The sequence below is a fragment of the Cervus elaphus genome, chromosome 22 (assembly GCF_910594005.1).
Source record: "Cervus elaphus chromosome 22, mCerEla1.1, whole genome shotgun sequence".
NCBI classification, from domain to species: domain Eukaryota; kingdom Metazoa; phylum Chordata; class Mammalia; order Artiodactyla; family Cervidae; genus Cervus; species Cervus elaphus.
The window spans coordinates 20,279,710-20,351,798 of NC_057836.1; the positions used below are offsets into that span (position 1 = coordinate 20,279,710).

Sequence of the window (72,089 nt, forward strand, 5' to 3'; positions counted from 1 at the left end):
TATATTTGTTATTTTACTTTTTTAAAATTAATTTTATTAGAGTATGGTTACTTTACAATGTGGTGTTAGTTCCTACTGGGCAGCAAAATGAATCAGCCACACATGTACCTAAATCCGCTTCCTTTTAGACTTCCTTCCCATCAGGTCACCTCAGTGTACTAAGTTCCCTGTGCTACACAGTATGTTCTCATTAGTTACCCGTTTATACATATTCATCTTATAATTGGAAATTTGTACATGTGACCAACATCTTCCCATTTTCCATCCCCCTAGGCCTTGGCAACCATGATTCAATAATAGCAACCATGATTGCTAAAAAACTTAGTCAATATACAAGGTTCTTTCCTGGCCCAGTGAATGTGAAAATGCTATTAATAAGTTATTGGTAATATTAATTATAATATTATAATTAATAAGAATAACTTATTGAGCAACTTTTAATTAATACTTGGTAATTAATTGTAATTAATAAATTACCCTTTATAATATGGTGTAAAGGATTATTTCTGAGTTATTTAATCATATCCCTGAGCACTTCACACTTCAGTGAATATAGTAGTTTCTTAATTAATTTTGCTCATCAGTGCAGTTCAGTTCAGTCACTCAGTCATGTCCGACTCTTTGCAAGCCCGTGAATCGCAGCACTCCAGGCCTCCCTGTCCAGCTCCAACTCCCAGAGTCCACCCAAACTCATGTCCATAGAGTCGGTGATGCCATCCAACCATCTCATCCTCTGTCGTCCCCTTTATCTCCTGCCCCCAATCCTTCCCAGCATCAGGGTCTTTTCCAATGAGTCAACTCTTTGCATGAGGTGGCCAAAGTATTGGAGTTTCAGCTTCAACATCAGTCCCTCCAATGAACACCTAAAGGACTGATCTCCTTTGGGATGGACTGGTTGGATCTTCTTGTAGTCCTAGGGACTCTCAAGAGTCTCCAACACCACAGTTCAAAAGCATCAATTCTTCGGCGTTCAGCTTTCTTCACCGTCCAACTCTCACATCCATACGTGACTACTGGAAAACCATATCCTTGACTAGACGGATCTTTGTTGGCAAAGTAATGCCTCTGCTTTTAAATATGCTATCCAGGTTGGTCATAACTTTCCTTCCAAGGAGTAAGTTCATGTAAGTAATTTCATGGCTGCAGTCACCATCTGACGTGATTTTGGAGCCCCCCAAAATGAAGTCTGATACTGTTTCCACTGTTTCCCCATCTATTTGCCAAAAAATTATGGACCAGATGCCATGATCTTAGTTTTCTGAATGTTGAGCTTTAAGCCAACTTTTTCACTCTCCTCTTTCACTTTCTTCAAGAGGCTCTTTAGTTCACCTTCACTTTCTGCCATAAGGGTGGTGTCATCTGCATATCAGAGGTTATTGATATTTCTCTTGGCAATCTTGAGTCCAGCTTGTTTGCTCACAGAAATGAACAAATAATAGATGCTTTTTGATTGAATAAATACCAGTAAAAAATGTTGGAAATTCCAACCTTAGACTCTGGCTTCAGTGCTTGTAGAAAATAGATTGAATACAGATGTAACTGTTAGTTCTTTACTAATGAAGAATAAAGTTTAACAGAAAGCTGCATTCTCTGTGCTACTCAGAATTTCATTAGACTTAAACTGGAAAGCAAAGATGATTTAGGTGTACTTAATTCTGATTTTACACATTTTCTTTTGGCAGGTTTATCTAGGGAAGGAAACTAACCAAGTAAGTTGAATGCTTTGACATGGCTTCCCATTCAAATACTAAATGAACAATTCTTTAGAAAAGAATTGTTGGTTAACTCCCTGTACCTTGAAATACTCATTATAAAATTGGTACAAAGCACCTCAAAGATTTATATAATAAGGATAAAATCAAAGATATCATATAGAGTGTATATAGCATTTTGGGAACAATTTATTAAGGGATGATAAATCAATACTTGTATATGTGTCTAAAAATATAGAATACTATGATGCTATGAAAGTAAAATAATCTTAGTGTCACTAACACATAAGTATTTTATATCTAAAGCATTTCATAATGTACATATCAAACACTATTTTTTCAGATAAAAATATGAAAACATGGGATCTTAGTTCCCTGACTGGTTTGATCAAAATCCCATGTGTCAAGTGTCATGGACAAAAAACATCAAAAAACAAAAAAAAAAACTGGCACTAAATTACACACATTGACTTTATTTCAGTGCTCCATGGGGCTTCTCAGGAGGCTCAGTGGGTAAGGAATTTGCCTGCCATGCAGGAGACTCAGGAGATGGGTTCAGTTCCTGGGTGGGGAAGATTCCCCTGAAGAAGGGAATGGCTACCCACTCCAGTATTCTTGCCTGGAGAATTCCATGGATGGAGGAGCCTGGGGGCAGTAGTCCATAGGGTCACAAAGAGTGGGATTCAATTGAAGAGACTGAGCATGCCCAGGCAAGAGTTAGAACTCACAGGTTCTGTTCAGTTCTAGCAGTTATGGGCTTCCCTAGTGACTCAGATGGTAAAGAATCCGCCTGCAATGCAGGAGACCTGGGTTCAGTCCCTGGGTTGGGAAGATCCCCTGGAGTAGGGCATGGCAATTCACTCCAGTGTTCTTGCCTGGAGAATCCCATGGACAGAGGAGCCAGGCGGGTTACAGTCCGTGGGGTTGCAAAGAGTCAGACACGACTGATCGACTAAGCACAGCACAACATGTGGTCTACTAACTTGGGAAGTTCCATCCTCATTTTTCTGAAAAGAATAATTTCATTGATTTTTTTGTATTACTCTTTTGGAATGAAGATAAGGACTTTTTAAGAAGTGTAGAGCTGAAAAATCATACAACAATTTGCTCATATATATTATTTGTAATATTGTGACATTATAGGAAATGCATGTTTGGTCTCACTCCCTGGTACCTGAGACTTTCTAAAACTCTCATAATTTCCTGTGTGAAGAGTGAAAGGAGCATCTTTTGTGCTTTGTAATAAGCCCCTTAGAACCATTTTTAAGTTTATACCCATGAGGTAACTCTTAAAGAACCAGGATTGGTTGCCCAAGGAGCCAACCATCGGATTAGAATGTTGGAAATTTCAATCCCAACTCAGAAGGACAGGGAGGGGAGAAGGGCTGATGATGAACTGAGTTGCCAATAGCCAATGATTTAATTAACCATGTATACATGATGATGCCTCCACAAAAAACCCTAAGCAAAAGGATTTAGAGAAGTTCTGGATTGGTAAACACATCCATGTGCTGGGAAGGTGGTGCACCTGCCCAGAGAGGGCGTAGAAAGTCTCTGGTCTTTACACATACCGTGTATTGTACATTTCCTCCACTTGGCTGTTACTGAGTGAAGCTGAGTCTGCTTAAAACCAACTTCCCTTACTGAATTAATGATTAATCTTTCTGTCCAAAATTTTCTTCTCTTTCTTGTCTTCCCTGACCTCAATTCTATGCTGCTGCTGATGCTGCTAAGTCGCTTCAGGAGTGTCCAACTCTGTGCGACCCCATGGACTGCAGCCTACCAGACTCCCCCGCCCCTGAGATTCTCCAGGCAAGAGCAATGGAGTGGGTCAATTCTATGTTAACTGAATGCTAATCAACCAAAGTCAGGTGATTAAAATTGCTGTTGTTGATAATATCATTCCTGTATTATAGTTGCTTCTTTTAAAATATTTATTTCTTCATTTTTGTCTGCACTGGATCTTTGCTGCTTTGCGTGGGCTTTCTCTAGTTGCTGCAAGCAGGGGCTACTGTTTGTTGCAATACATGGGCTTCTCATTGCATTGGCTTTCTTGTTGCAGAGCACAGGTTCTGGGGCACGCAGGCTTCAGTAGCTGCATCATGTGGGCTCAGAAATTGCAGCTTGCTGGCTCTAGCACATAGGCTCTGTAGTTGTGTTTCATGAGCTTAGTAACTCTGCAGCATGTGGAAGCTTCCTGGACCAGGGATTGAACATGTGTCCCCTATATTGACAGGTAGACTCTTATTATCAACATACGAACTTGATGCTTTCTAACTGTGGTGCTGGAGAAGACTCTTGAGAGAGTCCTTTGGACAGCAAGGAGATAAAAACAGTCAATCCTAATAGAAATCAACCCTGAATATTCATTGGAAGGACTGATGCTCAAGCTGAAGCTCCAATACTTTAGCCACCTGATGCGAACACCTGACTCACTGGAAAACACCCTGATGCTGGGAAAGATTTAGGCCAAGAGGAGAAGGGGACAATAGAGGATGAATTGGTTGGATGGCATCATCAACTCAATCAACATGCGTCTGAGCAAACTCAGGGAGATAGTGAAGGACAGGGAAGCCTGATGTGCTGCAGTTGATGGGGTCACAGAGTTGGACATGACTTAGCTACCTAACAACAACAATGTACAAGCTCTGGTTGTTTCTCCAGGTTAAGATGAGCTGACAGATTCCTAAGCCATGGACCACCTGGCCAGAGAATTATAAACCGGAGATATCCTGAATGCTGAAACTATGATTAAAAAATGTCACAGAAATGTTGGAAGATGATGATTAATTCCAGCTACTTTGTTCTTCCCCTTTAAAACACACCTCAGACTCAACTCAAAGACCACATTGGTGTGGATCTCAGATTTTTCTTTCATACTTTTCCTTGAAATTGAAAATGTTATTCTCTCAATCACGTCCAACTCTTTGCAACCTCATGTACTATATAGCCCTCCAGGCTTGTCTGTTCATGGAATTCTCCAGGCAAGGATACTGGAGTGGGTAGCCATTCCCTTCTCCAGGGGATCTTCCTGATCCAGGGATTGATCCTAGGTCTCTCACACTGGAAGCAGATTCTTTACTGTCTGAGTCACTAGGGAAGCACCTTTGCTTCATTTGCTGCAAACTTCTTCAGAATCTGGCTTTCTCTGTTGAAGGCATCAGTATAGTAGTCTCCCCTTATTCACAGGGGAAATGTTCTAAGACCCTCAGTGGATGCTTGAAATAGAAGATAATATCAAGTTTTATATAAACTACTTTCCTCTATACTAAAACAAAACAAAACAAAACAAAACAAAAACAATAGGTAGTATATATAGCATGGATAGTGTAAATGTTGGACAAATGAATGATCACATCAGAATGGCCAACATCGTCATCATCAAAAAGTCTACAAATAATAAGTGCTGGTGTGGAGCAAAGGGAACCCTCTGGCACTGTTAATGAGAATGTAAATTGGTCCAGCTACTATAGAAAGCAGTTTGGAGGTTTCTTAAAAACCTAAAGATAGAGCTACCATATAATCTAGTAAATCCACTACTGGGTATATATATGAGAAAAATGAAAAGTGTAACTTAAAATAATACATGCATCCCAATGTTCATAGCACCATTATTTATAGTCGCCAAGACAGAACCAACCTGAGTGTCTGTCAATAGACAACTGGATTAGGAAGATGTGGCAATATATGAATATACTCAGCCATTAAAAGAATAAATAATGCCATTTGTTTCAATGTGGATGGACCTAGAGAATAGTATGTTTAGTGAAATAAGTTAGACAGAGAAAGACAAATGCTGTATGATATCACTTATATGTGTATTATAAAAAATAATACAAATGAATCTATATACAAAACAGAAACAGATTTATAGATGTAGAAAACAAATTTTGGTTACCAAAGGGGAAAGGGAGGTGAGGAAGGACAATTTAGGAGTATGGAGTTAACAGATGCAAACTATATAAAATAGGTAAACAACAAGAATTCACTGTATAGCATAGGGAATTATATCCACTATCTTGTAATAACCTATACTGGAATAAACACTGCAAAAAAAATCCCCCAAACAAATCACTATGCTGTATGCCTGAAACTAACAAATTGTAAATCAACTATACTTCAATTAAAAAAAAATAGCATCCTGTTTCTATTCACTTTGAATGAAACAAATGCTTCTTACCAAATTTAGCAACTTATTTCTTCATGAAATGGTTCCCTACTTCTTGTATTTTATTAGATTCCAGAGTTCTGAAAGAAATTGAGTTGGAAGAATTTTGCCAGTCTTGTCATTGATTTAGTGAAACGTCAATGTTTTGAAGTTTCTCATCCTGCCATTTTCCTCTCTAAACACATGAATGGAACAAATATTATTTATTACCTATATACTAATAAATATGCCACAGAAATATGTTTTTGTACTCTTAATAAATGCACGGTAACTTTCTTATATTTTATCCCATTATACTATGTGTAGATATTTCAAATTTCCCCTTTGAATTATAAATTCCCATTCTCTGAGCGATAGAAAATGTTTCCCTTTTTTGGCTTATTTGCATTGAATTAATTTCCAATGGAGGAATTCTGACTAAGAGAGAGTAAATTTTAAATACAATTTTCAAATATTGGTCTGATAGCATTTAATACCTGAATAGCAGAAGTTATTTCTATTTAAACCATGTTTGCAAGTGAGATTAATTGAAGATTATTATTATATCTTATTATATTAGAGTTTTAGAGAGTATAGTATAGTATCTTATTATAGTAGAGTTTTCCTTCTTCCTTTTATCTTAATTGATTAGTAATTTTGATTAACACTAAAAGTCTGTGAATGTTCTATGTTCTCTGTCTTCCCATATATTACAGAATTGGATTCTCAAGACATGATTACTTATAGTTATTATTTGTAGGTTTTAGTATATGTATATATTTCACTCCCTGTTTACCTTCAACAATAAATTTAAAATTAAATAAAGATTTAAATAGTTGAGGGGGTCAAATACGCTTTTTCCTTTGAAATTTATTTTATCATTTTTTAGTGATAAAGTTGTCTTGCTTTCTTGGATTTATTTGATACTTTATTATATTTTCCTTTTTTTCTATATTATATCCAGTTATAAAGGGGTTATTACCCCTATTTCCACATATTATTTATTTATCCAAATATATGTATATATATATATATCTTTTCTTTTTACTTAGTGTCTTGAACTATGTTCATTTTTCTGAGGGTGATGAAGAATGACCCAAGATTAACTAAATAAAAATCTTTGAAAATGTTAACATTGCAAAATGAATATAAAATTTAAACTAACCTAAGCTAAAATAATGCTAGAATTGTCCAAATGTCTTAAGTGTTTTCTATCCCACAAAGAGTAAAATTATTTTGAGAAAATGAATTTTATATAAATGTGAATAATTCATTGATTAGTATTTGTAGTTTTGTTTTTTAGAGACTATAGCTGATTAAAATTATTTGGTAATTAATAACCCACTGATAATAAATGCTGAGAACTGTGAAAATTGTGCATGCACCATCTAGTGATGAAAAATAGTACTTACCCTACAATGGAAAGAGTTCACAAAGAGACATCACAAGTGTCTATAAATAATAGTTCCAAAATAGCATGTAAAATGTAAATATAAAATGAATGTGAAATGTAATCAAGTCCACTGGAAACAATTAAAAGCACTTGAAGCTACTTTTTAAAAAAAAACAATAAATGATGTATTCAAGTATGTCTGTGACAAAGCAAGGGTTGAGTAAAACTGGTCTTTAGTGAAAATATGTTAGGTATCTTGTGTAATTCAAGGTAAGATTGATGACATGCCCAATCTAGAGATGATACAGAGCTAAAGTGAGCAGCAGTAAAACAGTTTCCTGTGTGGCTACATCCAGAGCACTCTTACTCTTGAATTCTGCTCTCCCCTGACTCTGACAGAGTCTCTCATACAACAGGCAAAGGCATTATTAGCCTGTGTATTTCTTTTCTTGGCTTATTTTCTGGGCTCTTGATGATCAAAATTCTTAAGTTCAAACTGCTGTGATAAAAGATAAGATTGCTTCTTCCGAGGATATATACACATACTCTGCAAAAGTTCAGACGCTGTCTTCTAAAAATCAGGTATTTGCTAATTTCGCAGATTTCTATTGTTTCTCATGTATTTTTGGAATTTTGAGGGAATTTGGATCAAAGAAACTGAAGTTACAGATGCAAAGAAAACTTGTATATCAATATGCAGATATGTTTTAAAAATAATAATATAATTTTATATGATTATATATAATTTTCAATCATATCTATACATTTATATATCTCTATAAATATCATTTGGGAGGAGAGGAAATAAAAGTATGAGTGACAGAGTGGGAAAAGAGAACAGAGAAGAAAGGAAGAGAGAAAGAATTGAAGAAAAGAGTGATGCTAGAAGAGAGCTCAGATGAGTTGGAATAAAGAAGTGATTCTAATTATTATCTATTTTTAGTAATTTCACTGATACTATTTGATAGACATTATTATTATCACTGATACTATTTATTTAATTTGACATTTTATGATACCTTGACATTATTAACTGGTATAAATTTGAGGTTTAAAGAAAATAAATGAAGAAATATAAAATTCCACCAGGGTAAAGCATAATTAGACATAATTAAGCTATGCATAAATTGGATATATTATCCTTTAGTAAGGGCATAAAAAATTTTCACACAGATTCCTATCAAATTTTATAAAATGTTTAATCATGAAAAATATTTTTCAAATTTTCTCAAATTAAAGTTTAATACACAAACCGTTACTTTTTATACTTCGTATAGAAATCTAAAAAACAATTACAGCAGTAACAAGGTTAATAAGATGTATCAAGAAATTCATCATACATTGTGGAGACATTAATGAAAGATAAGATAAGGTAAAAGGAGATAACTAATTGGATGGTGACAAATGAAAAGTAATGAGAAAAATTGGAAAAGGAGATGAATTGTTATTGGAGGATCTGGAAATTTTATTAAAGGTGGTAGAATTTGATCTACAGATTCATTATGAGCAAATAGAGGAGGAAAATGTACTTGAGAAGGAAGAATTTGAGCAAAACATTGAAATTGGAGAAGTGCTTGTCATATGTTGAGAAAGAACAGACATGTCAGTGGAATTATGGGGAAAATGAAAATAGATTGATTTGAAAAAGATGAGACTAGAAAGAAAGCAGGAACAGGTGAAATTGTGAAAGAATGGAAGTGCCAAGCTATAAGGATAAATTTCAGTCGAAAGAATTCAGTAAAGCCATTAGATCATCTTTTGCATTTTCACTTATAAATAAATGATATTAACAGATTTGCAATTGTGAATAGACAATATTTAAAAGGCCAAAAGTAATATACCATAGCAACTGCTTTGCATGTGTGCTCAGTCGCTCAGCTGTGTCCAACTCTTTGTGACCCTATGAACTACAGCCCCCCAGGATCCTCTGTCCAGGGGATTGTCCCAGCAAGAAGACTGTAGTGGGTTGCCATTTCATCCTCCAAAGGCTCTTCCTGACCCAGGGATTGGACCTGCTTCTCCTGCATTGGCAGGTGGATTCTTTACCACTGAGCCACTTGAGAAGTCCTACCAACTCATTAAGTAACATTTAAAAATTAGTATTTCTTCATTCTTAAAATATTTTCATATTTGTAATTGTATTCTAATCAATCACTGGTTATTCAAATTCATTCCCAATATCATTTTATTCAATACCAATTTTACTTATGGATTTCACAATTTACATGAATTTAAAATGTATTTTTTTTCATTTCTTGTATCTCTACCTTTCAGTAATGAGTGAAGAAGTTGTAACTTATTCCGATTTGCTATTTCAACCATCATCTCAGCCACAGAGGAGCCAAAGACTTGAAACTACCAAGAAAAAAGGTCTTTCGTGTTTTCTACTTAAAAAATATACAGAATTATTCATTATCAGGCTCATATGCACATACACATGATCTAAACTTTTTTTCTCTTACTAAACAAGGAAAATAAGTGCTTTTGAGGGAAGATTATATTTTGCCCATGAGAGTCATAACTGTAACTATGTTGTAAACATTATATCAGCATTTTTAGAATGAGTGAAATGTTTGAGGATCGAGACACGTTGTTTATAATTTTCTGTCATTTAAGATATCAACACTATCTAGTAGGATATTTGGAAAATAGAGAAGTGAGAAAATGAAGAGATAATTTCATTATTCTAACACAGTTGCTGTGAATTAGGGACTATTTTTCTTGTTTTCCTGGTTTGTGTATTTGCTGGCCTTGTGAGTTCAGTGTATACTTTTGCCAAGTAACATGCTTCTTGATACACAAACACCGATGTTATTAATTTACTAGTGTATGTGATTATATGGTGTTCACTGATATATCTTCCTATCATTTAAAATTTTCTTTCATTTGTACTTTTCCTGTTGCTAATTTGCAGTCCTCATATGTTTTAAATCAATATGTGGAATGATTAGAAGTGAGCTGTATATCAGTGTGCTAATTCTATTTTGTCTTACATCAAATGGATATTCAGTACTTTGGCTAAGATGTATTATTTTAACGAGGACCTCAATTGATTACTTTCCAGTTTTTTAGATTGCTAATTATTACAATACGGTTTATGATATACAGATTCACCATGCAGTTAATGAAGAAGTATTTTTAAACTTTGCTTAATATATTGTTAATGAATTTTTAAAGACCCCTTAATACCTAATACACTCTGCTTGTTATAGATTCAGAAGTTATTTTCTTTTTAAAATTCTGATGAACAATTCATTGTACCAGTGGCTGTACTTCTTAGATTTGTATGGGAAAATCTACTGGTTTGGGAAAACTTTATTAATGATATTGTTAATTGTTATGTATGTGCATAAGTATGTATGAAATGACATACTTCACCACAGTTCATATTTTACCATGGATCAACCAGAATGACTTAGAGCCATTATCTTGTCTTGTAAGTTTATTTTTACCTAACAAAGCTTCTTAGATTTTCACTGTCTATAAAATTCTTTCACAGATGCAAATCAATTACCAAAAACTCCACAAGGTATGTTTCATGCTTATACCCAATATAAAAATATAAAGAGAGACATGATGGTTAAATGTTCCAGAGATTAGAGTATGTAATTGATGGAAATCCACTTTTAGCTGAAAAGACCAAAACCTTTCCTTCTCCTGATGACAACAGGTGGATTTTCTGTCCTTCCTCTGTGGCATGTATCGTGTATTGGTGGATTTTATGTGTGAGGAAGTTTCTTCTCTCTGCCGCAGCTAAGGTCCTCTGCTTTGTACAACTTCAGGATATTGGGAAGAAGCTGGTTTTCTGTCTCTTCTCTAGAAGCAGATGGCTTTTGCCTACTGTCAATGCAGGGTACATGGTACAGGCTTGTTGTTGAGTTTCAGTCGGTAAATTGTGTCTGATTCTTTGCCACCCCATGGGCTGCAGCTCGCGAGGTTTCCCTGTCCTTCACTACCTTCTGGAGCATGCTCAAACTCATGTGTATTGAGTTGGTGATGCCATCCAACCATCTCATCCTCTGTTGTACGCTTCTCCTCCTGCCTTTAGCCTTTCTGAGCATCAGGGTCTTTTCCAATGTGTCTGCTCTTTGCATCAGGTGGCAAAAATATTGAAACTTCAGCTTCATCATCAGTCCTTCCAATGAATATTCAGTGTTGATTTCCTTTAGAATTGATTGGTTTGATCGCCTTGCTGTTCAAGGGACTCTCAAAAGTCTTCTCTGATATCACGATTTGAAACCATCAATTCTTTGTCCTTCAGCCTTCTTTGTGGTCCAACTCTCATATCCACACATGACTACTGGAAAAACCATAGCTTTGACTAGAAGGACCTTTGTTGGCAAAGTAATGCCTCTGCTTTTTAATACACTGTCTAGGTTTGTCATAGCTTTACAGGTTTCTCAGGGGGTTAGATAAGGTGGTCAGGTATTCCTATCTCTAAGAATTTTCTACAGTTTGTTGTGATTCAAACAGTCAAAGCTTTATTGTAGTCAATGAAGCAGAGTAGATGTTTTTCTGGAACTCCTTTGCTTTTTCTATGATAAAACAGACATTGGCAGTTTGATCCCTGATTCCTCTGCTTTGAAGTCTGCTTTTAGCCTTGAAGATTTGTTGAAATACTTCACTCTCATGTGGCTGGCACTTTTCCTCCTATGCTTTGCCAAAGGTGAAGTAGAGTTTGCGTGCTGTCTTCCCATAGAGTCGGGGCTTTATCTCTTTAGAATTCAGACCACCTGATCACTTTATCAATTCAGCTGCCTCATTCCCTCAATATGAGTTATGATTTTGTAGATTACCTTCCTTTTCTCTATTTTTAGGATGTGAGCTACCTTGCTGTAGAGTTTACTGCACCTAGAACAGAAGCAGAACTCTGAATAAACATTTAGAGTTGATGTTACAAGATGTATTCATCTCTCTCTTTATAGATCACCCTACTCCACTTTCTTCATGGAAATATGTTGCTGTGTTTCTGTGGATCATTTGCATGGGGCTTCTTCTGTCTGTTGGATACTTGGTCATTGAGTGTAAGTCAAAATATGAAATACAAGTTTACTTTTCCATTATTCACATAGTGAAATATGTTGAAGATAATACATTATTTTGATCAGTTCTATTTCTTAAAGTAAATATTCTCTGCACAGAACTTAAATTAATTTCCTAGAGACATATAAAAATGTTGTCCATTTTTAAGCATATCAAGAACATTACATACTGCCTTACTATTTGTTCTCATGTTTCCTTTACCAGAAATACCTTTAAAAATTTCTTCTCTGTGAAAAAGCTTTCTTAACACTGTTATCAGAACAATATTTCTTTCTTCTTTGAATTATGGCTGTGTGAACTTGTATATGTACTATAATTTGATTTTTTATGATTATGACTTTATTACATTTAAGTTCTTTGAAGTAGATGATGCTTCATTCATCATTTTTGTAGCTCTGAATTCAGCACAATGTTTTACCTATAGGAATGTGTCAAATTTTTCTTTTTGAGTTTAAAACTGACCTTTCTGAGTTCTCTTCAGTGAATAAGAAGCCATTTCAACCAGAAGGATGTCCAGGAAATAATTCCTCCAACAAGGAAGCAAATAAAACAGGTAATTTTGGATGAGTTCCTGAGTCATAATTTTATTTGCAGGAGATAAGAGACAATTAACTATTTTGTTTAATGCATGTAACTGGATACATGAAAATATATATGTCAAATCTATTAAGACTCAAATGATGATGGCACTATTAAGTGACAACTTGAAGTTAAATAAAATATTTCCACAAGGCATCATCATTTTGGGGCATATCTATATGATTTCATATATGTATTTCTTATTGTCTTATTTTTGAAACTTACAGTTTTTAAAGATAATTATATGCATATTTTATTCTCATGTGAAAATAAAGAAAGAATATTATGTTGATAATTTTTACAGTCATATACACTGGATAGGTTTCCTGACACATTTCTAATTTTGTCATTAAAAATTATTTCCTAATATACAGCTTATGACTCTTAAAGACCAAAATGTTTTCAATGAAGTGAGTTATTAACTTAAGATAAATTTAACACTAAATTTAAGTGCACACAGCCTATAATGTAAACATCAAAAAGGGTTTTTGTTTGTAGATTGTAGATTTGCTATGTCAACTTACAGATGTGATCTGCACTGATGGAAATCATTCAGTTATATTTTAAATTTTTAGTAGATTGGAAATACCCTACTTGTTCAAACAACTGGCATCAGTATGGAGAAAACTGCTACTATTTTTCAAGAGACATTATTCCTTGGAAGGAATGTCGCCGTTTTTGCACTGATTTACATTCTGGATTTCTTAAGTTGAATACTGAAGAAGAGATGGTAAGGACAAGATTTTGTTTTATAAATTTTGGCATCAGAAAAATTATGGATGACAGCAATCGCTCAAGTTTTATTTTCTTCTGAATTACTTTCCATAGTGTAGTCACCAAAATCTCTGCAATTTGTAATTTTGAATGTGTACTTCAATAAAACCTGAGTGGTTTTCCCCTAGCACTTGGAGAAAAGTCTAAGTAGAATGTAAATAAGATCACTTGTAGTCTGATTTCTGCTGATTTCTCTATCTCTTCTGTTGTTAGGGACTCTCTATCTCACTGTTCTAAGGAAAGTGTGCCATGGTCTCCAACTGTATTGACGTTATTTAAATAGATCATGGTCCCCTTATGCTCTTTTATGTCCTTGTTCTGTTTACCTGTGACAAATTGTATTTCTTCTACCTCCTATCCCAAACTATCATCTCTCAGTTAATACATCTTGTTTTAAGATTTTAGCTTACTAGACGATCCAGTTGGAAAATATCCTTAGTTCACTAAAATCTGTTAAAATTCCCTGTTAATTTTTCTCCTTCAATCCTGTATTTCTGATCTTGTACCATGTGTCACTACTATTTATTACATAAGTCAATGAATACTATTCATTTTTTCAGTGCCTAATTTGAGCAACTACAGTTTTAAGATTTTATGCTTACTTTTACAACCCATAACTTAAGAAAATGACTAGAATAAAATGTGTCCCGAAAAAATTACTCAGTGAATACACGAGTTATTAGCTCTAAGCATCCAGCCTATGGCTGAAGAATTTAGGGTTAATCTCTCCAGATTCTTTCAATATCAAGAACAGAGAATCCAAAGAGAAGTAAAATGTACATATTTAAACTATTATATTCCTCTTTTGCAAGAAAAGTTCCACTTTTTGATTCACTTTCCTCTTCCTCTCTGCAGAATTTTATAACAAAATTGTCAAAAATGCAATGCGGTTTGCAAGAAGAAAAGTTTCCAATTAGCTTACACTACAGCAACAAACAACTGAACTGGGTTTGGCTAGATGATACAAAACTTACCCTGGACAAGTAAGTCTCTTGCTGTTTTAAAATTTCAGTACAGAACAATATTATTTCCTTCCAAATAGAAATATTTAATGTGGATGTGGGTAACATTTATAACAGATGCACCTGTAAGAAATCAATACGTAAAAGACAGGAAAGATGGAAAGCAAGGAGTAAAATACTTAGTAAAATACTAAATACTATACTAAGTTAAATATGTCCCTTTCAAAGCTCATTGAAATTGCTTATTGAAGTATAACTATTTTGCCTTTTAATAAAAGGTAATTGAATAAATAAACTTGCATAAGGTTACAAAGTAAGTATATTTCAGATTTGTCATTTTAATTTCAGTGTAGTTTGTCTGACTGCAATACATGTGCATGTATTGAAATTTTCTTAAAATGTGCTCTCCAATTCTCTAGGACTCACCTAGCATACTTTGTCTAGTTTGCTGTCATAAAAAAATCACTACAAACTTGGTGGCTTAATGCACAGAAATTTATTCTCTCAAGCAGAGGGAACAGAGGTTTGAAATCAAGCTCTTGGTAGGGTTGATTCCTTTCTGGAAAGATCCTTTGTTTGAAGGAGCTTGCTAAACTTTTCCAGAGAGAAATCTAACTGTTGTTGATGATTAAAAACAATTTTTTGTTCTTTATACACTGTGGAACTTGTTTATAAAAATGTTATTGTATAAAGGAAATACAGTAAACTTCCATGAAAATATAAGATATTCTGCCAATCCTTGGCATCATTTAAAGACAAGCCAGCCCTCTGTATCTGCGGGTTCTGAATTCTCAAGTTCAAGCAACCATGTAGACACAGAGGACTGACTGGGATTTGAGTATCTGTAGACTATGGTATCTTGGGGATCCTCGTAGAATCTCCCCACCCCCACATCCTGGATACAAAGAGACAACTGTCTATACCCCCAACTTCCTTTGCTCCTTCTCTGCATCTCTCTGTGTATGTTGCTCTCACATAAGGATATTCTTATTGGATTTAGGGTACAATCCAATATGGTTTCATCATGACACTAGTCTTCTTTGTTTTCAATTTTCAACTTATTTATTTTAAAAAAAATTTAAATTTATTTATTTTTAATTGAAGGATAACTGCTGTACAGAATTTTGTTGTTTTCTGTCAAACATCAACATGAATCAGTCATAGGTACATATGTCCCCTCCCTCTTAAACCTCCTTCCCATCTCCCTCCCCACCCCTCCCCTCTAGGTTGATACAGAGACCCTGTTTGAGTTCCTTGAGACATACAGCAAATTCCCTTGGGCTATCTATTTTACATAATGTAAAGTAAGTTTCCATGGTACTCTTTCCATACATCTCACCCTCTCCTCCCCTTTCCCCATGTCCATGTCTCTTCTTTATGTCTGACCTGCAAATAGATTCTTCAGTACCATCTTTCTAGATTCTGTATAATTGTGTTACTATACAATATTTATCTTTCTCTTTCTGACTTACTACACTCTGTATAAAAGGCTCTAGGTTCATCCACCTCATTAGAATGGACTCAAATGCATTTGTTTTTATGGCAGAGTAATATACCATTGTGTATATGTACCACAACTTCTTTATCCATTCATCTGTTGATGGACATCTAGGTTGCTTCCATGTTCTAGCTATTGTAAATAGTCCTGCGGTGGACATTGGGGTACATGTATCTTTCTCAATTTTGCTTTCCTCAGGGAATATGCCTAGGAGTGGGAAGGCAGGGTCATATGTTGGTTTTATATCTAGTTTTATAAGGAATCGCCATACCGCCTTCCATAGTGGCTGTATCAATTTACATTCCCACCAACAGGGCAAGAGCATTCCCTTTTCTTCACACCCTCTCCAGGATTTATTGTTTGTAGACTTTTTGATGATGGCCATTCTGAACAGTGTAAGGTGATATCTCATTGTGGTTTTGATCTGCATTTCTATAATAAGCGATGTTTAGCATCTTTTCATGTGTTTGTTAGCCATTTATATGTTTTCTTTGGAGAAATGTCTGTTTAGGTCTTTTCCCCACTTTTTGATTGGGTTGTTTTCTATCTGGTATTGAGTTGTATAAGTTGCTTGTATACTTTGAAAATTAATCATTTGTCAGTTGTTCCATTTGCTATTATTTTCTCCCATTTTGAGGGTTGTCTTTTCACTTTGTTTATAATTTCTTTTTGTGTGCCAAAGCTTTTAAGTTTAATCAGGTTCCACTTGTTTACTTCTGTTTTTGTTTCCATTGTTCTAGAAGGTGGGTGGGTCATAGAGGATTTTTCTTTAATTTATGTCATCGAGTGTTCTGCCTATGTTTTCCTCTAACAATTTTATAGTTTCTGGTCTTACATTTAGGCCTTTAATCCATTTTGAATATGCAAAAATCCCCAACAAATTCTAGTACCAGATCCAACAACACATTAAAAAGATCATACACCATAAGCAAGTTGGGTTTATCCCAGGGATGCAAGGATTCTTCAATATACATAAATCAGTCAATGTGATATACCATATTAACAAATTAAAAGATAAAAACCAAATGATAATCTCAATAGATGCAGAAAAAGCCTTTGACAAAATTCAACACCCATTTATGATTAAAACTCTTCAAAAAATGGGCACAGAAGGAACCTACCTCAATGTAGTAAAGACCATATATGATAAGCTCACAGAAAACATTACACTCAATGGTGAAAAACTGTAAGCATTCTCCCTAAGATCAGGCCTAAGACAAGGGTGTCCACTCTCACCGCTATTATTCAACTTAGTTTTGGAAGTCCTAGCTATAGCAATCAGAGAAGAAAAAGAAATAAAAGGAATCCACATCAGAAAAGAAGAAGCAAAGCTTTCACTGTTTGCAGGTGACGTGATACCATACATAGGAAGCCCTAAAGATACTATCAGAAAATTATTAGAGCTAATCAGTGAATTTAGAAAAGTCACAGGATACAAACTCAATACACAGAAATCACTTGCAATACTATATACTAACAATAAAAGTCAGAAAAAGAAATGAAGGAATCAATCCCATTCACCATTGCAGCAAAAAGAATTAAATATCTTGTAATAAACCTACCTAAGGATAGACAGGGAGGCCTGGTATGCTGTAATTCATGAGGTCACAAAGAGTTGGACATGATTGAGTGACTGAACTGAACTGAACTGAAGGAGACAAAAGAACTGTATACAGAAAATTATAAGACACTGATGATATAAATCAAAGATGACATAAATAGATGGAGAGATATTCCATGTTCCTGGGTAGGAAGAATAAATATTGTGAAAATGACTATACTGCCAAATGCAATATACAGATTTGGTGTGATCCCTATCAAATTGCCCAATGGTATCTTTCACAGAACTAGAACAAAAAATTTCTCAATTCATATAGAAACATGAAAGACCCCGAATAAGCAAAGCAGTCTTGAGAAAGAAGAATGAAGCTGGAGGAAGCAACCTTCCTGACTTCAGATTACACTACAAAGCTACAGTCCTCAAGACAGTATAATACTGGCACAAAAACAGAAATATAGACCAATAGAACAAGATAGAAAGCCCAGAAATATATCCATGCACCTATGGGTACCTTATTTTTGACAAAGGAGGCAAGAATATACAATGGGGCAAAGATGGCCTTTTCAATAAGTGGTGCTGGGAAAACTGGATAGCTACATGCAAAAGAATGAAATTAAAACACTTCCTAATACCATACACAGAGATAAACTCAAAATGGATTAAAGACCTAGATGTAAATGTGTTTATTTTATTTTATTTTATTTTATTTTTTGTGTTTATTTTTTAATTGAAGGGAATTTGCTTTAGAGAATTGTGTTGGTTTCTGCCAAATATCAACATGAATCAATCATAGGTATACAAATGTCCCCTCCCTCTTGAACCTCCCCTCCCATCTCTCTCCCCTACCCACACCTGTATATATTTAAAGAACCCCAGTTTGAGTTCCCTGAGTCATACAACAAATTCCCATTCGCTATCTATTTTACATATGGTAGTGTCAGTTTCCATGGTACTCTCTCCATACATTCTACTCTCTCCTTTCTCCCTGCCTCCCCGTGCCCATAAGTCTGTTCTCTATGTCTGTGACCTCATGTCACTAATCTTAATTGCATCTACAAAGAAGTTATTCCCAATTAAGGACACATTTTGAAGTTCTGGGTGGGCTTGAATTTTATTCGTGAGTTCTACGCAAACTTTGACTAGGCTGGTGGCTGAGATGGTAAAGAATCTTCCTGCAAGGCAGGAGATCTGGATTCAATTCCTGGGTCTGGAAGATCCCCTGGAGAAGGAAATGGCAAACCACTCCAGTATTCTTGCCTGAAGAATCCCATGGACAGAGTAGCCTTGAAGGCTACAGTGCATGGGTTCACAAAGAGTCATACATGATTGAGTGACTAATACTTGTTCAACCTACTACCTACATTCAAAAAAGGATTTATAGACCTCAATTCCCATGATTTTATTAGGGTATCTGGAAGTGGAGGTATAAAATGTATCCTAGTGCACATACACAATGTGTGTAAAAACCAGTTTAGCAAGACCATGGGAAATACTGAACTGCCAGTACTCTTGTTCCCCAGTTTTAAGCTCCATGGTTTAAAATATAGTGAGTAATTGATAGTGCAGACTCTTAAGTGTCTTGGGTTTATGTTTTGATCTCCACTACCATCATAGTCTTTTATCCAAACATTCTGTTTGGTTTCTATTCCATTTTCTATAAGATGTGATGAAAAATAGAACCCACTTCATAGAGTATTGTGAAAATACAGTAATTGATACATTTAAGCATGTGAGAAGTATATGGTTCATTAAGAAAATAAAGTTCTCTCTCCTTCCTCCTCCTCCTTACTCTCCTACCCCAAATCTTAACAGTAAATTAATGTCAAATAAAATTTTAAATAGATGAATCTAATTTAAAAATGTGATTTCAGGACGTCTGTGGTGGTCCAGTAGTTAAGACTCTGTGCTTACACTGCAGGGCATATGGGTTTGATCCCTGGTTGGGGAACTAAGCTGTGTGCTATGTAGCATGCCTAAAATTAAAAAAAGTAACAATTAAAAGTAAATAAAATAAAATCTAAATTAAAATATGATTTCTATCTTAAAATATTATGACTAAAATATGCAAGATGTTTTCCAGTATATCCACTCTTAGCAGACATGATTTTCTAACATAATTTGTGTTAAATTAAGATTTTGGATTTACTTAAAATTCTGAGTGATTACGTACTCATTTCTAATTGCTGCACTTGTAGGAAATGCATGCCCCCTTTTCTGGAATTATATGATATATTTCTTTAAATGTTTATAAATTGCTCTGATTCTCATTGACATATCTAAATATTTAATCTTTTAAAACTATTTTCTGGACTTATTAGTAAACAGGAACTTTATCTTTACTCTGGGGTAAATTTTCCCAGGAGAGAATGAATTGATATTAATGATTCATGACAATTATATATATATATATTATATATATATATTATATTATTGTATATATAATAAAATGTTTATAAAAACACTAATGTATAAACAAAATATAGTAGACCCCTGTGAGAATGGAAGATACTTTGAAATTGTTTGAGGTCATAGAGACGAAAGCCAGAATTGAAGGCATTGTTAACATCCCAATTCTAGATTTAATATGAAATTTCAGATGACAAAAGATTCATTATTTTATTATTAGAGAACTGGGAAAATGATGTTTCTACTTCTTTTTTATAAATATGTCAAAATACGAATTTAAAAAGTACAACTGATACATGAAATAATTTCAGAACTTAATGGAAAGTATTTTTTTTCTAGGCTTCAACTTCCAGGACATGAGAATGCTAATAATAAATGTGCACACATAAAATACGGCCAGATAATTGCTGAAGATTGCCATAGTAGTGGTTATTGTATCTGTAAGAAGACAATATATTCAGATTAGATAAAGTGCCTGAGATTTTCCAGTGAGATGACTTCAACTATGTAAAAATGTGTTTAGCTAAAAATAGATGTCTTAATCATTGAAGTCTATATCTTATTCTTTAACTTTAATCCATAATTTGTAACAGGATTAATACAATAAACAGTATTTTAGTAACACTGGACAATTGTTGTTTAATTGTTAAGTTGTGTTTGACTCTTTTGTGACCCCATGGACTGTAGCCTGCCAGGCTCCTCTGTCCATGGAAATTCCCAGGCAAGAATACTGGAGTGGGCTGCCATTTCCTTCTCCAGGGATCTTCCTGACCCACAAGTCAGACTCATGTCTCCTGCATTCCAAGCAGATTCTTTACCACTGAGCCACAGGGAAAGCTCAACATTGGATAGTGTAGAGAAAATAAAGAACATGAGGGAACATTATTGAGATAGAAGTATGAAGGAAATTCCTCTATTACTGGGACAGTGGTACTAAATCAAGTTTTATTCAGGTTTACACAGGTCTTCCAGTACTTTCAAAATAAATTTTATCACTTTAGCCTCATGCTTTTAATTTTTAAAAAATTTTTTTATGCTTTTTATTTTTTACAAAACACAATTTTTTCTTTGCCTTATTATGGTCATCTATCAGAGAAATAAATAGTTAAGTAAGAAGACCTTGATGCTGGGAAAGATTGAGGGTAAGAGGAGAAAGGGAAGACAGAGGTTGAGATGGTTGGATGGCATCACCGACTTAATGGACATGGGTTTGGGTGACTCTGGGAGTTAATGATGGACAGGGAGGCCTGACATGCTGTCATTCATTGGGTCACAAATAGCTGGACACTGAACTGAAGAAGATAAAATTGTCTCATAAAATGAGTCTCAAAGAAAAATTGCATTTTTGATAAGCTAGAAAATAATGATTTAAAAGTGGTCATAGAGAGCCAGGAGATGTTAAAACTTTGTTAGCCACAAAAATTATCAATACAATGAATGAAAATGGATAGTCTCAGCTGGAGTAGAATAAATAGTACTTATTTCATTCATAAACAAGAATTTTTTTCCTGTCACTGGTCAGGCACTGAGTTTTAAAGACTGGAGATCCACATTTGTACAAATCAAAGAACTATGTCTACTTTCACAGAGCTTTCAAAATAAAAGAAAGGACAGACATTAGTAAAATTATCACATTGGTAGATGCATAATATAAAATAAGTGCTTAGAATGGGGGAAAAGATAGTGAAAAAGGGAAAAAGTAGTTGTCAGATTATAACAAAGAATTTGATCTAGACTGAGAATTTAGTGAAGAACTTCCTGATATGGAGAGCTGAGAAATTAATAATTTTATTAAAAGAAAAGAGAAAGGATCCGGCAGTTAAGAGTATTTCAGAGACAAAAGGAGAAGGCAACGGCACCCCACTCCAGTGTTCTTGCCTGGAAAATTCCATGGACGGAGGAGCCTGGTAGGCTGCAATCCATGGGGTCGCAAAGAGTCAGACACGACTGAGCGACTCCACTTTCACTTTCACTTTCATGCATTGGAGAAGGCAGTGGCAACCCACTCCAGTGTCCTTGCCTGGAGAATCCCAGGGACGGGGGAGCCTGGTGGGCTGCCATCTATGGGGTCGCACACAGTCGGACACGACTGAAGCGACTTAGCAGCAGCAGCAGAGACAAAAAAGAAACAACCAAACAGCAGGTGGAATGAAGATCAGGGTGACTGAATCCCAGAGATGGAAGGGGAAAACAGTTTGATATAATCCTAGAGGAGGGAAAAAAAACAGAAAACACAAATCTTTGAAAACTGTGAGAAATTCTTGACTTCGTTAGGGTAATTTCAATCTTTAAACTCACCCAAGATTTGAGAGCCTACTGTATAGCACAAGGAACTCTATTCAATGCTCTGTGGTAACCTAAATGGGAAGGAAGTCCAAAAAAGAGGGGATATATATTTATGTTTAGCTGAATCAATTTTTTTTGTACAGAAGAAACCAACACAACATTGTAAAGCAACTCTACTCCAATAAAAATTGATTTTTTAAAAAAGATAGAACAGAGAATCTAAAACCATACACAACCACGAACAAGGTTGCTAAAACCGCCAGATGACATAGGGCCACAGACAAAAAATATTAGATACCTAAGGAGCACAGTTCCTCAAAAAATATAGCAAAATAAAATTTCTAGTTCAAAGAAGTATAGCAGCACAAATTTAATAATTATTTTAAAATGGTTATTTTAGGAAAGCCTCAGTGAAATGAAGGAGGATATGGTAATATAAAACAGAGACTCAAAATGCACATTTCTGCTTCCAATATAATGTAGATTAAAAAAGTCAAAACAGGGAAGGAAAGACTCTAAAATTTTTTTAAAATACATTTTTAGGGTTTTAAAGGTCTATAGAAGAATTGCTGTGCTTAGTCGCTCAGTTGTGTCTGACACTTTGCAACCCCATGGACTGTAGCCCACCAGGTTCTTCTGTCCATGGGGATTCTCCAGGCAAGAATACTAGAGTGGGTTGCCATGCCCTCCTCCAGGGGATCTTCCCAACCCAGGGATAGAACCCAGGTCTCCCACATTAAATTAATTTAAATTCCAGAATAGGGAGCATTAGTTATCAATCTGCCATTGTTGCTTCTGTTTGTGTGTGTGTGTGTGTGTGTGTGAATCAGATCTTGGCCAAAGCAGACAGCCTATGACCGAAGAAAGAGAAACTGACAAGCTTTCAGTGGTTACATAGACTAGAATAACAATAGTAGAGATTTGAAGGTCCTCAAATTGTCACCTTTCCCACAAGCCGTTTGTTCAAGACTGAGATAAAACTGAGAGAAGACTTTGAAACAAAGTCAAAAGCTTCTGAGGGGAAAAAAAAGAGAAACCTCCCAAAGTTTTCCTGCTGTTGAGGAAGCAAAGACTAACCAGAAGAAAGAGTTATCAACAAACAAAAAACAGTATATAGAAGCCATGGATGAAATAGTGCACCAAGATTGGAGACCTGCACCAAGGTCACACCTGTGACAATGAGTCTGGGAATAGCTAAAAAGCCAGTTAAAAAGCACGAGTGTGTCCTTTAGTAGAAGGAAGGCATGGCTTCAGGACAAAAAAAAAAAAATGAAGTGGAGATTTTACTGTTTAAAAGTGGGGAGGAGATGACGAAGCTGAAGAATAGTAGACTCTTAAACATTTATTTTATGTATTTATTTATTTTTGGTCGTACTGAGTCTTCACTGATGCACACAGGCTTTCTCTAGTTGCAGAGAGTGGGGGCTGTTGTCTAGTTGCAGCGCACTGACTTCTCAGTGTGGGAGCTTCTCTTGTGGTGGAGCAGACTTTAGGCACACAAGCTTCAGTGGTTGTAGCTTGCAGGCTCTAGAGCCTGGGCTCAATAGCTGTGGTGCACAGGCTCAGCTGCTCCATGGCATGTGGAATCTTCCTGAACCAGGGATCAAACCCATGTCCCCTGCATTGGCAGGGGGATTCCTATCCACTGCACCACCAGGGAAGTCCAAGAATAGTAGGATCTTACATACCTGACTGGTAAGACCCTCAAGATATCTGCCAAACTTTGATGCTGTGTGTAGTAAGATGGGAAGTAATTAAAATGAAAATAAGTCAAGAGAAGAACTGACTTTCTCATAGATCACAGAGATAAAATAACTGTGAAAATGAAAGCTTTAGTCACTTAGTCGTGCCTGACTCTCTGGGACCCCATGGACTGTATCTCACCAGGTTCCTCTGTCCATGGGATTCTCCAGGAAGGAATACTGGAGTGGGTTGCCATTCCCATCTTTAGGGCATCTTCCCAACACAGGGATTGAACCAGGTTTTACAGGCAGATTCTTTACCACCTGAGCCACCAGGGAAGCCCACAACTATAGTGGTACTCAAACTTAATCCCTCTAATTGCCTAATTAAAGTGACACATTCCCACCCTATCCACTTTAAAGAAAATTAAAAGATGAGTCACTTTATGGTGAAAGATAACTTCATCTGGACCAGTATGATTCTTTTATACATGGTATTTGACATACAATCAAAAAATCATAAGACTTCCAAAAAGGTAGGAAAATAGTATCAATAATCAAGAACAATCTATACACACACAGACACACACACACACAAGTCATATACATAAACAGTTCATAAGTGGTGTTACAAGACTAGAAATTTAAATAATTTTATACTGGATAGGAGCCAGTAGCCAAGTCACTCAGTCATGTACAGTCCATAGAATTCTCTAGTCTTCTCCAAGGGATCGTCCCAATCCAGTGATCAAACCCAGGTCCCCACATTGCAAGTGGATTATTTACCAGCTGAGCCACAAGGCAAGCCCTTACTATGATAAATGTGTTAAAAAATTATGAAAAAAATAGACAAGAATAGATGTAATTAAGATGTGTTAAGAACATCACCAGAAAAAATTTTTGTTTCCAAAAACAACCTAATGGACTTTTGAAAGCTATTATATCTGAAAGTAAAAACTCAGGGGATAAATTAAAGATCAGATTGAAATGGAAAGTACAGTATTGGTGAACTCAAAGACTGGTCAATATAAAAACACACAAACTCAAGCATAGAGACAAAATGAAGTAGAAAAAGAAAAACAGGTCGATAGAAGAATAAAACATGTCAGATACTCAACAAGACAAATTTATATAGAACCAGAGTCATGAGGCAAGAGTAGAAAAAGAATGGAACCAGTAACACCCTCCTCGCCCCGCATCGTCCCAGCAAAACAAAACGTAGCCCACTCAGGTCAGTATAAACAAAAGCAAAACCATACCAAGGCACAAGTGCTAAGTTCTTCAGCCATGTCTGACTCTTTGTGAACATGGACTGCTGCCCACCAACCTGTCCATGGGATTCTCCAGGCAAGAATACTGGAGTGGTTGCAATGCCCTCCTCCAGGGGATTTTCGGGCCCCGGGGATGGAACCTGTATTTCTTGCGACTCCTGCATTGCAGGCTGGTTGTTTACCCCTGAGCCTCCAGGGAAGCCCACCACAAGGCATGCTGTGGTCAAAATGCTGACAACAAAGATGGAGAGAAAAATACCGATAATAACCGGAGAAAGAGAACATCAGTAATCCAAGTAGTTGACAGAAATAATGGAAGGCAGAATTTAATGCTATTTCACTTTGAAAATGACAAAAAAAATAGAAACCTACCAAAATAATATTCCATATCCAGTAAAAATATCTTTCAAAGATTAAGGTAAAATAAAAATATTTAAGGAAAATCAATTTTTGGCAATTCATCAATAGCAGCAGGTCTGATAGTAATGGAGGTGATAAGAAATGAAGGCTGATGCATATATGTGCAGTGTTCAGATTTACTGATATATTAGATGTGGTGTGAAAGGGAAAGAGGGACTTCACGGATGATTGCAGGAGTGTTTTGTTTGTTTCCTTTAGCTTTGCATTTTGACACAAAAAAACCTGAAAAAGTATATGCACACACTTACATATATATCCTTTATCCAGACTACTTCTATGTTAAAATATTATCATATTTGTTCTCTCTCTTCCCCTCTTAGATCATTCCCCAGTCCCCCTCCTCAATATTTGCCTTTGTCCAAGAAATCTGGAAGATTATTTTTCAAAATTTTTTGATAAGTGGATTGAAGCTGCTTTCTTTTGGAAGGTATTAGTATTGTTAGTAGGCAGACCATTATTCACCTTGAACACTTTAAATACATTTTTGAATACAATACTCTTGGGCTTCGCTGTCAGGCAGACTTTGAGCTATAAACTAAAAAAGAGGGCTGATTTGTGATTACAAATGCTCAATGGAGACTTTTGCTTTCTCTTTTCATCAGAGGTCAAAACTAGTGCAGGGAAGACAAAACTTGGCCTCTATCTATCCTTGGTTTTCACGTGGGTCTCTTGAATCAAACACTGGCTAACAAGAGAAAAAGTTTACTAACACACGCAGTGCACATCACTTGGGGGAAACCTAAATGGAAGAGTAGTGAGGACTTAGAAGCGCAGGTTATGTAGCATCACAAAGGACAAGAAATTTGTAGAGCGATATTAGAACAAAAATAAGCAATTTTAAGCTCCCCAGGGCAGCAAACTGTGGGAAGGTAAATATCTGGGAAGAAAGTAAAGAAATAAGATTTAATATTTGTCTTGTGCTGTCAGTGGGCGAAAGGGTCCATTTGCAGTCAAATGAGAGTTTATAGCCTGACTTTACATGGAAAAAAAGAAGGGTAGAGAGACCTTGTTTTCTGTATTAGCTGTTTCTCTTTGTTTTTTGTTTTGTTTAGGTGATAAAAGGAAACCACCAACAGTTTTTTTTTTTTGTCTCACAGGTTTTATTGAGATATACTTGATACATAATGTTCTATACATTTAAGGTGTACAATATGATGCTTTACACACATATGTTATGAAATGAGTACTACAATAAGCTTCGGAAACACATGTATCACTCCATAGAATCACCAAATTTGTTGTTGTTGTTGTTATGGTGTGAAAATATTTCAGATTTACTCTCTTAGCAACCAACTTGTATAGCAAATCCCCAGAACTTATTCATCTTATATACTTGTTATTTTACTTTTTAAAAATTAATTTTATTAGAGTATGGTTACTTTACAATGTGGTGTTAGTTCCTACTGGACAGCAAAATGAATCAGCCACACATGTACCTAAATCCGCTTCCTTTTAGACTTCCTTCCCATCAGGTCACCACAGTGTACTAAGTTCCCTGTGCTATACAGCATGGTCTCATTAGTTACCTGTTTTATACAAATTCATCTTATAATTGGAAATTTGTACATGTGACCAACATCTTCCCATTTTCCCTCCCCCTAGGCCTTGGCAACCATGATTCAACTCTTCGCTTCTATGAATTTGGCTTTTTTAGATTCCACATAGAACTGAGATCATACAGTGTTTGCCTTTGTCTGGTTTATGCCAGGTTCACTGATGTTGTTGCAGATGACAAGGTTTCCTTCCTCTTTATACCTGAAAAGTGTTCCCTTGTTTATGTATCACACTTTTTTTTATGCACTCATTTGTTTGATGGTTGACAGACACTTGGGTTGTGTCCATGTCTTGGTGTTTTGAATAACCATGCTATGAAAATAGGGTGCAGATATATTTGAGGTAGTGATTTCAAGTTACTTCTTAATTATTTTTAGCTCAAAATGCTTTTCATCTCAAAGAGGTATATTTTGGGGTGACATATTCTGATTTGCTTCACTAGCAATGATCCTTGTTACTATTTCCTGAAGTACAACTTTTATTTTTTATTCAGTATATGAAATTGGGCTTCTCTGGCGGCTCGTGGTAAAGAAGTTGCCTGCCAATGCAGGAGATGTAAGAAACGCGGGTTTGATCCCTGGGTCAGAAAGATCCCCTGAAAAGAAAATGGCAACCCATTCCAGTATTCTTGCTTGGGAAATCCCATGGACAGAGGAGCATGGCAGGCTACAGTCCATGGGGTTGCAAAAGAGTTGGAAATTATTTATTGACTAAACAACAACAACAATATGAGATTGTAGCCTTTGAAGGTCCCAGGTTTAGAAAGAAAACTTGTATTTAATCCTTTAATTAGGTGGCCCCTGAACTTTATTGCTTGTTTCCAGTGCTTCATCACAACCATCAAAACAGAAAGTAAGGTTCCCCAAGATTATTAAAAACCCTCAGAATGAAAGTAAGTTTCTGTAGTTGATTTGCTCTCAGGGTTTTCATTTTCACTAAATTCTGAGTTTCCACAGTGTTTTTACCATTGTTTGTTTAGCAGTGCTTTCTCTAAACTGTATACACTATATCATAAAACTTCTTTGTTGTTAGTTTCAGTGAAACTTAATAATTTCCCCTCCTTAGTTCCAGAAACAGAAGCCAAGCCCAATTTAAGTTTCTTAATTTCTCCAAAGCAAACATATGTGCTTTTTTGCATGCTTTTTATGACTTAAAAATTTAATAATAAAATCTTAAGGCAAACATGACTGAATGTTGGTGGTGGTTTAGTCACTAAGTCTTGTCGTACTCTTGTGACCCCATGGACTGTAGCTAGCCAGGATCCTTTGCCCACGAGATTCTCCAGGTAAGAATACTGGAGTGGGTTGCCATTTCCTTAATTCTGGGTGGTGCCTATTATACAAATTCAGGCAATAATTTAAAAACTTAAGTTGAACTAAGACATTCCTCAGCCCTTGATTGGCTGGGTAGAAAATAGTTTTCTTCATGGTATTTTATACTAATTTCCACCTAAATATGCTGTTCAACCCACTTCTTAATGCCCTTCATAAAACACACAAAGAATAAATGCCCTGAGAATAGAGAATAAAATGCAAAGTTATTACTAGTTGTTACTCTGCTTCTCTCTCCACCACATCTTATGTTCCTCGTCTTCTCTATCATTCTATTTCCACCAAACCGGCTTTCCCTAGTCACAGACTCTTCTAACATCTGCATGTTTGCATGTAGCATTTCATTTGCCAAGAATTCTGGTACCCTAAATGATTTGCCCAGACAACGTCTAGTCATTCTACAGGTTTCAACTCAGGCATAGAGTTCTTTTTCCCTAGAAGCCTTGTAAATCTTCTTCAAATTCAACTATTTGTTTTCTAAGTTTTGTGGCAATTAATGCCATATTCTTATTGCAAGGAATAATTCAACTTTTGCCAAACATTTCGTATGCTTTATTAAATTTGTAGAGGAATTTTGAAGATTTGAGGGTGTATTTATTGATTTTTCAACTTTCACTTTGAAAATTTCAAGTATAGAATATTAAATGAAATCTCATATAATCTCCACCAAGCTTTAATTTTTTGAAACAAAATTTAAAAAGCTTTTTATTATGGAAAATTTCAAACATACACAAAACTGGAAGAAATAGTGTAGTAAATCCCCATGGAGTCACCAATTAGCTTGAAAAATTATCAACACATGGCCAGTCACATCTCATCTATATCATTCTCTTGTTCCCTTTCCATTTTTTTTAACCAGTAGATTCTTGTTGATTATTTATTTTAAATGTAGCAGTGTGTACATGTTAATCCTAAGCTCTCTAAGTATCCTTCCACTCCCAGGTAACCATAAATTCATTTTCTAGGTCTGTAATTCTGTTTCTAGTTTGTAGATAAGTTCATTTATATCATTTATTTTTTAGAGTCCAAAAATAATCTATTTCATACAATAATTTTCTTTCTCTGTCTTCATTCAGTATGACAATCTCTAAGCCCATCTATGTTGCCACAAATGGTATTATTTTGTTCTTTTTTTATGGCTACTACTCCATTGTTTATGTGTACGATTTTGTCTTTATCTATTAGTTTTTATTCCCTGCAAAAAAATTTTTATATGCTATACATGGAAAAATTCAGTAACTATGTAGAATTTTCTTCTTTTCTTCAAGAAATGTATGTGTTGAACACATTCTTGAACACAAGAAGAACTGTTCCTGTTGTGAGCTTTCTTTGAGTACACTCAGAGAATGGCTTTTGAATCTTTGAATACTTCATATTTTATTAACTATAAGATTTTACACAATTCTCTGCATACAGATGTATGTGTTTGGAGTTAAGCAATTTTCTGTATAAGCTTTAAAACTTGAGCCATAGACTGCACAGGTTCCATTCTGCATTTCAACCATTGTTAGTCTAGATTAGAGAGAAGGGCAGATTATATTCACAGCTTTATTAATGTAGAAATACAAACATGAAATAATATTTAAATATAGACACTGAAATAATATCATTCAGGAGATTTTAGGACCACGTGTGTTCTTTCTTAATTCATAGATATGCAAAATACAGCCAACTAAGATAATAACCATAAAAATTGCATTCTATTAAAAACTTATGTCACTATTTTTTGTACATTAGAAATTAGTCACTTTGAAAAGTCTGAAATCTTTTCATCTATGTATGTAAGTCAAAATGAAAGCAAAAAAACCCAAATACTTAGAAATGAATTCAGAATTCAATTTAGAAGTTGGCAGATGTCTTGGTTTGTGCAAAAATAAACAATCTTCTTCAGATATATGCAATTTTACTTGGTAAAAAATATAAAAATAAACTGTGAAATCCTCTAATACACATATACAAGTGTGTGTGCATATGTGTGTTTAGCTATTCCATGTGCTTGCATGCTAAGTCATATCAGTCCTGTCTGACTCTTTACAAACCCATGAACTATAGCCTGCCAGGCTCCTCTGTCTGTGAGATTCTCTAAGCAAGAATACTGGAGTGGGTTGCTGTGCTTTCCTCCTGGGGAGCTTCCCATCTCAGGGACTGAACCCGAGTCTCTTAAGTCTCCTGCATTGGCAGGCAGGTTTTTTTACTAGTAACACTACCTGGGAAGGCTGGTAGTCCATGTAGAGATTGCTATATCTGTATATCTATTTTGTCCCAGGATCTTGAATATTTTATAGTTATATAATTAATGTAATAAATGGTGGTTTGTTTTCTACTAGGAACCAGTAGGAAATTGAAACTTGAAGAAAGAGTAATGATGCTACATCAGTGTGAAATTGAGAAAATGAAAAGTACAAGGTTTGATAGTATATGTATTTAAAAAAAATGAAAGAACAAACTTTGTTAATGTAGGAAAAACTAGCCATTCTAGGGAAAAAAATTAAGAATTTTTTTTAGTAACTGCTCTTAGTTGGTCTCAATCTATGTACATTAAAGCCACAATTTTTCTCACATTTTTTCATATGCTTCTTCAATTTCTGTGTTTGTTTCCCCAACTCACTCTCATCACATTTCATGAGGGTACTGATTACACTGGATTATACATTATTTATTTATAACTATATCTCTGAAGTGTGAAGTTTTTGAAGACTCTAAGCCCTATTCATCTCTGTAGTTATTTCTGTGTGGTTCCTTGGGAACCAAGTCACACTCAACAAATATTAATAATATGCAGAAACAGAACTTGGGTATGCTAGTTGTTTTGCTTTTAGCAAAAATGAAATTTTGTACTTGCAGCATGAAAAATATTGAAATGACATGATACAAGATCTTAGTATTTCCAGAGAGTAAAATCTTTTTTGTTAAAAGTAAAACCTTGGGTAACACAGAAATGAGGCCATCCCAGATCAATTCTAAGATGTATAAGGGGTTTCAAATTCCAAGTATATAACAAAGTTAGAAGATAGATAGTCCTTTTTGCAATATTACATGAAATACAATATTACATTTCCTTCCAATTGTTAAGGAAACTTACAGGTTGGGCGAGAGAATGGAGCCATCTTCCCACTGCCAGGAACCATTTGTGGAAACTTGTACTAGTCCCATCCAATGATATGACTTCACCAATCTAAAGAAATCCTGTTTGAAATCGCAAATAAAATCAGAATTCAGAATTTCATAAATGCAAGGCCATAGTCATTTAACCATTTCCCCCCACACTTGGGGGAATGCATTCTCTCCACTAGCATAATTCTGACTTAAACACCGCATACAAAATACCTGGAATTTCTGTGCTTTCTTATTTCTAACGCAGAAAGATTTGCGTTTGTTATGTGTGAGTCTTAGTGCCTCTCTTGTGTTTCAGGTTCACATTCCAGTGAGTCAGTTCATATCTTAAGACTAAATATACAAAGGGGAATTAAAACAAATACTCAACCTGGTCATCTTTGCTGTATATCTTCAGGAGACTGGAATTTTGAGACATACAAGAAGCTTGGCTCTGGTACCAGCTTTTGCTCTCATTAAAAAATTGGTAGCAGTTATTTCTATAACATATCCAGTTTTTAGGACATGGACCACAGTAATTTTCTAGAAAGGTAGAGTACATTGTTAATTCTGCATGTCTGGACATTATGTGTGTGTGCATGCTGTTTCTTCAGTCATGTCTGACTCTTTGTGACTCCATGGACTGTAGCCTGCCAGGCTCCTCTTTCCATGGGATTCTCTAGGCAAGAATACTAGAGTGAGTTGCCATGCCCTCCTCCAGGGATCTTCCTACCCCAGGGATCTAACCTGCTCTCTCTTATGTCTCCTGCATTGTCAGGTGGGTTCTTTACCCCTAGCACCACCTGGTCTGAACATAAGAGCAGATTTTACCTGGACAGGTTAAATACCTTTTTTATTTTGACTCTAAAATTCAATATAATTAACTCATTATGATCCTGCCCAAGGACATATCTCTACAGATTTATACAGGGAGGGATGCCAAAATGATGTCCTTTACTTTTTACAAGTACCTCCTCATTATAAGTAAATACATCTACAGTGAATTGTGGACAAGAATTCATCATTTTCATATTCACTTTCTTGTTCATGCCATCAGATATGTGCCTATACCCATGTATAGATGCATGCAGTTTGTGCATCAAAATATCAGAAAATTTTCACTTACCTTTCAAAGAAATTGGAGCTTCTTGGTTGAATAATGCTATTAAAATAATAGTTATTGAAAGAATTTATATTGTTAGTAACTGATAGTTTAAGCAAAAATATAAGCTCAATAAAAAATATACTCAATATTACTAGTTTATATTTCTGTGCCTCTGAATACTAGTCAAAGTAATGCATTACAATGGTTAGATCAATATTGCTGCTAATTACTTTCTCTATTATCACTTACGAGTTATGATCATGGCACTGCATATGATTGCCATTCCAATGAAACGAATCCCCATAGCTATAGCAACGGATCTGGCAAGGACAAATGGAGATGCTGTCAAAGACAAAAAAAAAAAAAGTGAGAAAGATGAGAAAAGGTTCTGTTATCTTTCTGTTTAACTTAAATATTAGAAGTGTTTTTAATTGAGGGGTGAGGCTTGATATCAGTTCTTCTCTGTGATTATTTTTCTCAGGAAAGGTAAAACAAGTATTTTGTAAATTATTTAAAAATAAGGGTATAAAAATGTAATATCCATTCTTACTCCTTTCTTCAAGTTCCCTAGTCCTACTCCTCCATTAGAATAAATTTCAGTTATCATTTTAAAAATTTAAAAATTTTCACACTGATACAATAAGAAATGCAGACAGTTTCCTTCAACTCTCTTTTAAAAACACATGCTTAAGGAAGTACACAAAATATTCTGGAAACATTAAGAAAATATCCTGGTGATTATTCCATATTATGTCTTACAAAGTTGTCAATTTTTTTTTGATTAGCGTCTTGCATTGTGTTTCATCAGTATATGAGCAAAATCTAATTATTGGCAGATGTTTATTTTTTCCCAGTACATACTTAAATGATTTCTTAGTTTTTGCTTTTAGATATGATGATATGAGTAATATTCACATATATCTGTGCATGTTTTTTGAGTACCTCCCTAGGAGAAATTAATTAAAGGGCACAGGCTTTTCCAATTTTCATAATGATTGAACGTTTCAGGCAAAAGAAGCCATACCAATTTATGTAGCACCAAAAATAAATTCAAAAGCCTGTTTCTTCACACTTTCCTTCACACCATATATTTCTATTTCTTTATATTTTAAGCATATATATATATATATATATATCTGATACACAGTATTATTTTTAAAATCTAACTTTGTTTTTCCTGTTATGAATGAGATTAAACATTTATCCATGAGGTTAAACAATGCTTTTTTAAAAAAGTTTCTCTGGGACGTCTATGTCTGGTCTGTTTCTTCTCAGGTTAAAATTATTAGTTCACTTCATGTCAATGTTTTGCAAATACATGTCCCAGATACCATTTTGTTTTAACTTTACATATGATACTTTTGAGATGTCAGAATGGGTAATGGCTGACTTAATCAAACATTTCTTTATGGCTTATGCTTTTTCTGATATGAATAAAAGTGTCTTAATTATTTTGAGTTTATAAAATATGTTATGCCCATGTTCCTTTGTGATATTTTGTGGTTTCCTTTTGTATTTGGTTTATTTGGTAGGGGTGTGTGTGTGTGTGTCTGTTTACTATTATGTGGGAGCTAAACTTATAAAAAATTTATTTTCCAAGTGGACACTGACTTTTTGTAACATATTTGCTCAATAAATCAGTGTGTTCTCATTGATAGGAAACATACCTTTAGCATATAATATATTCCAATGTGTACCTGCATTTATTCCTATACTTTTTAGTCTATGTTTCCATTTAAACAATATGTAAAATTTTCTAATATGTAAAATACTTGAGTATTTGTTAGTGCACACAATATAATATTATATTTCATTTTTCGGATGATCTTCCCTATCATTACATTTCATATGTGCCTGTGCTTAGTCGCTCAGTCGTGTCAGACTCTGCGACGCCATGGACTGTAGCCTATCAGACTCCTCTGTCCATGGGGATTCTCCAGGCAAGAATACTAGAGTGAGTTGACATGCCCTCCTCCAGGAAATCTTCCCAACCCAGGGACTTAACCCAGGTCTTCCTCATTAGCAGGCTGATTCTTTACTGTCTGAGCCAATAGGGAAGCCCCATATATACCTTAAGAATTTTAATATCAGCTTTCCAAGAACCTGTCAGTTTAAAAATATGATACAATGGTTTTTCCATAGAATTACACTAAATGTATAAATTCAGTTCAGTTCATTCACTCAGTCGTGTCTGACTCTTTGTGATCCCATGAACTACATGCAGCATGCCAGGCTTCCCTGTCCATCACCAACACCAGGAGCTTGCTCAAAACTCAAGTCCATCCAGTTGGTGATGTCATCCAACCATCTAATCCTCTGTCATCCCCTTCTCCTTTAATACAGAGATAATTTACATTTTGAAAATGCCTTTTATCCTTGAACAGTTTTTATTTCTATAACACATGTCTTATTTTATGTTCACCAGTACAATTTTAAATGAGTAAGTTTATTTCTAGGGTTTTCAATTTAAAAGTGTGCTGCTATTCTTTTCTGATATTTTGTTTTATGCATATGGCATTTGTTTTTCATCACATTTTCCTTGTTTTGTAGTTAGTAAGGTATTAATTTTGTCTTATTTTCAATCAAGTTCACTTACTAGATATCCTTACTGTTTGTAATATTTTAGGTGAAGGCTTAAAAAATATTTTTTTCAAATAATATTAATTTTGCCTTTTAACTCCAATTTTATATCATTTACCTCTTTCTTTTCTTGTTAATTCTGCTAACACCAGCAAAACAATCAATATTATTCAACAGTAATAATAATGAAAATTCTTCTCTTTTTCTAACTACAGTGAAAATGTTGCTGCCGTTTAGCAATAAGCATAATGTAGCTTCAGAAAAAAAAATACATCAAAGGCAGTACTTATATCTTAGAGGTTTCTAAAATTAAGTTCTTTTTAATTAAAATTCATATCAATTTTTATCTGAAACCTTTTTAGCATTATGTATACATTCATACAATCTTTCCACTTTGATTATTACATAGTGCACAGTTTCATTCCTATAATTAATCATCGTAAAATGATGTTATTTGATAATATACTTTGAACATTTAATCAAAATTTATAAGTGAGAGTAACCTGTTGTTTTTCCTTTTGTGTAAGCTATCTCAGGCTTTATTTTTCACCATATTCCAGATTGGTTAAGAGAGCATACCTTCTTCACCACCCAGAAACATTTCTGTGAATAGCGGTCAAGTCATCTCCTCCATAATGTTTAAGGACATAACTGAACTGAAGGAAATTTGATATTTCCTTTCTGTTTTCCATTTCTATTTACTTCTCCTTAAGGCTAGGTTTTCATGGCTTCCCAGGTGGCTCAGTGATAAAGAATCTGTTTGCCAATGCAGGAGACTCAGGTTTGATCCCTGGCTTAGGAAGATCCCCTGGACCCCTGGAGCAACCCACTCCAGTATTCTTCCCCAGAAAATTCCATGGACAGAAGTACCTGGCAGGCTACAGTCCATGGAGTTGCAAAGAGTAACTGAACACACACACAAGTCTAGTTGTTCAGCAATCCCTTAGAAATTACTGTCTTCATTATTATGATGATTTCTTCATTTTTAGGGCATGAAAAGATTCTAAACACAACAGCTTCTGCTAAATTTTATTATATATTCCAATAGCACATAAGCTACCAGAAAAGACCATATAGCATATGAGAGAGAATCTCATATCTGCTTTCTTCATGAAGGTAAAATAAACTGAATGCTTATCATCAATTTAGTCACAGTTTCTAAGATTCACCTCAGGACACTGAGAGAGACAAATGAAACATAAGACTTACGGTTTTGTCCACGTTGACTTGTGGTTAATATACATGTTCTCTTTTGGCTTTGTCTAGAAGCACCAGACTTTACTCGTTCACTGGCATAAGTATGAGATTCACTCATCTCTGGAGAAAAACAGTTCAAGCCACTATGTCATGGTCTTTCTGCCACTCAGCTCATAAATGTTAAAATTTAAGTTGGCATTCCCATCCATATCCTTTTTAAAGCATAACATCAAATTACTTTTATTTTGTATTACCTTATGATTTTTATGCTTTGTGATGTAAACAAATGCTGGGCTGAATGAAGCCCAAGCTGGAATCAAGATTGCCAGGAGAAATATCAATAACCTCAGATAGGCAGATGACACCACCCTTATGGCAGAAAGTGAAGAAGAACTAAAGAGCCTCTTGATGAAACTGAAAGAGGAGAGTGAAAAAGTTGGCTTAATGCTCAACATTCAGAAAACAAAGAACATGGCATCTGGTCCCATCACTTCATGGGAAATAGATGGAAAAGCAGTGGCAATAGTGGCAGACTTTAATTTTGGGGGCTCCAAAATCAGTGCAGATGTTGACTGCAGCCATGAAATTAAAAGAAGTTTACTCCTTGGGAGAAAAGTTATGACCAACCTAGACAGCATATTAAAAAGCAGAGACATTACTTTGCCAACAAAGGTCTGTCTAGTCAAGGCTATGGTTTTTCCCAGTGGTCATGTATAGATGTGAGAGTTGGACTATAAAGAAAGCTGAGCACTGAAGAATTGATGCTTTTGAACTGTGGTGTTGGAGAAGACTCTTGAGAGTCCCTTGGACTGCAAGGAGATCCAACCAGTCCATCCTAAAGGAAATCAGTCCTGGATATTCACTGGAAGGACTGATGCTGAAACTGAAACTCCAATACTTTGGCCACCTGATGCGAATAGCTGACTCATTTGAAAAGACTGCTGCTGGGAAAGATTGAAGTCGGGAAGAGAAGACAGAGGATGAGATGGTTGGATGGCATCACTGAATCAATGGGCATGAGTTTGAGTAAACTCGGGGAGTTGGTGATGGACAGGGAGGCCTGGCATCCTGCAGTCCATGGGGTCGCAAAGAGTCGGACACAACTGAGCAGCTGAACTGAACTGAACTGATATAAACAAAAGTACATTTATGCTATGGCAAAATATCTCTAGCAAGATCTTATGTACTATTAAAGTGCTAATGTGTTGTAATGAAATATAACATCAAAATAAAACAGTGCATCATGAAAAAGACTGGTTTCTAAGGAGTTACACACTTGTTTGATTCACAGTGCCATTTACTAAGTTAATAACTTCACAGATTGCAAGAAGAAAGAAAGAGAAAGAAAAAGGGAGGGGTTTGGATGAAGGAAGACAAAGAATATTAACACAGTCTGGCGTGGATCTTTTAAAAAGTTAAAGTAAATAATATACATCTAGTGTCAATAATGTAAATTTGGTAGTAAAGAGTATATAGTAGTGTATCTAATGTTCTTCATAGTGAAGAACTTGCAAAGAATAAAATAGGGTCTATAATTTTAGGATAAAGATAAGCAAAGACTCTTCCCTCTGAACAAAGCAAGTGAAAACTCATTTTTTCTTTCTTTTTGAACAGTAATCATTACTGAATATGTAAAAGCCTCTTTATAAATGAAATGCTAATACAAATTACCTTTTACACCTAAAATTAAACTAAAACATTATTTTCTCAGATGGCAAAGAATCTGCCTGCAATGAGAGAGACCTGGGTTTGATCTCTGGGTCAGGAAGATCTCCTGGAGAAGAAAATGGCAACCTGCTTCAGTATTCGTGCCTGGAGAATTTCAAGGAGAGAGGATTCTGGTGGGCTACAGTCCACAGGGTCACAAAGAGTCAGACACGAATGAACGACAAAGACTTTCACATAATATGTAATGTAGCAAACTTTATTATTAAATGTGTGAATAAGGTAAGAATATTTTATGGTTGAAGAAATTAAATTTTAGAGGTGGCCAAATTCATACTGCTTACTTAATATAGTGCTACCACTTATAAGTAATTTATAATACTTTAGTTTAAGAAGCATTTTCAAATTTATGTCACTTGAGTTGAATATCACAGAGATCCACTAAGGTAAATATGAAATGTTTTTTATCTCTATTTACTAGAAAAGGAAACTTAAGTCCATAGAGGTTGTGGAGTGTCCCAGATCTCAAAGCTAGAGACTGGTAAAAGCTTGATTAAAATTCAATTCTAACTCCAAATCCTAAAGCTGTTATTATTTTAGTCTGCCTCAAATTGTGAGATACATTACTTTGTTAGTTAATGAAGGGGAGAAAAAGCTTTCAAGTTTTTGAAGCCTTGATTTAAAATATAATATGAACATAAGTGATTCAAAGTAAATTGCTTTTCTGTGACTTATATGTTTGATTAAATTCTGGGTATTTTAAAATTATACAGAAAGAGTAAACTCCATTTATACAGAAAGTATGTACCTTTGCCATGATGAACCCACCTATCTCAGACCAATCCCACTGTATAATTATGACTGCTTATCTATATCAAAGATGAATTCAGAGTTTTCATTTTTTAGAAAGGGTTCCTGAATAAAATAAAAATGGGATTTTTTTTTCTAGTTTTGTCTCCTTGTGGTAAGTTGATATGTTTACATTAGAAAAGTGAGAATACAGAAAAGGTTCATGCATGCAGATATTAAAAAAAGGAAAGAATGGAAATGAGAATTCATATAAAACCAAGTAGCATTAACCTTTAAATTTTCCCTTACTAGAAAATAAAAAAATAATCATTTCAAACTGTTAGAAAATGTAATAGTTGCTTTTAATTCACAGGATATAGCGGTAACTGCTTTCTTTGCAAGGTAAATCTGGGTAGGATATATAAACTTTTACTGAATGATTTTTCCTAGTATGCTTTTTTTGAGCTTCTGTCCATATCATTGCCATCATTTACAAGTTATCACCATCATCATCACTAACAAAACTAATCTCACATTTGTTTATATATTAATATCTTAACATTGTCTAGCGTAGCTCTCAGACAAAATGTGTTGAATAAGTATGCATAATGCTTAGAATTTTTAAAAATGTTGTTTTATATTTGACTATGATTGTTGGGAACAATGAAAATAATTTGTTTCCTTTTAGCAAGTAATATTGTATGTCACAGAGGGTAAGTGACTTGCACAAGAGTAGAAAACTCGTGTGTGAAATTTTAAATTGAAATTCAGTTCTCTAGTCCCAAAAGTAAAGATTTATTCTTTTAGCTTTATTTGAAGACTTCATCTTATAGCATCATCATAACTTCTGATTCTTCAATAAGTATATCCTACTTATCCATCATTAAATAAAGTGAAAAATAATATACCCCTGAAGTAATAAGTATTCCTTGCCTTCAGTAAGTCAGTTCAAACACTTAAGAAACAACTAGAATTACCTTACAGCATAAATATTTTTAGAAACTTTCTTGAGGTTAAAACCTCAAGAGTTCTTATTTCTTGAACAACAGCTGTTAGAAACACACAGAGCGACGCACACAGACACACACCTGATCAGAGAAAGAAGATCCTGATTCTTGTGGATAAGAGCCTCCTGAAAAAAAAGACATGTCCCGAGTTCCCCATTTAAAAATGACACTAGTGATTTCCAGTCAATTTTGATCCCTGAAGAAAGATATGGTAGGTGTTTTTCTCATCTCATCTTTCTGTTGAAAAAGCACCACACAAACCACAGTACTTCCGCCTCTCATTGCACAGAATGTCACCCTTTTGATGGAATAAATGTTAGGTTCTAACATCATTTTATGACTTAAAAATGGTAAATTAAGTGATAACAAATAGCCAGAGTTTTAAGAAACAAATGATGGGATAACAGAATCACTTTCTGAATTTTTTCCAAAAGTGAATACTTTATTATAAAACATGGCTGTAAGTAGTGGGTGGAAGAAAAAAGGAGAAAAAATTAAACTTCTTAATCACTTTGTGAAAAATTAAACTTCTTAATCATTTCATTTGAGTGGACTTAACTGTGCTGTATCATATAAACTGAAACCACAGAAAGATAGCTTTCATATATATACTATTAATACGTACATACGTATATAAGTATATATACCTAAACATGTATGTGTATATATACATATGTGTGTACATGTTGTTAGTGGTGTTCAGTCCCTAAGTTGTGTCTGACTCTTTGCAACCCCATGAACTGAAGCACACTACTCTCTTCTGTCCTCCACTATCCCCCAAGTTTGCTTAAATTCATGCCAATTGAGTCGATGATGCTATCTAACCATCTCATTGTCTGCCACCCAATTCTTTTGCCTTCCATCTTTCCCAGCATCAGATTCTTTTCCAATGAGTCAGTTCTTCACATCAGGTGGCCAAAGTATTGGAGCTTCAACTTCAGCAACAGCCTTCCAATGAATACTCAGGGTTGGTTTGATCTCCTTGCAGACCAAAAGACTTGTAAGGGTCTTCTCCAGCATCACAGTTTGAAAGCATCAATTCTTCAGTGCTCAGCCTTCTTTATGGTCCAACTCTCACATCTGTACATGACTACTGGAGAAACCATAGCTTTGATTATACGGACATTTGTATATATGCATACCCACGACTTTTTAATAATGAAAATAGTAAGTGTTTACAAAATAAAAATTCTAGGATGAATCATCATATGCCTAGTGTAAATAATTATCAACTTACATCCCAAATTTCATTTTCTATGTATATGAGTGACTCAGGTCTATCTCTGCTCATAAGTAGGGCTCTTTTCTCTTTTTTCCTTCTGAACACCACTCATTGTATAACTGCTCCTCTGTTGCTCAGAACAATAGCAACAAATCTCTTGGCAGAGTAGCAACAAAAATCAACTAATGCCTTAATGCTCTGGTTTTTAGCTATTTATAACTTCTGTTATAAATTATAAATTTATAATTTATATTTAAGAAATGATGGCATTTCATTTCATTAACAAATAATGACAATCAAACTGTGACATTCAAAAGTTTAAAGAGATTGAATGACTAAGTGTAATAAACATTAGATCGTGTCCTGGATGGAATAATGAAACAGAAAATAGACATTAAGTAAAAACTAAAGAAATATGAATAAAGTAGTTTCTTTAATATCAGCATCAGTTCATTTGTTGTGAAAAAAGCACCATTCTAATATATGCTGCCAATAATAACAGAAACTGGACACTGGGTTATGGGAACTCTTTGTATTATTTTTTGTACTTTTTATATTAAAGACTATTCTAAGATAAAAATTTATTTAGAGTAAGTTTTAGTGAAAGTTGGACTCTTTGTACTTCTTTATAATATTATATTCTATAGAATAGCAGCTATCATTATCTTTATTTTTATTATAAATTAGAGGGGGCAATTTGAAGAAGAAAACAAAAATATGTACTCTAAAGGAAAATAACTTTAAAAAAGAGTCATTTTTATGAACTCTCACTGAACATTTCAGTTCAGTTCAGTCACTCAGTTGTGTCCAACTCTTTGCAACCCCATGGACTGCAGTATGCCAGGCCTCCCTGTCCATCACCAACTCCTGGAGCTTGCTCAAACTCAAGACCATAGAGTCAGTGATGCCATCTAACCATCTCATTCTCTATTGTCCCCTTCTCCTGCCTTCAATCTTTCCCAGCATCAGGGTCTTTTCCAATGAGTCAGTTCTTCACATCAGGTGGCCAAAGTTTTGGAGTTTCAGCTTCAGCATCAGTCCTTCCAATGGATATTCAGGACTGATTTCCTTTTGGATGGACTGGTTAGATCTCGTTGCTGTCCAAGGGACTCTCAAGAGTCTTCTCCAACACCACAATTCAAAAGCATCAATTCTTCAGTGCTCAGCTTTCTTCATAGCCCAACTCTCACATCCATACATGACTACTGGAAAAACTATAGCCTTGACTACATGGACCTTTGTTGGCAAAGTAACGTCAATGCTTTTTAATATGCTGTCTAGCTTGGTCATAGCTTTTCTTCTGGAGCAAGCATCTTTTAATTTCATGGCTGCAGTCATCATCTGCAGTGATTTTGGAGCCCAAAAATGTGAAGTCTGTCACTGTTTTCATTGTTTCCCCATCTATCTGCTATGAAGTGATGGGACTGGATGCCATGATCTTACTTTTCTGAATGTTAACTTTTAAGCCAACTTTTTTTACTCTCCTCTTTCACTTTCATCCAGAGGCTCTTTTGTTCTTCTTTGTTTTCTGCCATAAGGGTGGTGTCATCTGCATATCTGAAGTTATTGGTATTTCTCCTGGCAATCTTGATTCCAGCTCGTGCTTCATCCAGTCTAGCATTTCTCATGATGTACTCTGCATATAAATTAAATAAGCAGGGTGACAATGTACCGCCTTGACGTACTCCTTTCCCAATTTGGAACCAGTCTGTTGTCTCACTGAACATGTGCTTGTAAAAACAGAACTTCAACCAGTAAATTCATGGCCTATTCAATGAATAGGAGATAATTATCAGGAAATAATTTTTAGTTAATAGAGCAATTACATAGACACTGTAACTATTTGCTATGTACCAAATGTGTAAGATAAAATTAACATAGGTAAAAGTAAGCTCTGCAATATTTGGTAAAGCTATAGCTATTTTTCTGGAATCAATATATCATTTTAAAAATTTCTGTATGGATAGCACAGACGTCAAATAGTTTTATAGGAGAGAGAAATTAACTTTCAAGGACTTTCATTATAAATTATACAAAGTTTTCTAAACTATAGGGGGAAAAGGAGTTGTTGCTATTTTTTTCACTACAACTAGAGTTACCTTGATTTCCAAATTAGATGAAAATGTGTTAGAAAAAGGAAAAGTTAACCTTATTTATGAACATTGTTACAAGATTGTAAACAGTCCCAAGTCATATCAAACACTGTATAAACCTGCTTAGCATATAGATGACCAAATTCAGTTTATTTCAGGATTGTAATAATTATCTTTCAGAAGAATGTTAAATAAAATGCTACAAACAATAGATTTAAGAAATAAAAGAACATGATTGCATCAAGATGGAGTACATGCTTCTTACAATTCAACAACTTTTCATGATAAACAATCTTAGTATATATACCAGAATCTATATAAACATTCTTTTTTTTTTCAAAGTTTAAACTTTTATTTTGTATTGGACCATGGCCAATTAACAATGGTGTGGTAGTTTCAAGTAAACAGCAAAGAGACTCAATCATACATTTACATGCATCCATTTTCTCCCACACCACCCCTCCTATCCAGGCTGGCACAAAACATCGAGTAGAGTTTCATGTAATATACAATAGGTCATTGTTGGTTATCCATTTTGAATATAGTAGTGTGTATAATGATCTCCCCAAACTCCCTAACTATCCCTTCCCCCTGACAGACCTGAATTTGATAAACATCATTCTTAACCTCAAGGTATTAGTAGCTTTTTAGAAAATCATTACGACAAAATGATGATAATACCACTTTGTTTCAAAATCATTGAGGAGATTCTCCAGCACCCTTAAGACCACCACAAAAAATTTAAAAGATAAGGACTTAAAAAAGTTTTTGCTGATGATATAATTATCAACATAGAATATAAAAATAATTTAATGACTAGTTAATAGAAATAATATTAGTATAACTGAATGTAACATTAATTTGTAAATTCTCTCATACTAGGGGTCAATAATAAACAGAAACAATTAATTAACAGCCACAGTAGAAACATTGTTAGATACTTATGAGCAAATCTAACAGAAATAGATAAGATCTACATGGAACTTATTCTATAATATTATATAAGTATTGTTAAACACAGCTAAGTTTTAATAGGACCACTGGATCTAATAAATATGCCAATTAATCCTAAAATAGTTCAGGGGTTAAATTCACTTCCAATTAACATCCCCTGTTATGCTATGTTCCTTAAAGAAAAATCCAAGAGTAGACCTGTCACTGTTGAAGAAGAAAAAACAATAGTGACCTTTTTCTTCTAGATATCAAGACTTTTGCTAAAGCTACGTTCAACAAAGTTTTGTTACAACAAAATGATATGAGAACATAAACAAATCAGGCAAACTGAAATAGAAAAGATACCAACAAAAAGTCATGTTTATCAATGAAAAAATAGATTAGGTATCATTGTAGATAGAGTAGAAAATGAGGTACTATTAAATAATTACTGCTGTGAATTTTTAAACCATTATAAAAACCCAAATGTGAATATATACATTGTGCCATATATACATCATATGCAGAATTAGGAAATTAAATCATAACCTGGTGTGCATAAAAATAAGTAAATCCATGAAAATTGATATCAATTCATAAGATTGATTCAGTATACCTTTTATTTATTTTCATTTCATTTATTACATTTATTTGAAACACAGATAAAATATAAGATAACAAAACACTAAAATTATAAGGAAATGCAAGGTTATCAAACTCAAAAATTTTAACAATATACTGGGAAAAGAAGGAAAGCAAATTTGGTAGTATGTTTCAACTTGAACAATAAACAATTGTATTTAATATATATATATATACATATATCTCTCTATATATATGCTTTAGTGACAACTATTTGCTAGACGCTTTTCTAAACCTTGAGAATGTTAAATAATCTAGGCAAACTTTCTTGCCTTGTAATGGAGATTACATTTTAGTGTAGGTGATAGAAAAATGGAAAAGAGAGTGTAAAATAATTTCAAGAATAAACAAAACAAGTGACTGTAAAACACATTGAGGGGAAAAAATAGTTATCTTCTGACAGTGTTTGACCAATATTCTTTTCAGCTAATCCACATTTTCCATTGCCAATGCTACAGAATAAAGCAAGACCTTGACATAAGAAATACAGGCAGACATTTTCTTAAAACCACATTTTTAAAAAAAATTTGATCTATAAAAGGAAATGAATGTGGGTTTTTTTATGGGGAAATCTAAATCACACTTACTTGAAGGGTTATTTTTTATGTTAGCAGCTTTAGGTTTAACCAATGTGTCTTTTAAATAAAAGACCAAGAAAAAAAAGTAAAAATAAAGTAGAAACAGAACATCTGAATAGTCTACTCATTTCGTTTATTTCAAATAAGAACTTAGAGTCCCGTGGAAAACTCACAAAAATATACTTAGAAGAAGAGTTTCTGGAAAGAGACAACGTAAGCATGAGGAGTGTCGTGTCATAGGTAAATCTCCCTCTGTAAAGTGAGAGTGAGAAAAGGAATTTTTTTTTTTTAAGATAGAGGGCAAATAATTTTTCATTAATTTATTAATTAAGGTATGATTAGCATATAACATTATATTAGTTTCAAATGTATAACAATGATTCAATATTCACATATATTGCAAAATGATCACCACAAAAGTCCAGTCAACATCTGTCTTTAAGGATTCTTAAAGAGATATGTTCTGAGTCAGGAATGTGAGCTAAAAAAATGAAAAGGCAGGGGAGACATTTAAAACTTACTAGTGTAAGGAGAAAGTATGTATAATGAAATTCCAACATCTTTCTCAATGCTCAGCACACATTCACCCTGCCCCAGTCATCGTGGATCATCTACTGAGGATGTGCTCAACAGTAGAGATATTTCAGTGACATATGAAATTGCAGAAGTATATGACATTGCTTTCAGAAGACATACTTTCTAATAAATGGTGTTTTATTGGACCAACAAAATGAATTTATGCAGATGGAGTAGTTTGACTACAAAAATACATGTATAGGTTTCATAGGGACATATCTATATGACATTTTAAAACTACTGGAGATAGACATTTACAATGCTTTGCAAATAGCCTGGGTTCAAGTTGTCTGAGAATAACCACTGCCACCTCAACAAGCTCTTCAAAATTAAATTTGTTAAGTGAGAATAACCACTACGGTTAATCAACAGGCCTTCTTGGCCGGTAAGGTACAGTCTGGCTTACATGACTGAGCCTGTGTTAAGCTCTTCCTGTGTACAATAAGGGGCAGAGGTGGTGAGGCCACAGTGCAACTTTGTGGTGGGGAGCTGTCCTCGGGGCCGGATACTCATCTCAAGCTGTGATACTAAAACTGGATGTGGTCAGGGTGTTTGCTGGACAGTTGCCTGGAAATGCAAGCATAAGCTGTATGACCATGACCAACAGAAACTTTTATAGTATTTATTTTTTCATAAATGTGTTTGAATCGATGAGACAGGACAAGAAGATTCTAAAATTCATAACAAGAGCAATGAAGTAAATAAACCTGACTGGAAGAAACAGAGTTGAGTCTGGATACTCACGGGCATGTTGAAAAAGAATGAAATGCCCAGTGACAAAGTGAAAGATCAGCAAACACACTTGAATAAATAATTACTCAGAACTTAATATAAATTCAGAACACAGCTAGGTGTTACATACTTGGCAAGGCACATGTAAAGTCAACTAGTACATTGTAGTAGAATGAACATAAGGCAGGGATTTCATAAATCTTGAATGTATACTTCAGCAGGAAGAGGAAGAGACTAAATCACCATCTTGACAACTAATATTGATTGGCATGGTTTCTTGAGTTACTAATGGATAAATAATTACTTAGCCCCATCTTAGTTGAAGCCTTCTGTGATTTAAAAAATAAACCATTCTACTGAGGGGTCATTTCTTCAACAAAGAAATGTTTTCATTACATTAACTTAGCCCATGCTAGAAGACTTCATATTTGTTTTGTTTTGTTTAATATCAATCTATTTGATATAGGAAAACATAAGAGCATTTCCCTGCTGTGGTATTAACTTATAATTTGTGAATAAATGGCCATGTAAATAGTAACTCTTTTCAAAATCACTCTCAAGTGAAAAATAGGCATGACTTACAAGTTAGATGTCTTCAAATTACTATTAGCATTCTAGTTATTTTCCTTGTTTGATTGCTTGTTTGTTTGGCATTTAATCTTAAGTTTTCTACCACAATGGTAATCTCCACAGTCACGCAAAAAAGGAAATATGCCATTTACAACTTCTGCGTCTTGAATCCAAACTCACTTTCAATATCAAAGAATACTAGGATTTTTTCAATATCATGAAATGTGGATATTACTTACCCCAGGTACGCAAAGAAATAGATCTAGGAATAAGGCAGCACTTTTTCCAAGGAAAATGGGTCATTAGTTGCAAATGTAGGTAAAATCAGTCTCTCAAATCACTTTTTAAATGCACCTAATAGCAGTTGGTTAAATTCTAATTTATTTATTGCCTCTTCATTTATTGTTAGCAGATTCATTTACATACACAGGAATAAAAATGCATTGTTTAAACTCTACAGTTCTTACATTATCCTCTTGGAGGGTTTGAAAATATCTACTGAAACCTTGCAGTTTTCCTTCTATGGTAGTAGCCAACCTCCTGGAGCCTCTTTATACTGGCTTATTTTTTCTCCATTATTATATACAGAATTAACATCAAAGCCCAATAGAATATATATATGTACACACACAAATAGGAAACTACTTGTACTTTCATGAAGACTCTATCCTATTTCTTGTTTGAGTTAGTCTTTGTTAAGAATTTCTGTGTGTCAAGTATATTGTTTGGCAACAGATATATATATATATATATATATATATACAGTTTAAAAAAATAAAAAGCACAGTCCCTATTATCTAATTGTTCACAGTCTGTTTATAGACATAAGCATATGGTTTTAAATGAACATGTAATTTGCAATGGTAAACACAGTTGCTAGGTATTATAGAAGAGAGAATTATATCTGACAATTTCATAATGGATTACCAATATCAACTGTGAGGAAATGGTGTTAGGGAGATGTCCTGGATTAGGTGATTTAGAAGGAGTTTATTTAAAAACAATATGTCTCATATCGAACTTCCCTTGTGGCTGAGCTGGTAAAGAATCCGCCTGCAATGCAGGAGACCTGGGTTCAATCCCTGGGTTGGGAAGATGCCCTGGAGAAGGGAAAGGCTACCCACTCTAGGATTCTGGTCTGGAGAATTCCATGAACTACATAGTCCATGGGGTCACAGAGAGTCAGACATGACTGAGCAACTCTCATACATACATGTTAGATAGAAAGTTGAATGGGGCTAAGATATACCAAGAATTGATTATAGAAAGGATAAAGGTTTCCTTAAGGATTGACAGGTTTGATTTCCTTGCTGTCCAAGGGACTCTCAAGACTTTTCTCCAGCTGTACAACTCAAAAGCATCAATTCTTCAGGGCTCAGCCTTCTTTATGGTCCAGCTCTCACATCCGTACATGACTATTGGAAAAACCATAGTTTGACTTACGGATCTTTGTTGACAAAGTGATGTGATGTCTTTGCTTTTTAATATGCTATCTAGGTTCATCATAGCTTTGCTTCCAAGGAGCAAGAGTCTTAATTTCAGGGCTGCAGTCACCATCGCAGTGATTTTGGAGCCCAAGAAAATAAAGTCTGTCACTGGTTCCATTTTTTCCCATTTATTTGCCATGAATTGATAAAAGTGTATGCCATGATCTTAGTTTTTTGACTCTTGAATTTTAATCCAACTTTTTCACTCTCCCCTTTCACTTTCATCAAGAAGCTCTTTAGTTCCTCTTCACTTTCTGCCATAAGGGTGGTATATCTTCATATCTCAAGTTACTGAAATTTCTCCCAGCAGTATTGATTCCAGCTTGAGCTTCATCCAGCCTGGCATTTCACATGATGTAATCTGCACACAAGTTAAATAAGCAGGGTGACAATATACAGCCTTGACATACTCCTTTCCCAATTTGGAACCAGTTTGTTGTTCCATGTCTGGTTTTAATTGTTGCTTCTTGACCTGCATACAGGTTTCTCAGGAGGGAGGACAGTTGCTCTGGTATTTCCATCTCTTGAAGAATTTTCTACAGTTTGTTGTGATCAACACAGTCAAATGTTTTAGTGTAGTCAATGAAGCAGACGTAGATTTTTTTTGGAATTCCCTTGCTTTTTCTATGACTCATCTGACTCTGGCAATTTGTTCTTTGGTTCCTCTGCCTTTTCTAAATCCAGCTTGAACATCTGGAAGTTTTTGGTTCACATACTGTTGAAGTCTAGCTTGAAGGATTTTAAGCATTACCTTGCTAGCATGTGAAATGAGTGCAATTGTGTGGTAGTTTGAACATTTTTTGGTATTGCTCTTTTTTGAGAATGGAATGAAAACTGACCTTTTCCAGTTCTGTTGGCCACTGCTGAGTTTTCCAAATTTGCTGGCATATTGAGTGCAGCTCTTTCACAGCATCATCTTTCAGGATTTGAAATAGTTCAACTAGAATTTCATCACCTCCACTAGCTTTGTTTGTAGTGATGCTTCCTAAGGCCCACTTGACTTCACATTCCAGGATGTCTGGCTCTAGGTGAGTGATCACATCATTGTGATTATCTGGGTCATGAAGGTCTTTTTTTTACAGCTCTTCTGTGTATTCTTACCACCTCTTCTTAATATATTCTCTTTCTGTTAAGTTCATACCATTTCTGTCCTTTATTGTGCCTATCTTTGCATGAAGTATTTCCTTGGTATCTCTAGTTTTTTTTTAAAGAAATCTCTAGTGTTTCCCATTCTATTGTTCCTCTATTTCTTTGCACTGATCACTTAAAAGGCTTTCTTATCTCTCCTTGCTATTCTTTGGGACTCTGCATTCAGATGGGTATATATTTCTTTGTCTCCTTTGCCTTTCTCTTCTCTTCCTTTCTCAGCTATTTGTAAGGCCTCCTCAGATAATCATTTTGCATTTCTTTTTCTTGGGTTTGATTTTGATCACTACCTCCTGTACAATGTTTTGAACCTCCATCCATAGTTCTTCAGGCACTCTGTCTATCAGATCTAGTCCCTTGAATCTATTTGTCACTTCCACTGTATAATCACAAGGGATTTGATTTAGTTCATACCTGAATGACCTAATGGTTTTCCCTACTTTCTTTAAGTCTGAATTTTGCAATAAGGAGTTCATGATTTGATGAGTGTGAAGTGAGAATTGACAAAGTCAGATTTTCACTCTGTAGCTAAACAATATGACCTGTCCAGAAGATGGGAGATTTGTTATAAATGCAGGTATGATGAAAAAATCTTAAAACAAACCTAACACTTGAAGATGAAATATTGAAATGTTGTCCCACTAATATAGGAAGGACACATATAGGATCTTTACTGTAACTTCTATTCAATATTGGAGATAAAGCCCTTTCCTGTAAAAATAAGTCAAAAACAAACAAACAAACAATTGCACAGGAGGGAAGAAATGAAGTGCAATTGTTTATAGATGAAATAACTTTTTATATAAGAAATCCAGAGGAATATATATTCAAAATGACAGAATTAATATATAAAATCAGAGAAGTCATTGGAGTTAAGGTCAAACTGTAAATCTCATTGTATTTCTGTTTGCAACAGCAAAATTACTAAAAATTTAAAAAATAAAGATGACATTTACAAAAACATGACTAGGAAATACCTATATTTCTGTAAGATTTCAATATATAAAAATATAAAATACAAGGGAGAAATGAATGAAAACCTAATTCATGAAAGGATAAAGCATGATATTGACTAGAAGAGTAAATACTGTAACTATGAATCTCTTTACAAAATATTTTAACGATTAAATGAAGTCCCAAGCATAATTTCAGTTTTTAAAATGGCTTTATTGTGGTATAATTTACACAGCAAAAAATTCATCCAGTTAAAGTATATAAAATAGCTATTTTAAATATATTTACAATTTACAACCATCACCATTATAAAAATCTAGGAAGTATTCATCATTGATCAGTTATCAGTCATTTCCTATTCCCATCTCCAACACAGCTCTAGGTAATCACTAATCTGCTTTTGGTGTCTGTTCTATTTTTGATATTTCATGTAAATGGACTCATACACCATGTGATCGTTTAGAAAGTTTGATTGTCATAAACATGTTGAGCAAAAAAAGTCAGACACCAAAGGAATGATATCTGTACTTTTTGGTATGTATATTATATTTCAACTGTTTTTGAAAAAAACTTTTATTATTAGAAAAAAGAATGTAATTCATTTTAAACTTTATGCAGTCATAATATTATTTCTAGCATATTAAAAAGCAGAGACATTACTTTGCCAACAAAGGTCCGTCTGGTCAAAGCATTGGTTTTTCCACTAGTCATATATGGATGTAAGAGTTGGACTATAAAGAAAGCTGAGCGCTGAAGAATTGATACTTTTAAACTGTGGTGTTGGAGAAGACTCTTGAGAGTCCCTTGGACTGCAAGGAGATCCAACCAGTCCATCTTAAAGGAAGTCAGTTCTGGATATTCATTGAAAGGACTGATGCTGAAGCTGAAACTCCAATACTTTGGCTACCTGATGCGAAGAGCTGACTCATTTGAAAAGACCCTGATGCTGGGAAAGACTGAAGGCGAGAGGAGAAGGGAATGACAGAGGATGAGGTGGTTAGATGGCATCACCAACTCAATGGACATGAGTTTGAGTAAACTCTGGGAGCTGGGGATGGACGGGGAAGCCTGGCGTGTTGTAGTCCATGGGGTTTCAAAGAGTTGGGCATGGCTGAGCGACTGAACTGAACTGAATATTATTTCCATTTCACAAGAGCTAAAGTTACCCAATAGCATCCAAACTCACCTTTTAAGTCTCAAGTTTGTTCTTGCAAGTATACTTATTTGGGAATTTATAATCATCTGATTTTAAGCCCCCCTGAGGTTAGCATTGCACAATTTTTTTTTTCATGTGATAAATCTGTTGTCTTATAATGGAAAAAAATGCATAATTTTGTCATATCACTTAAGAACAACTCATGAAACAATAGCATATTTCATGTAACTGTCATAAAAGATTTTTGAAAACAGGTCATGATTTTAATATAATTTAAGCAAGAATTTGTTGTTTGGAAAATTCTTTAATATTTAAATCATTTCTTTAACATTCAACATCTTCCTTCAGCTTTCTATAATTCAATTTAAACAAATCTTTGATATTATTCTTAAAATTTTTAGTTTTCATATTTTCTTCCTCTATATAGTATTATTTTAAAAGAACTTACTGTACTTTGCAAGTTGAGCCATTTTGCCACACCCATGGAAGATCACTGCCTTCTTGAAAGACTGGAATCCATGACATAATTGAGAGGGACTTCAGGTATTTCTACACAAAAGTAAAGCATTTTCACTTAATGACTATGAAAAATTTTATTATTTCTTAAAATGCAGGTAGTGTGTTCTTTCAGAGGATCCTTAGTTTCCTGAACAAAATGAGAGTATTAGATCCCTAATCTAATACTGAAGACATAAAGTTGAAAGTTTTAATATATCCAAGACATTAACTAATATCTGTACTTCTGATTTAAAATTAGCTCAGTTATGCTTAGAATTTTCATTGTTTTTTATGTAAATAAGGAAAATCTGCTTTACATATTTTGTTACTCATGTTGTAAAAACTCTCATAGCAAGATTTCAAATAAGTTTTTAGATTCTGTGTTTTTTATTTCTCTAGATACTGTCACTCTATCCATTAATTTCTCTACTATATTTTTCAGAGTTTAAGTTTTAGAAGGAAATTAAGGGGTTGAAATTGAGAAAATAAGTGACATGAAAGCCAAATTTTTGGTTGCTGGACTTCACACCATTTGTTAACTAAATAAACCCTGAATCAACCTGTTTCTGTATTGGTGGATTCTAGTGAACCAGACAAGGGGTCAGAGACTCATTTCTCTCGGCTACTCCCTACTAAGTACAACTATAAACACTGTTTCTGTATTGGTGGATTCCAGTGAACCAGATAAGGGGTCAGAGACTCATTTATCTCTGCTACTCCCTACTAAGTACAACTATAAACACTGTTTCTGTATTGGTGGATTCCAGTGAACCAGATAAGGTGTCAGAGACTCATTTCTCTCTGCTAATCCCTACTAAGTACAACTATAAACACTGGAATTAAGGATAGGCACAAGAGTGGAGAATTCTGAAAGAGAAAGGTGAAATGGTTGGAGACCCTGTATTAGGGAACAACAATTAGAAGCATTTTGTGTCTTCCTCCCAAAGAAGAATATGACCTAGGCCTGCTGCTTTCCAACACCCAACACCCAGCTTTTCTGTAGAAGGTGGCCCAGGTAAGCCACTCCTCTGCTGTGTGAATCCTGTAGGCAATACCAGATGAGCCTTAAAGGGGATCCATCAGGACACCTGCTCACACGGAGCAGTCAGAGGAAGTTCTTCTCCTTCCTCCACTGAGAGACACTAGGATTGGGCGGTAGGGGTGGAAATGGGACCAGCAAAGGGAATCCCATGCCTAAATGTACTGAACCCAGAAAACCTCTTTATCCCTGAGGACATAAGACTCCACTTTTACCCAGAGACATTGCATAGAATTGATCTTAAATGTTACATTTACTTTATGAGCAGTGGAAAATAACAAATTATGCAAAAATTCAGTAGTATAGATGAACTGCAAAAACATCATATGGGAGTGAGCAGAGACAGAAAGAAAACTGCATGATATATGATTCCGTGTATGTATCCATGCGTGCTTAGTTGCTTCAGTCATGACTGACTCTTTGTGACCCCAAGGACCGTAACCTACCAGGCTCCTCAGTCCATGGGATTCTCCAGGCAAGAATACTGGAGTGGGTTACCATGTCCTCCTCCAGGGCATCTTCCTCACCCAGGGACAGAACCTCCACTCCTGCATCACAGATGGATTCTTTACTGCTGAGCCACTGGGGAAGCCCATGATTCCATGTATATGAAATTCAAAAACAAGCAGAGATTCTGTAGTATTAAGTCAGGACAGCAATTAGATAAGGAGGGAGGAGATGTGATGGGAAAATACACAGAATCGGGTACTGGGGCCAGGAAACTTCAATTTGATGCGCTGTTATGTAATCACATGATTCTATACACTTTGTGATCAATATGCTCACCCATATATTTAGTTTCCTTAATGTATGAGAAAATGAAATAACAAAGTTTATTTTAGGAAGAAAATCATTTATTAGGGCTAGATTCCCATGAAAAGCAAGAAATGGAAATTATCAAATGTGCATTAAAGTTGTAAACACAGAAATAAAACATAAAGTCACAGAGTGGAGTATTAACAGACTAAAAACTACAACTATGTACAGAACATGAATGAATCCCACAAAAATAACATTGGCTGATTCAAGACTTTAGCAAAGTGTTAGATACCTTTAATGTCTTACCATTTCTTCTTCATTATCTATATAAAGCAGAGTAAAATTCTTAGAAGCGCAGGCCGTCAAACTCTCATTCCATTTTTTTCCCCCCAAAACTAGTGTAATAGCAATTGTTGGACTATGTAAACCAGCTGAGCCACAAGGGAAGCCCATAGAGGAGCTTGGTGGGCTACAGTTGGTGGGGTCGCAAGGAGTCAGACATGCCTGAGTGACTACACAATGGAGGGAAATTACCAACTGACTCTAAGTAAAGGAAATATTTAGCATCTTCTAAAGAAGAAATTTAATTTAGGTTAAATTTTGTAAGAAAAGGAGATTTGAAGAAAGGAAATTATGTGACTATATCCAAATAAATATTGAGAGGTAAAATATTAATGATAAAATTTCAAATTGTAAATATACATTTGTATTCAAATCCAAGAGAACAAATATGGCATGAACAGTGAATAAAAGTAGAGAATAAATGTTTTTTCATTGTTTGAGAAGTAGGTGAAAGCAACTTGTTTTTTACTGAGTAGAGGATACAAACTGTAAAATGTAGGGCACTAATAAAACTAAGGCATATTAAATGAATAAGTTCCAGTAGAGGAAAGTAAAAAAATATCTATTGTGAAAGATAAGAAAAAGATAAAGCAGAATGCAAAGAAACAATACACTATACTTAAAAATTAATTATATATGCTTATATAAAAATAATATATATAAAATTTACAGTGATTTTGAAATTAAGTTAAATACATACGGAATAGCTTTCCATTTAAATTTTAAGAATGTTTTAATTTAAAATATTGTACTTAATACAGCTATTATTGTGAAATATAAGAAAAAGATAAAGGACAATGCAAAGAAACAATATATTATATTTAAAAATTAATTATATACACTTACACACAAATAAGTATATAAAGAATACAATAATTTTAAAATTAGGTTAAATATATATGGAATAGCTTTCCACTTAAATTCTAAGAATGCTTGTAATGTAAAACATTTTATTAAATATAGCTATATATATGTAAGAATTATTTTAATAACTGCTATCTTAATGACACTTTTTAAAATGAAACATAAAGAGGAAATTTAAGAAGATGAAAAATGATATCATGCAGCCCAAGCTGATAGAACTGCTAAAGTTACCTGTCAGTACATTAACTGTACGGTCAGTACTGTCTGTACATTAACTGTCACAATATAAGGCAAGAACCATGTTAGAAAAGATGAAGCATGTTTCATAACAGTGTATTGAGGATCATACCATTAACAATTAAAAAAAATCTGCATGTCCTTAATAATACAACTTCAAGAAAGATTTGAGAAAGCTATGTAGGTTAAACTCAAACCAGGGCTCTGTAACAACCAGCAGGGTGGGAAAGGCAGGGAGGTGGGAGGGAGGTCCAAGAGGGAGGGAACACATGTATAGGTATGGCTAATTCATGCTCATACATGGCAGAAATCAAACCAATATTGTAAAACAATCATCAATCAATTAAAAATAAATAAATATAATTTCAGAAATTTTAAAAAAGCAATCATAAATGGAGATTTAAACAATTCCCAGTCACTGCTTATCCGGCAAACAGATATACCAGTAAGACTATAGACAGATCTAAACTAGAAAATTAACCAACACATATGTGCATGCACACATTTATATACTCATATGGAATACTCACATTTTTAATTATACTTAAATTTTCCAAAAATTCACTATATATTAATATGAACTATATAGAACTGTAGTGTCATTATAATAGCCTTCAGTCAAATTTGGCAGAGGGACACTTGAAGTGTGAGTATTCAAATTTAGTTTTTAATTAATTATAAAGAAATAAAATGTAATAATTCCTCCTCATTCACACCAGCCACATATAATAGAGATATAGATTGTTTCCAGATTCATAGAAATATTCTACAATTTAAACTAGAAGCAAGACTGAGTGGGTAGAGAGGGAGGTGGGAGCGGGGATCGGGATGGGGAATACATGTAAAACCATGGTTGATTCATGTCAATGTATGACAAAACCCGCTACAATATTGTAAAGTAATTAGCCTCCAACTAATAAAAATAAATGAAAAAAAAAAAAATAAAAAAATAAACTAGAAGCAATAACCAAAAATGTGAAACCTTTATCTGGTTTTAAGTTCAGTTAAACATTCCTAAATAACATATGAACCCAAGAAAAATCCAAAGTGAATGTTCTCAATTTTTATATGATTTAAAAGGAAAATATAATAGCAAAAGGCTGTCTTGTGAAATATTGATTGCCTTAAATGTATACACCACAAACAAAAAATAAGAAATAATAAATTTAGTGAGGTTCCCCAAGAAACCAAAAATTAAAAAGTGATTAGGTAAAATTAAATTAAAGTAGTCCAGATAAAGAAATTAAAGGAAAATAAATGATACAAAATCATGACAAAGAAAGAAACTACATTAGAAAGGAGTAAAATAGCCAAAGTTATTTTCACTTCAAAAGCAATTGATAAAAGATATTTTAAGAAAAAATGAGAAGACATAAATCTTTTACATCTATACTAAATATGACAATACCATTATGGCTTTTACAGATGTTAAATAGATAATAAGGCCATAGTATGAATTTGTTTGAATATCTGTATTAAATAGAAAATGCATAAAAAATAAAATTACCAAATGTAGTACAACTAGAACTCCAGTTGAGCTATTTCAATCCTAAAAGATGATGCTGTGAAAATGCTCCACTCAATATGCCAGCAAATTTGGAAAACTCAGCAGTAGCCACAGGAATGGAAAAGGAGAGTTTTCATTCCAATCCCAAAGAAAGGCAATGCTAAGGAATGCTCAAACTTCTGCACAATTGCACTCATCTCACATGCTAATAAAGTAATGCTCAAAATTCTCCAAGCTAGGCTTCAGAAACACATGAACCATGAACTTCCAGATGTTCAAGCTGGTTTCAGAAATGGCAGAGGAACCAGAGATCAAATTGCCAACATTCACTGGATCATCAAAAAAGCAAGAGAGTTCTAGAAAAAAACATCTATTTCTGCTTTATTGAATATGACAATGACTGTGTGGATCACAACAAACTGTGGAAAATTCTCAAAGAGATGTGAATAACAGACCACCTGACCTGCCTCTTGAGAAACCTGTATGCAAGTCAGGAAGCAAGAGTTAGAACTGGACATGGAGAAATGTCTGTTTAGTTCTTTGGCCCATTTTTTGATTGGGTCATTTATTTTTCTGGAATTGAGCTGCAGGAGTTGCTTGTATAGTTTTGAGATTAATCCTTTGTCTGTTGCTTCGTTCGCTATTATTTTCTCCCAATCTGAGGGCTGTCTTTTCACCTTGCTTATAGTTTCCTTTGTTGTGCAAAAGCTTTTCAGTTTCATTGGGTCCCATTTGTTTATTTTTGCTTTTATTTCCAATATTCTGGGAGGTGGGTCATAGAGGATCCTGCTCTGATTTATGTCGGAGAGTGTTTTGCCTATGTTCTCCTCTAGGAGTTTTATAGTTTCTTTTCTTACATTTAGATCTTTAATCCATTTTGAGAAGACATACAGATGGCTAACAAACACATGAAAAGATGCTCAACATCACTCATTATCAGAGAAATGCAAATCAAAACCACAATGAGGTACCATTACATGCCAGTCAGGATGACTGCTATCCAAAAGTCTACAAGCAATAAATGCTGGAGAGGGTGTGGAGAAAAGGGAACCCTCCTACACTGTTGGTGGGAATGCAAACTAGTACAGCCACTATGGAGAACAGTGTGGAGATTTTTTAAAAAACTGGAAATAGAACTGCCATATGACCCAGCAATCCCACTTCTGGGCATACACACCGAGGAAACCAGATCTGAAAGAGACACATGCACCCCAATGTTCATCGCAGCACTGTTTATAATAGCCAGGACATGGAAGCAACCTAGATGCCCATCAGCAGACGAATGGATAAGGAAGCTGTGGTAAATATACATCATGGAATATTACTCAGCCATTAAAAAGAATTCATTTGAATCAGTTCTAATGAGATGGATGAAACTGGAGCCTATTATACAGAGTGAAGTAAGCCAGAAAGATAAAGAACATTACAGCATACTAACACATATATATGGGATTTAGAAAGATGGTAATGATAACCCTATATGCAAAATAGAAAAAGAGACACAGATGTACAGAACAGACTTTTGAACTCTGTGGGAGAAGGCGAGGGTGGGATGTTTCGAGAGAACAGCATCTAAACATGTATTTTATCTATAGAGAAACAGATCGCCAGCCCAGGTTGGATGCATGAGACAAGTGCTCAGGCCTGGTGCACTGGGAAGACCCAGAGGAATTGGGTGGAGAGGGAGGTGGAAGGGGGGATCGGGATGGTGAATACATGTAAATCCATGGCTGATTCATATCAATGTATGACAAAACCCACTTCAATATTGTAAAGTAATTAGCCTCCAACTAATAAAATAAATGGAAAAAAAAAAAAAAAAAAAGAACTGGACATGGAACAACAGACTGGTTCCAAATAGGAAAAGGAGTATGTCAAGGCTGTATATTGTCACCGTGCTTATTTAACTTATATGCAGAGTACATCATGAGAAATGCTGGATAGGTGAAGCCAAAGCTGGAATCAAGATTGCCAGGAAAAATATAAATCACCTCAGATATGCAGATGACACCACCCTGATGGCAGAAAGTGAAGAAGAACTAAAGAGTCTCCTGGTGAAAGAGAAAGAGGAGAGTGAAAAAGTTGGCTTAAAGCTCAACATTCAGAAAACTAAGATGATGGCATCCAGTCCCATCACTTCATGGCAAATAGATGGGAAAACAGTGTAAAGAGTGTCAGACTTTATTTTTGGGGGCTCCAAAATCACTGCAGATGATGATTGCAGCCATGAAATTAAAAGACACTTACTCCTTAGGAGGAAAGTTATGACCAACCTAGACAGCATATTAAAAAGCAGAGACATTACTTTGTCAACAAAGGTCCATCTAGTCAAGGCTAAGGTTTTTCCAGTAGTCATGTATGGATGTGAGAGTTGGACTGTAAAGAAAGCTGAGCCCTGAAGAATTCATGCTTTTGAACTGTGGTGTTGGAGAAGACTCTTGAGACTCCCTTGGACTGCAAGGTGATCCAACCAGTCCATCCTAAAGGAAATCAGTCCTGGCGTTCATTGGAAGGAAGGACTGATGTTGAAGCTGAAACGCCAATACTTTGGCCACCTGATGCTAAGAGCTGACTCATTTGAAAATAACCTGATGCTGGGAAAGATTGAGGGCAGGAGGAGAAGGGGATGATAGAAGATGAGATGGTTGAATGGCATCATTGATTCAATGGACATGGGTTTGGGTAGACTCCAGGAGTTGGTGATGGACAGGGAAGCCTGGCGTGCTGCAGTTCATGGGGCTGCAAAGAATCAGACACGACTGAGTGACTTAACTGTACTGAATTACTTTACAATATTGTAGGGGTTTCGGCCATACATTGACATGAATCAGCTGTGGGTGTACATGTGTCCCCCATCCTGATCCCTCCTCCCACCTCCCTCCCCATTCCATCCCTCCGGGTTGTCCTAGTGCACTGGCTTTGTGTGCCCTGTTTCATGTATTGAACTTGGACTGGTGATGCATTTCACATGTGGTAATATACATGTTTCAATGCTATTCTCTCAAATCATCCCACCCTCACCCTATCCTACAGAGTCCAAAAATCTGTTCTTTATATCTGTCTCTTCTGCCGTCTCGCATATAGTGTCATCGTTACCATCTTTCTAAATTCCATATGTATGCCTTAATATACTGCATTGGTGTTTTCCTTTCTGACTTACTTCACTCTTTATGATAGGCACCAGTTTCATCCACCTCATTAGAACTGATTCAAATGCATTCTTTCTAATAGCTGAGTAGTAGTCCATTGTGGATATGTACCACAGCTTTTTTATCCGTTTGTCTGGCGATGGATATCTAGGTTGCTTCCATGTCCTAGCTATTGTAAACAGTGCTGCAATGAACATTGGGGTGCACGTGTCTCTTTCAATTCTGCTTTTCTGAGTGTGTATACTCAGCAGTGGGATTGCTGGGTCATATGGCAGTTCTATCCCCCCCCTTCCCCCTTTTTAAGAGGAGGTAGAAGATGTATATCTTTTTCTTAAAATTAATTTATTGAATTTAATTGGAGGCTAATTACTTTACAATATTGTAGTGGTGCCAAACATCGACATGAATCAGCTGTGGGTGCACATGTGTTACCCATCCAGCACCCCTCTCTCACCTCCCTCCCCATCCCATCCCCCAGGGTCATCCCAGTGCACCACCTGTGAGCACCCTGTCTCATGCATTGAACCTGGACCGGTGATCCACTTCACATATGATAATATACAGGTTTCAACGCTACTCTCTCAAACCATCCCACCCTCGCTTTGTTCCACAGAGTCCAAAATTCCCCACAGACCCACAGGTGAGAGGTTTTCCTGTTGTTTGGAAACTTCTCCTCTTTCACGACTCCCTCCCCGGGACAGGGATCCATCCCTAAGTCTTTTGTCTCTCTTTTTATCTTTTATATTTTGTTCTACCTACTTTCGAAGACGATGGGCTGCCTTTCTTGGTGCCTGGTGTCCTCTGCCAACTTCCAGAAGTTGTTTTGTAGAATTTGCTCAGCGTTCAAATGATCTTTCAATGAATTTGTGGGGGAGAAAGTGGTCTCCCCATCCTAGTCCTCTGCCATCTTAGGACTGCCCCTTATTTCCATTTTTAAAGGAATCTCCACACTCTTCTCCACAGTAGCTGTACTAGTTTGCATTCCCACCAACAGTGTAAGAGGGTTCCTTTTTCTCTGCACCCTCTCCAGCATTTATTGTTTGAGGACTTTTTGATAGCAGCCACTCTGACCAGTGTGAGACGGTGCCTCATTGTGGTTTTGCTTTGCATTTCTCTGCTAATGAGTGATGTTGAGCATCTATTCATGTGTTTGTTAGCCATCTATATGTCTTCTTTGGAGAAATGTCTGTTTAGTTCTTTGGCCCATTTTTGGTTTGGGTCATTTATTTTTGTGGTATTGAGCTGCAGGAGCTGTTTGTATATTTTTGAGATTAATTCTTTGTCAGTTGCTTCATTTGCTATTATTTTCTCCCATTCTGAAGGTTTCCTTTTCACCTTACTTGTAGTTTCTTTCATTGTGCAAAAACTTTTAAATTTAATTAGGTCCCATTTGTTTATTTTTGCTTTTATTTGCATTACTCTGAAAGGTGGGTCATAGAGAATCCTGCTATGATTTATGTCAGAGAGTGTTTTGCCTATGTTCTCCTCTAGGAGTTTTATAGCTTCTGGCTTTACATTTAGATCTTTAATTCCATTTTGAGTTTATTTTTGTTTATGGTGTTAGAAAGTGTTCTAGTTTCATTCTTTTACAGGTGGTTGACCAGTTTTCCCAGCACCACTTGTTAAAGGGATTGTCTTCTCTCCATTGTATATTCTTGGCTCTTTTGTCAAAGACAAGTTGTCCATAGATGTGTATATTTATCCCTGGGCTTTCTATTTTGCTCCATTGACCTATATTTCTGTCTTTATGCCAGTACCATACTGTCTTGATGACTGTAGCTTTGTAGTATAGTCTGAAGTCAGGCTGGTTGATTCCTCCAGTTCCAATCTTCTTTCTCAAAATTGCTTTGGCTATTTAAGATTTTTTTTTTGTATTTCTATACATATTGTAAAATTATTTGTTTTAGTTCTGTGAAAAATACTGTTAGTAGCTTGATAGGGATTGCATTGAATCTATAGATTGCTTTCAGTAGTATACTCATTTTTACTATATTGATTCTTCCAATCCATGAATTTAGTATATTTTTCCATCTATTTGTGTCATATTTGATTTATTTAACATAAAATAGACAACTTGGAAGAAATGGATGAATTCTTAGAAAAATATAACCTTCCAAAACTGAACCAGGAACAAATAGAAAATCTTAACAGACCTATCACAAATATGGAAATCAAAACTGTAATTAGAAATCTTCCAACAAACAAAAGCCCAGGACCTGATGGCTTCATAGGTGAATTCTACCAAAAATTTAGAGAAGAGCTAACACCTATCCTGCTCAAACTCTTCCAGAAAATTGCAGCAGAAAGTAAACTTCCAAACTCATTCTATGTGGCCACCATCACCCTAATACCAAAACCAGACAAAGATACCACAAAAAGAGAAAGATACAGGCCAATATCACTGATGAACATAGATGCAAAGATCCTCAACAAAATTCTAACAAACAAAATTCACAATATATTAAAAATATCATGCATCATGACCAAGTGGGCTTTATCCCAGGGATACAAGGATTCTCAATACTCACAATTCAGTCAATGTGATACACCACATTAACAAATTGAAAGATAAAAAGCATATGAAGATGTCAATAGATGCAGAGAAAGCTTCTGACAAAATTCAACATCAATTTATGATAAAAACCCTCCAGAAAGCAGGCATAGAAGGAACATACCTCAACGTAATAAAAGCTATATATGATAAACCCACAGCAAACATTATCCTCACTGGTGAAAAATTGAAAGCATTTCATCTAGAGTCAGGAACCCACTCTCAGCACTACTATTCAACATAGTTTTGAAAGTTTTAGCCACAGCAATCAGAGAAGAAAAAGAAATAAAAGGAATCCAGATTGGAAAAGAAGCAAAACTCTCACTGTTTGCAGATGACATGATCCTCTATATAGGGAGCTGTAAAGACAGTGTAAAGACACCACCAGAAAATTACTAGAGCTAATCAATGAATACAGTAAAGTTGCAGGATATGAAACTAATAATTCATAGAAACCCCTTGCATTCCTATACACTAACAATGAGAAAACAGAAAGAGAAATTAATGAAACAATTTCATTCACCATTGTGATGAAAAATAAAATACTTAGATTAAACCTAAAGAAACAAAAGACTCATATATAGAAAACTATAAAACACTGATGAAAGAAATCAAGGATCCTTAGTTTTCTGAACAAGATTAGAGTCAGTCTAATCTCACACTAAAAGTACAAAATTGAAAGTTAATATTTGTCAAAGCATTAACCAATGTCCGTACTTTGGGTTTAAAATAAACTCAAATATTTATGTTTAGCAGTTTCATTGCTTTTCTTATGTTAATAAGGAAAAGTCTGATTCATGTATTTTAATTGTTACCCATGTTGTCAAATTGAATATAGCAAGGTTTTAAATGTTTTCAGATTCTGCAACATTCGTTTTTCCAAATACTGTGATTATATCACTGGATTTCGCTAATACGTTTCTCAGAGTTTCAGTTTTAGAAGGAAATTAAGCAAATGAAATTGAGAAAATAAATGACATGAAAGACAAAGATTTGTTTTCCGGGTCCCGCACCATTCTTTGACTAGGTAAACCTCAAAACAATCTGTTTCTGTATTGGTGAAATCCAGTGGACCAGACAAGGGATCAGAGACTCATTTCTCTCTGCTCCTCTCTGCTAAGTTCAACTGTAAACACAGGAACTAATGAAAGACACAAGAAAGAAAGAAGGGTAGGAAGAGAAAAGTGAAATGGTTTGAGACCCTGAGGTGACGGAAAAATTAGGGGCATTTTATATCCCCTCCCCAACAGAAGAAAGTGATAGAGGCCTGCTGCTTCCCAATACCCAACACCCAGCCTAGCTCTAGGAGGTGGCACAGATAAGCCATTCCTCCTGTGTGAAGGGAATCCTGTGAGCAGCACCCGGTGAGCCTTAGAAGGTGATTGGTCAGCACACCTGCTAACAAGGAGCAGTCAGAGGAAGTGCTTGTCCTTTCTCCGCCAAGAGGCACTAGAAGCAGGTCATAGGGGGAAGGATGGGGTCAGCAAAGGTGATTCCATGACTTAAAGTACTGAACCCAGGAAGCCTCTTTATCTCTGAAGGCATAAGACTCCATCTCCAGTCAGAGACATTGGATGGAATGGATTTTACATAATGAGCAGTAGAAAAGAACAAACTCCAGGTAAATGCAAGAATAGGGATGATTTTAAAAGTAGCATATGGCAGTGAGTGGAGACAGAAAGAAAAATGCATACTGTATGATCCCACGTTTATGAAGTGCAAAAACATGAAAAAAAGATACTGTAATATCAAAAGTCATGACAGTGGATAAATAAGGAGGACATAGACGTGATGAGAAATCATAGAGGATGGGGCTGCTGGGCTTCTCTTCTGACTCAGCTGGTAAAGAATCTGCCTACAGTACAGGCAATCGGATTCTATCCTGGGTCAGGAAGAACCCTGGAGAAGGGAATGGCTACTCATTCCAGTATCCTTGCCTGGGAAATTCCATTGACAGAGGAGCCTGGTGGTCTGCGGTCCACTGGATCGCAAAGAGTCCCACACGACTGACCGACTAGCACTTTCACTTTTCAGGGCAGCTGGGTGTTGAAAATTTGTAGTCTATGGTCTGATGTGCAATTACATGGTTCTATTTTTTATCAATATGCAAAATTATGACATGTATACTTTCCTTCATATTTGGGAAAATTAAATAGTACAGTTTATTTTAGAATTTAATAGCATTTGTAGAGGCATGGTTTTCAAAAAAAGCAGGAACTGGAAATTATAAAGCATGCATTAATAAGAAAAATATAAATAAAATATCATTAAGTTGTATTCTATTGTTTAATGAAATAAAAAGCCTTAAACATACTACAAATATGTACAAAAACACAAATGAATTCTAACAAATATAATATTGACTGAATCAAGCCTTTAGCAAAGTGTTGGAAACATTTAATATCTTACCATTTCCTCTTCATTATCTATATAAAGCAGAGTAGAGTTCCTAGAAGTACAGGCTATCAAACTCCTATTCCATGTTTTTGCAAAAGTAATATAACAGCAGTTGTTGGAATATGTAACCAGCCTTTTGGACAATGACCAGAATGACATTCTGAAGAAAGATCATGAATTATTATCCAAAAAAATTAATCTTAAAGAAATTAAAATTCACTTACATATTTGCTAAATATAAAATATATGTATGTAACATAGTTATGCATTCTCACAGGCTGGTACATACTCACATACACACTCACAGAGAAAGGTCAACCTCTTAATCCCCAGTGTCCCCATAGGAAGCAAACAGACAAAATATGTACTCTCTACATAACCTGATAATCAATGACACTCCTTTTGTAGAATGCAAAATTATTTATATTGTGGAACTTTAAGCCAATTGGCAGCAGTAGGCATGGTGACTGCAACTGAATATTTCTATGTATTGTTGTCTAAGAAGGAACACTCTTCTATGATCATTTATGAATGTTCATCATTTGATTTTATAATTTATGCTTTCCTGTCAAAGACTATTATTATCTTTGTCTAACCTAAGACAGAGACAAAACTAACTGTATTTAATATCAGAACTTTGAAAATCATTATGTAACTTTTCAGAGCTTTGTTATCATACAGGAATTGTTCTGCTCTGGTATTTTAGTACCTAGAAAACATTGAAATGATCTTTTTAAAAATTAACACTGATCTAAATAAATCATAATAACTTTAGTTTCTTGGTTTAAATGTGGTGTTTTTTAGAATTAGAATTATCTGGAATAAAATTGCTTTTACCAATAAAAATTAATAAAGTAATGAAAATTGGGGGGGTATATTAACAAAAGCCTGAAGGAATAGACTTCACCACCTCTTACAGTATTTGGTTTAACCAATCTCAAGAATTAACTTGTATTTATCAATAAGGTCTTTCAACTTCCTAAAGCCTGTGTTTGAGTTATGAAATCAGAAAAAGATATATATATATACATGCACACATATATACATACATATATACATATACATACATACATATATATATATATATATATATATATATATATATATATATATATATATATATATAATGTTCCCTAGAATCATTCTCTTATTTATACTTTGGACAGTCTGAGAATAACTATTCCACATTTAGGCTGAATGCACATATTAAAATAAGAGTTTTATTTCATCATATGATTTTTGAGAGGCACTGATGATCATTAAAGTGAAAAGTTCAATCACAATTTCAAAAATTGACTTATGTGGAATAAGTTATCACTCTCACTAGAGTATACATCAAGACAAAACAGACGATTCCCAGGATAACGGCAACAACTTCTCTCAAGGTGATGGTAAATCTGCAGGGAGAGAAAAGGAAACACTGAGAAAGGAGCAATGGAGACAATTGTTTTAGAAGAACAAAAGATCCCACATCCATGAGAATTCATAGACATCAACTTGGACCCTGAATCCATATGAAACATTGTAATCTTCCTCTCAGAATATATACATTTTCAGCAAAGATAACACTTCACAAGTTGTAGATCAAAGACTACAAATTACAACAATGCTGGAATAGATAGGCTCTCTGTCCACAGGACTTGCCAGGGATCCAGCCCACATCTCCTGCATTGGCAGGTGGATTCTTTATCACGAAGCCACCAGGAAGCTCATATTAGAGTACTGTATTTCAAACTCAAACTCTGATCCTCATAAACAAAAAGTGTGTGAGCTATGAAATTCTCACACTTGCACTGGTAGCTCCTGTCATTCCATTGAGGATAGTGAGAAGCATTTTGAAATTTTAATTCCATGTAGGTTTTCTCCTGTTCGGTGACTAAAATGGAACTTTATCTGCTCTGACCTCTCATTTGCTGTTTCCTGGCGTCCTTAGCCAGATTGGGTTCTGGGTAGTTTTTCGTTTGATTGTTCATCTCCACAGCTGTGCAATGCCAAGGATGGCGCTCTATGAACACTGTACCTATGTAGTTAATAAATGGTGTATAAAATCACAAGAAGCCTGGAGTGGATGGTGTGCGAAATTAGTGACAGCATTCATTTTACAGTTAAGCAAGGTACATGTTTGGTTCTCATTTCCACAGAGTGTTCGTAAGTGTTTCATTATAGACTAAGTTTTAAAAATAATATTCTATGTTTGAAATAATGCTATTCATCATTGGAACAATGAAATTAATAAACTGGTGAAAAATAAAGATCATAAAGAATAATATCCTTATCAATTTGCTGTCTATTTGCATAGAAACATTTTAAAACTGTTACAGAAACTATGTTGAAATTAAAATGCCATACTGGAAAAAACAAATGCACCAATATAACAATTTTTATTATAATTTTAAAGCCCATTAATATTTAAGGATTGAGTCTTCTAAAGAAGAGAGAATAATACTATTGTCATATGTAATATTTCCTGCACTAAACTACTATAATTAGTGATATCATCTATTAAAAGAAAATGAAGTGCTATCAAATAATTTTTTAATTTTATTTTGACTTGCAAGTTCTTCAAAATCATTAGAAATTTAGAGAAATATTTTGCATGTTAAAATGTTACATGACATATTAAACTATCCAAAACTTGACAAACAATAAAAGAAAACAATATTAAAAAGATTTTAAAATAAATACTTTTTTACAAAAGTAGTAACTGATAATGGATGAGATATGAAATCATAAAATGACAAATAAAAGTGTCAATCATTTATGGAAGAGCAATTCTGATACAAACTTCCAGAAAGATCATATAGGTTTCAAATCAATAAGAGTAGCTTTATTTGTATCAACAGTTAAATGTCAGATAATGCACATTAATAATTCTGTCTCTGGAGACTGTAGTTAATGAGATCTAGAAATAATTCTGGCTTTGAAGTTTACAATGTGTGACCTTTAAAAATTATTTAGTATCTAACAAACTAGCTTACTAATCTAAAATGAGATTAAAATATGCTTTATATAAATCATATAAAACACTTGACATCAAATTTTGTATTTTTAAAATTATTTTAATATAATAGCCATAATGACATTCATATCAGTTAAAAAATGTAACAATTTATTAGACAGGATCTCTGTATCTGTGTCATTTATCTTTTTTATTCAATGCTTTATTCACATTTTTGAAAGCATATGATTGTTTATAATTACATCTAAATTAGCATTTTACTGAACTACATCAGTCTTATTTTTATTAAAACTAAACTGCTTTTATTGTATCTAAATCTATGAAAAATTACATTGGCCCTTTACAGTTCCATGAATCCCCTTTGAGAATCTATTTTTAAAAGCTGAGTGAAATGTTTAATGACATATATAAATATATCTCTATTGACAAAATATAGTAGTAATTGTTCCTTGTCATGATGTTTATGAGATTTCACTTAAAATCGCATTGATTTACAAGCTCATTTACAAATGTGTATATGAACTTGAATAACAGGCAAGAATTTGAATATCTTAGAAATCCTCCATAATATTTCATATCTTATGCTTACATAATTCTCAGAATTAGTCAAATAAAGCTACCAATATATCCTTAATTTGGCTATATAGCAATTGTCCATAAACTGAATCACATCTAGGCGTGTATAATCTCCTACCAAATGAGATAAGGAATTAGGAAGGAGAGGGAGACACATACCTTCCTCAGGCAAGAGTCCTGCCTCCTCTTGTGGGTGACCAAGTTACTGTAATAAACAGTATCTGTGGTTTTCACAGACTATCCTGTGAAAGCCCATCGTGAAGCAATAGTAGAAAAGACAGATTTCTCATCAAAATGTCACAAAGTTTAAACAGGAAATACTTACACTTGAGTATTTTGAAGACGGTTTATCTCATGACAACTCCAGAATGATAGGAGACTTTGGGTATGTAATGTGCCACTTAGTTTGTCCTTTGGTAAGTGCCCCTGAGAAGTTTTTTTTTACCTTCTAAAAGATATTGGGGAAAAAAGATGACAACAATACTGTTAACTTGTTTTTATCTCAATCACACATACTACAAACTAAGGCCTTGTTAAGCGTACCTTCAATGTTTAAGTTTTACTTCTACATAAAGTTGCTAAATCTTGGCATTACATTTTTCATTTCCTTATACTCATGATTTCATTTCTGTTGTGGAAAAAGTCATAATTCTATTAGCAATATTTGTCACTAGGTCTTCCCAGGTGAACCTAGTGGTAAAGAAACCTCCTGCCAAGGCAGGAGGCAGGAGATGCGGGTTCAATCCCTGGGTCAAGAAGATCCCCTGGAGGAGAGCATGGCAATTCACTCCACTAGAATCCCTATGGAGAGAGGAACCCGGTGGGCTACAGTCCATAGTGTTGCAAAGAGCCAGACATGACTGAAGTGACATAGTATATACAAGTCACTAATTCAGAAGATTTACTACTTGGCATTACATATTTCTTTTCCTTATATTATTATAATGTCTTTTCTGCTATAATGAAAAAAAAACATAATCCATTAACAATAATTATTTAAGGATTGTAGTTTTTCAGTTGCTAAGTCATGTTCAATAATTCAACACTCTAAGAACTGTAACATTCCAGGCTTCACTGTCCTTCACTATCAACCTTTGCTCATACTCATGCCCATTGAATCAGTGATGCCATCCAACCATCTCATGCTCTGTTTGTTTCCACAGGTTGTTGTGATACACACAGTCAAAGGCTTTGGCATAGTCAATAAGGCAGAAGTAGATGTTTTTATGGAACTCTCTTGTTTTTTGATGATCCAGCGGATGTTGAGCCTTGGTTTCTCTGCCTTTTCTAAATCCAGCTTGAACATCTTGAAGTTCACGGTTCACGTACTGTTGAAGCATTGCTTGGAGAATTTTGAGCATTACTTTACTAGCATGTGAGATGAGTGCAATTGTGCAGTAGCTTGAAAACTCTTTGGCATGCCTTTATTTGAGATTGGAATGAAAACTGACCTTTCTCAGTCCTGTGGCCACTGCTGAATTTTCCATTTTGCTGGCATATTGAGTGCTGTAATTTCACACCATCATCTTTTAGGATCTGAAATAGCTCAACTGGAGTCCCACCACCTCCACTAGCTTTGTTCATAGTGATGCTTCCTAAGGTCCACTAGACTTCACACTCCAGGGTGTCTGGATTTTGCTGAGTGACCATACCAGTTCAGTTCAGTTCAGTCCCTCAGTCATGTCCACTCTTTGTGACCCCATGGACTGCAGCACACCAGGCTTCCCTGTCCATCACCAACTTCTGGAGCTTACTCAAACTCATGTCCATCCAACCATCTCATCCTTTGTCATCTCCTTCTCCTTCTGACTTCAATCTTTCCCAGCATTAGGGTCTTTTACAGAGTCAGTTCTCATCAGGTGGCCAAAGTATAGGAGTTTCAGGTTCAGCATTAGTCCTTCCAATGCATATTCAGGACTGATTTCCTTTAGGATGGACTGATTTGATTTTCTTGCAGTCCAAGGACTCTCAAGAGTCTTCTCCAGCACCTCAGTTCAAATGCATCAATTCTGTGGTGCTCAGCTTTCCTTATAGTCCAACTCTCACATCCATACATAACTACTGGAAAAACCATAGCTTTGACTAGACAGACCTTTGTTGGTAATGTCTCTGCTTTTTAATATGCTGTCTAGGTTGGTCATAACTTTTCTTCCAAGGAGCAAGCATCTTTTAATTTCATGGCTGCAGTCACCATCTGCAGTGATTTTGGAGCTCCCCAAAATAGTCTTTCACTGTTTTCATTGTTTCCTCATCTGTTTGTTATGAAGTGGTGGGACTAGCTGCCATGATCTTAGTTTTCTGAATATAGAGTTTTTAGCCAACATTTTCACTCTCCTCTTTCACTTTCATTGTGAGGATTTTTAGTTATTCTTTGCTTTCTGCCAAAGGGTGTTGTCATCTGCATATCTGAGGTTATTGATACTTCTCCCAGCAATCTTGACTTCAGATTGTGTTTCATCCAGCCCAGCATTTCACATGAGGTAATCTGCACACAAGTTAAATAAGCAGGGTGACAATATACAGCCTTGACATACTCCTTTCCTGATTTGGAAGCAGTCTCTTGTTCCATGTCTGGTTCTAACTGTTGCTTCTTGACCTGCATACAGATTACTCAGGAGGCAGGTAAGGTGGTCTAGTATTCCAATCAGTTGAAGAATTTTCCACAGTTTGTTGTGATCCACATAGTCAAAGGTTTTGGCATAGTCAATGGAGCAGAAATAGATGTTTATCTGGAACTCTTGCTTTTTCAATGATCCAGTGGATTTCGGCAATTTTATCTCAGGTTCCTCTGCCTGTTCTAAATCTATCTTGAACATCTGGAAGTTCACAGTTTATGTACTGTTGAAGCCTGACTTGGAGAACTTTGAGCATTACTTTGCTAGCATATGAGATGAGTAGAATTGTGCAGTAGTTTGAACTTTCTTTGGCATTACCTCTCTTTGGGATTGGAATGAAAACTGACCTTTTCCAATCCTGTGACTACTGCTGAGTTTCCAAATTTGCTGGAATTTTGAGTGCAGCATTTTCACAGCATCATCTTTTAGGATTTGAAAGAGCTCAACTGGAA

General features: G+C 35.0%; 2 protein-coding genes across 5 annotated transcripts; one reads left to right on the forward strand and one right to left on the reverse strand.

The window, feature by feature from the left end:
- Positions 1-3,793: 3,793 nt before the first annotated feature.
- LOC122680834 (natural killer cells antigen CD94-like) lies at positions 3,794-20,670 on the forward strand. 3 transcript variants are annotated; one of them, XM_043882559.1, is made up of 8 exons: positions 3,794-3,948; positions 9,527-9,622; positions 10,752-10,781; positions 12,178-12,276; positions 12,777-12,848; positions 13,450-13,604; positions 14,504-14,631; positions 20,415-20,670. In XM_043882559.1, the coding sequence occupies exons 1-8, from the start codon at positions 3,897-3,899 to the stop codon at positions 20,539-20,541; spliced, it is 759 nt and encodes a 252-aa protein (XP_043738494.1). In that variant the 5' UTR covers positions 3,794-3,896; the 3' UTR covers positions 20,542-20,670. The 3 variants fall into 3 exon arrangements, with proteins under 3 accessions (XP_043738494.1, XP_043738495.1, XP_043738496.1); XM_043882560.1 differs by lacking the exon at positions 3,794-3,948 and adding an exon at positions 7,661-7,834; XM_043882561.1 differs by lacking the exons at positions 3,794-3,948; positions 10,752-10,781 and adding an exon at positions 7,661-7,834.
- Positions 20,671-29,296: 8,626 nt separating this feature from the next.
- Positions 29,297-40,271, reverse strand: LOC122680674 (NKG2-D type II integral membrane protein). 2 transcript variants are annotated; one of them, XM_043882286.1, is made up of 7 exons: positions 40,137-40,271; positions 36,607-36,714; positions 33,067-33,137; positions 32,839-32,874; positions 32,104-32,255; positions 31,702-31,805; positions 29,297-30,131 (listed from the first exon to the last, which is right to left on the reverse strand). In XM_043882286.1, the coding sequence occupies exons 2-7, from the start codon at positions 36,639-36,641 to the stop codon at positions 30,014-30,016; spliced, it is 516 nt and encodes a 171-aa protein (XP_043738221.1). In that variant the 5' UTR covers positions 36,642-36,714; positions 40,137-40,271; the 3' UTR covers positions 29,297-30,013. The 2 variants fall into 2 exon arrangements, with proteins under 2 accessions (XP_043738221.1, XP_043738220.1); XM_043882285.1 differs by having other exon boundaries at positions 33,067-33,159.
- Between the last annotated feature and the right edge of the window lie 31,818 nt (positions 40,272-72,089).

Bases quoted from the DNA above. Each gene is read 5' to 3' on its own strand.
- LOC122680834 (XM_043882559.1), top strand. From the start codon at position 3,897: ATGTGGAAGCTTCCTGGACCAGGGATTGAACATGTGTCCCCTATATTG. The intron at 12,849-13,449 runs GTAATTTTGGAT...TTAAATTTTTAG, and splicing joins CAAGGAAGCAAATAAAACAG to TAGATTGGAAATACCCTACT. The intron at 14,632-20,414 runs GTAAGTCTCTTG...TTTTTTTTCTAG, and splicing joins ACAAAACTTACCCTGGACAA to GCTTCAACTTCCAGGACATG.
- LOC122680674 (XM_043882285.1), bottom strand. From the start codon at position 36,712: ATGAGTGAATCTCATACTTATGCCAGTGAACGAGTAAAGTCTGGTGCT. The intron at 32,875-33,066 runs GTAAGTGATAAT...TTATTTTAATAG, and splicing joins CAGTGCCATGATCATAACTC to CATTATTCAACCAAGAAGCT. The intron at 31,806-32,103 runs GTTGAGTATTTG...GATTTCAAACAG, and splicing joins TATACAGCAAAGATGACCAG to GATTTCTTTAGATTGGTGAA.